The sequence below is a fragment of the Centropristis striata genome, chromosome 11 (genome assembly GCF_030273125.1).
Source record: "Centropristis striata isolate RG_2023a ecotype Rhode Island chromosome 11, C.striata_1.0, whole genome shotgun sequence".
In the NCBI taxonomy this organism is placed as follows: domain Eukaryota; kingdom Metazoa; phylum Chordata; class Actinopteri; order Perciformes; family Serranidae; genus Centropristis; species Centropristis striata.
In genome coordinates, this window is record NC_081527.1 from 6019408 (window position 1) to 6080355 (window position 60948).

At 36.5% G+C, this 60948-nt stretch overlaps 1 protein-coding gene across 1 annotated transcript; it reads right to left on the reverse strand.

Annotated features, from left to right (window-relative positions):
- Positions 1-29964: 29964 nt before the first annotated feature.
- Positions 29965-60549, reverse strand: lrrc24 (leucine rich repeat containing 24). The gene is made up of 5 exons (XM_059343795.1): positions 60157-60549; positions 41803-41997; positions 39086-39364; positions 34203-34371; positions 29965-32513 (listed from the first exon to the last, which is right to left on the reverse strand). The coding sequence occupies exons 2-5, from the start codon at positions 41962-41964 to the stop codon at positions 31267-31269; spliced, it is 1857 nt and encodes a 618-aa protein (XP_059199778.1). The 5' UTR covers positions 41965-41997; positions 60157-60549; the 3' UTR covers positions 29965-31266.
- Between the last annotated feature and the right edge of the window lie 399 nt (positions 60550-60948).

Sequence of the window (60948 nt, forward strand, 5' to 3'; positions counted from 1 at the left end):
AGAGATGAGCTATTTTATAAAGACAAAAACATCATGTACATGTTTACTGCCAGCATCAGGTAAACATTGATTTAATGCTGCAGAAGAAGAAGAAACAGATAGTGGAGTGCAACATCATAAATGGGCGGTTGGAGCTGGTCAAGGTTTTATCTGGTTTTACTCGTACATTTCCTTTCAATTTAAAGTATGTTTTTTTTTCTCCTTTTTTTGCACAAACCATCTGTATTCGATCATAGTTAAAGGGAAAAAGCCATGTATTCGAGGTTGATTATGTGCAGTTATAGTTTTTCCTTTTCTCTTAGCACACATTGATGAGCAGTGTTGGGTAATGATACTTTAAAAAGCCCCTTTTCATGCTGCAGCATTGCTTTAAAAAAAAAAAAGTCTACAGCCCATAATCAGCCTCTCTGCAGGCTAATAACAGGATGCCAAGCGCAGTCACCCCTTTACAGCTCAATTATCTTTGATTACTGCTAAACATATGATTTTCACAGGCTATGGGAGTGAGTATTATGCATGTACTGCTAGTACAGTGTTGCCCACCTGCTGCTGAGAGCTACTACCTGTATGTTGTTTATGCAGGAGAGTGGAGTGGATGACTTCTTTCACTGTGTATGCTAAGGGTCTCAAACTTGCGGCCCGCGGGCCAATTGTGGCCCTCGTGACGATATTTTGTGGCCCCCACCTTGATATGAAAGTTTAACGTGAGTTTTATATGAATGGCACTTTACCGTGTTGTGTGTGGAAGGTCCCTTTAATTATTATTTTTTTGGTCATTTTGTGTCTTTTTTTTAAAGTAATTTTTGTTTTTTTGGGCCATTTTGTGTCTTTCTTGGTAATTCTGTGTCTTTTTTTGGTCCTTTTGTGTCTTGTTTATCATTTTGTGTCTTTTTTAAATAATTTTGTGTCTTTTTTGGTAATTCTGTGTATTTTTTGTCATTTTGTATCTTTTTTTATCATTTTATGTCTTTTTTAAATAGGTCTGTGTCTTTTTCAAAGTAATTTAGTGTTTTTTCAGTCATTTTGTGTCTTTTTTGGTAATTCTGTGTATTTTTTGTCATTTTGTGTCTTTTTTAAATAATTTTGTGTCTTTTTTGTTCATTTTGTGTCTTTTGGTAATTCTGTGTATTTTTTTGTCATTTGTGTCTTTTTTTTTAAAGTAATTTAGTGTTTTTTCAGTAATTTTGTCTATTGGTCATTTTGTGTCTTTTTGGGGTAATTTTGTGTCTTTTTTAAGTAATGTAGTGTTTTTTCAGTAATTTTGTGTCTTTTTTGGTAATTTTGTGTCTTTTTTGGTAATGTTGTGTCTTTTTTTGTCATTTTGTGTCTTTTTTAAATAATTTTGTGTCTTTTTGTTCATTTTGTGTCTTTTGGTAATTCTGTGTATTTTTTTTGTCATTTTGTGTGTTTTTTTGTCATTTGTGTCTTTTTTTAAAAGTAATTTAGTGTTTTTTCAGTAATTTTGTCTATTGGTCATTTTGTGTCTTTTTTAAGTAATGTAGTGTTTTTTCAGTCATTTTGTGTCTTTTTTGGTCATTTTGTGTCTTTTTTAATTAATTTAGTGTTTTTTTTCAGTCATTTTGTGTCTTTTTTGGTCATTTTGTGTCTTTTTTGGTCGTTTTGATACTGCCTCCAGCGGCCCCCAGGTAATTTGAGTTTGAGACCCCTGCTGTATGTGGACTGAGCAGTACAGGAGATCTTTTATCCACACAGCCGTCAAACTTAACAACATCTCAGTCAGAGAAATAGCCCATGACCTCCCCTCCCTGTTCTCCTTCTGTCTGTCTCTCTGGACAGGGCCTTGATGTGTCATGGTGTCTTTTATTTATCAATTTTTAATGACACTGACCTTTATTATTTAGCACTGACTTTTTATTGTCCATCTATTTTATCTATTACCTGTTAATGATGTTGCCTGTCTACACTGTCTTGTTAGCTGCTGCACGATACCTTTATTTCTCCATGGTGATGAATAAAGTATCTAGTATAAATTAACAATTAATAACATTAGCGACTGAGACGGCATCATTGTATCAAGATGATGTTTATCATCTTTCAGCTAAATATACTGTCATTTGTTTATGTATATGTTTGCTTGACTTTGAACACAAATTTTGTAAGTGATGTGATAACAAATATTGGTAAAACTTTACAATAACCATCATTTATAAATGGTAAATAGACCATTTATAAATGGTTAACATATAGTTTATTAACATTTAATCAATTCATTTTAAAATTAAGTTGTCATTTTTGTGTCGTAATCCCACCATTCTTGTCTACCACCGTGTTTCTGTGGTACAGTGTTGCATGTTAATAACTCATTAATGACTCATTGATTCGTATTAATATTATTATATATTATAATATATTATAATATTGACTCGTTCATAAATTTGTTCAATATGATGATCAGACCCCATTCTTTATTACTGCAAAATAACCTGTTTTAGATCACCAATGAAATAAGTCAAACAAACGTTACTTGATGGTTTACAAACAGCTTAAACATTAAATTATTATTATAAACTTCAGTTGCAACTTTACAATAACCATCAAAGTAATGTTTATAGATGGTTTATAAACCAATTATTAACCATTTACAAAGTACTACAAATAGGTCTACATATTTAATCTATAAGTGTTTTACAACCAATTTTTTAAAGGTATATGAATCATTTGGAAATCATTTAATCATTAATCATTAATAAATGTTTGCTAATGGTAAAGTAACTATTAACTTATATTAATATTCTATCTATTTGCCATTAATAAATGCTGGTTAAACATTAATAAATTATTTATTTACCATTCACAAATGTCTATAGGCTGTTTATAAATGATGATTAAACGTTAATAAAATATATGTTAACCATTTATAAATGGTCTATTTACCATGAAGTGTGTCTTTATTCTTTTCTATTCTATTCTGCTAAAGAGACTGTTATTCCAATACAACTTTAAATAGCAAATATTTGTTTACTGCTATATTAATCTTATGTTTTCTCCACCTTTAACCACTGAGTTAGAGAAAGAACACTTAACATGGTTTAATATAACATTAGCAGCTTTAAGGATGCTACACATTACATAAAAAACGTTGGTAACACTTTACAATAACCATCATTTATAAATGGTAAACAGATAGTTTATTAATGTTTAATCATCATTTATAAACCGTATATAGGCCATTTAGAATGGTAAATACATACTTTATTAATGTTTAACTAACTAAATCATTTATAAATGGCTAATAGATGTTATATTAATGTAAGTGTATAGTTACTTTACCATTAACAAACAATAAAGTTGTAATTAATAGTTCATTAATAGTTTTAGTTGCACTCATTATAACATTTTAACACAATATTAAGTATGTTAATGATTTTAAAATTATTCATATACCTTTAAGAAATTGGTTGAAAACATTTAATGATTAAATATGTATAGCACTTTGTAAATGGTTAATAACTGGTTTATAAACCATTTATAAACATCAATAAGTTGGTTATTGTAAAGTGTTACCCAATTAATTATTATTTAATTGTTTGTTAATGGTAAAGTAACTATACTCTTACATTAATATACCATCTATTTGGCATTTATATATTATTAAGTTAAACATTAATAAATGATGTATTTACCATTATAAATTGCCTATATACAGTTTATAGATGATGAATAAACATTAATAAATCTATTTACCATTTATAAATGATGGTTATTGTAAAGTGTTACCATTAATTGTTTCTTAATAGTGTTAGTTGCACTGATTATAACATCTTTAACACCATATTAAGTATGTTTATGATTTTTAAATGATTCATATACCTTTAAGAAATTGGTTGAAAACATTTAAAGATTAAATAGATATAGCACTTTGTAAATGGTTAATAATTGGTTTATAAACCATCTATAAACATCAATTAGTTGGTTATTGTAAAGTGTTACCAAAACGTTCATGATTGCGTTAAAATATGTCACTAAGATTATAACATATTAAAGACAAATGGTTTGTCATTTTTTAATAGAAGTTAAACTGGGATTCTTTAATAGCGGCAGAAAAGCTGCTTCCTATTGAAGCGGTCGTTGTAAATGCCGGAGAGGAAAAAAATCGACTGTTTTGACCATTTACTGATGGGGCTGCGTCAGGGTTCAGCTCCTTTAACAATGAGGATTGTGATTTTAAATGTCACTGCCAGCGTGAAGCAGCATTCCAGCAAAGTGGTCCAAGTGGGTCAAGAAGCATTGTGTTCTCCTCGTCTGCAGAAAATGCAAAGAGATAACAAAGGGCACGGAGCGGAGGAAGAAGCCTGTCGTGCATATGACATCCTCCATCTCTACTTTCCTGAAAAAATAAGTAAAGGATTGAAATATTCACTTCTATATTCCATAATTTGGCACTTGTTTCCTTACACATCGGCAAATCTGAACATCGGAAAATGGTTTCAGCGGTTCCCAAACTTTTTTTGTAGTTTTATTATTCATTATTTTATTATTATTTCTGCTGTTTTTGTGTGTATAAATGGTTAGAAAAAAGGTAATTTTCCACAGATGCTTGTGTTTTTTGTTTGTATTTTCGGTTCCTGGCAGCTTTATACTTTATATATTTTAATTGAGGTTAAACTGGGATTGGCAAAATGACTAAAATGACACAAAATTATATAAAAAAGACAAAATGACCAAAAAAAAGACACAAAATGATTTAAAAAAGAGACAAAATGACTAAAAAAGACATAAAATTATTAAAAAAGACACAAAATAAAAAAGACACAAATGACTAAAAAAGACACAAAATGACTAAAAAAGACAAAAATTATTTAAAAAAGACACAAAATGACTAAAAAAGACACAAAATGACTAAAAAGACACAAAATTACTAAAAAAGACACAAAATGATTAAAAAAAGACACAAAAATACTAAAAAAGACAGAAAATGACTAAAAAGACACAAAATGACAAAAAAGATAGAAAATGACTAAAAAGATACAAAATGATTAAAAAAGACACAAAATGACTAAAAAGACAGGAAAATGATTTAAAAAAGACAAAATGACTAAAAAAAAAGACACAAATTGACTAAAAAAGACACAAAATGACTTAAAAGACACAAAATTATTTAAAAAAAGACGGTGGTTAAAAAAAGGACAAGAGGTACATTTCCATAGAAACCTGTGTCTTTTGTTTGTATTTTGGGTTCCTGGAGGCTTTATACTTTGTTAATTAGAATAAAATGAAAAATCTGACTGATAGCCAAGTTTGTGTGGAGAAAAAGGAGCCATGCAAGTGATGTAAGGACAGACTGGAAGATGCTGAACAGAGACAGAGATTAATGCATAGGAAGTTGACAAATTAAAAAAAGAAAAAAGAAGTGAAGGACTGAAATATTATCTATTTTCCATAATCTGGCACTTGTTTCCTTACACATCGGCAAATCTGAACATTGGAAAAATGGTTTCTGAAGTATTTTTGGGGTTATTTATCATTCTTAGGAGACTCTTCAACGTTTCAAAAGAGCTGCTGTCTCTTCAAATTCAAAGTTCTCGGAGGAAGAAAATTGCTGAACTACTTTCAGAAGTTTAAATCTCAACATGGCTACACAACTGTCTTCTATAATCATCAAGAAAAAAAAGAAACACAATGCAGCTACAGGTGGCATCTACTGCCTTTGAAAAACATCAATCAGTTATGTGTGAAATGTTTATTGAACTTTAAAAACTATTGCAAGTTATTGTGAGTTATTTCTGTCAGCCTTTGACTTTGACAAGTTTGATGTGACTCCTTACAGCGACTCTCTGACTATGTTGGATTCAGAATCTTATCAAATATATATGAAGCCCTGATATTGGTAATTTGCATATAAAAACCTTTCTGCTCCAGAGAGAACATTCACTTGCTGAACATTGTGCACTGCATCTCCAAAGTGCTGTCAAACTCCTGAAATATTATGCATTGTGGCATAAATTATATCAAAGTGAAAAGAGTCAATTAGTTAGAAGAACATGCTGGGTTTTTTTTTACTTTGCCCTTAAATGGAGAAAACACTATAAAGTGCCCACTTGGGTGACCTTTCAGTGTGTAAAACATGAAAAAAGTGCCTTTGAGGGTTGCCTTAAATGGAGAAATCTTAATATAATGCCTTCTAGGGTGCCCAAAGTGCCCTCTGGTGAATCAAAATATTGTGATGATGTAGCCTCTAGGGTGCACATGAATGGACAAAATAATGTGGGTGGCAATTAATGTTCCCAAGGGGCCACATGACCAATACCACGAAGGTTGCGGGGGCCGGACCAAAACTCTGAACTTAATTCTGCTTAATATTAATTAAATCGTTTTATAAAATACAGTAAATTATCTGGTTTTGAGCTGCTACTGATAGGAATACATGTTATGATAAGACTGTTAATGTGGAGTAAATCAAATATAGCAGTAAAAAGTAGTAAATACTCCAATCACTATATCAATTTTCCATTTATTTTAAACACAACTGTAAATGAACTTTAGCAAGGTTCCTATTGGTGTTTTTTTTTATTAAAGAAGAAACAAAGAAAAGAACAGTGGATTACTTATTAGGAGCCACAATATGAAAACAAAACACTAAAACTCAATTCTAGACAACAAAGACTCAGGAACATATTTACAAATTAGACACTGTACACACAAATAACATACAAAGAATAATATAAAGGATAACCACAACAACAAAAAATGAAAACAACGATACACCACTACAAAGCCACACGGCGAAAACAGACAGACGACAAAAAATAAATAATAATAATAACAATAAATAAATAAAATAAAAAAAATTGTGTAAATTTTCTAGGTGTTTTACAATGTTGTGATGCTTTTATTTTGAAAAGGTGCCGTCCAGTGTGAAACGGGTGCTTTAATTTTGAAAGGTAGTGACAGGAAATAACAGGTGGAACGGTTAAATGTAAAACTAACGGTAAATAACGGGTGCTTCCTAATTCATATAAAGTTGATATAAAGTATCAAAAGGCTTCTATAGTGGCTGGCTGACAGGAAAAAAGGTTTGTTAAAGTTTATTTTATTCTGTTATATATATTAGTGGATATATTTGTTGTCTTAACTATAGTAAAAGTGCTTGTTAGCTCAAGTGCTAATGCTAATGTTTGTTAGCTCTTATGGTAGATTCACAAGGTGACCAAGGAAATGTCTTTTTTTTTTTGTTCATGGAGCGATTTTAAATGAATCTTGTCAACTATCAGTTAAAGAGTCGACTGTCATTCAGCCAGGAATGCTGCTAAACATACATTCAAACCACAAAAACTACATAGAGCATGTATGTTATGCAGTAAACCAGTAATTTATTAACTTTATGCAAAAAGCAATATGTGTTTTTGACAAGGTTACCTAGGTAACTCGGGTAACTCAGATATACGTAAATCGCCTTCAAAATAAAAGCACTGCGGTTGTATTGATTTCTAATATACTAAAATTAAGAAAACTTGATAAAGTATCCTCTAGGATGTCATTTTAGTGGACAAAATGTAATACAGTACTCTTAGGGTGGCCTTAAGTGAACAAAATGTGATCAAGTGCCCTGCAGGGTGTCCTTTCAGTTGAGAAAATGTGATAAATTGCCATCTGGGGTGCTTTTCCATGGGAGAAGATGGAGCCTCTAGGGCCATAAATGCCAATAAATGGAGAAAAAATAAAGGAGCACCTTCTAGGGTGTCCCCCCAGTGGAAATGTGATACATTTTCACCCTAAGGTGGCCTTAAATGGAGAAATCATGATGAAGTGCCCTCCAGGATAGCCTTAAACCAGGGGTTTCAAACTCAAATGACCTGGGGGTCGCTGGAGGCAGTATCAAAATGAGCAAAAAAAGACACAAAATGACCCAAAAATACACAGAATTACCAAAAAGACACAAAATTATTTAAAAATGACACAAAAAGACACAAAATGACAGAAAAAAACTAAATTACTTAAAAAAGAAACAAAATGACCAAAAAGACACAGAATTACCAAAAAAGACACAAAATTACTAAAGAGACACAAAATTATTTTAAAAAGACACAAAATTACCAAAAAAGACACAAAATTACTAAAAAAAGACACAAAATTACCAAAAAAGACACAAAATTACTAAAAAACGACACAAAATTACAAAAAAAGACACAAAATTATTTTAAAATGAGACACAAAATTACCAAAAAAGACACAAAATTATTTTAAAAAAGACACAAAATTATGAAAAAAAGACACAAAATTACCAAAAAAGACACAAAATTACCAAAAAAGACACAAAATTACCAAAAAAGACACATAATTATTTAAAAAAGACACGAAATGACACAAAAAGACACAAAAAAAACTGAAAAAAACCTAAATTACTTTTAAAAAAAAGAAACAAAATGACTAAAAAAGACACAGAATTACCAAAAAAGACACAAAATTATTTTATAAAAGACACAAAATTATTTAAAAAGACACAAAATTACTGAAAAAGTATTTAAAGGGACCTTCCACACACAACACGGTAAAGTGCCATTCATATAAAACTCACATTAAACTTTCATATCAAGGTGGGGGCCACAAAATATCGTAATGAGGGCCACAATTGGCCCGCAAGTTTGAGACCCATGCTTTAAATGGAGGGCGTGCCATTAAATGGAGAAAACATGATAATATGCCCTCTATTATCCCCTTCCAGAAGAGAAAAGGCGATACAGAGCCTCTGTAGGGTGTATTTAATATAAAAAGCATGTTTTAATTCTTTCCACCTCTGCTTCTAAGGGTCCACCACTGATTTTCTTCATAATACAATTTTCAATAGGCTATTTATCATTTAATATATACAAGTTTTCCTGCACTTTTATCATTAAGTGCAATAGTCAGAAAATCAAAGAAAATATAAATGGAGCTTTGTGGGGTAATTACCCGCGGCTATATATTCCTAACGTCTCCACCTCCTGCTAGAGAGATGATTCTGGAGAAAATAGAGGCAAACAATGGGATCAATATCTATTTCATGCTCCTGTAGAACCATTGGCACTGTACAATTTATTGGTGCAACAGCTCAATCTTGACCTTTGCTGTGTGTAAACATTGATAGAAAGGTGATTTTGGTCATTTCGAGGCTGATGATGACCATTGGTTTTATGTTACAGTGGAGGAAATAACAGTAATTGTATCATGGCTTCAGCTCAGCAGGGAGTTAATGTTTTTTGAGGTAATGCACTTTCTGTGGGGCTTAGAAATGCTTTTATATCATTACATAACAATAAAATACAAAACATTGTTCTGCATTTGATGTTTAAATAGCGTATGCATTTATAGAACTGAAATCATTGCCTGTGCACCACCCATTCCTTCTGCCTGGGGCACGCAAGCACAATGGGAAACTGGAGAGTTCACACAAGGTTTTTTGCCAGTTTTGCGGCCCCTAAACCTGCACAAATAAGATGAAGAGAAAGTGTTATTCCCAAAACAGCTGCAAGGGCTGAAACGCACCCCTAACTGTGTTTCCAAGCAAATAGAGTCTTGCTGCTCCTGTGCAATTTGCATGTTTTTAAATTAGGTAATACGCATATATTAGGTGCAGAATTGGCCCCTTTTAATGCAAATGAGCCTCGATGCAGCAACAGTTCAATTCCCAAAGACCGTCCCTAAAAGCCACACTCAGAAACAGTGAAATATTTAGCATCTGCAGCTTGTTGGCTGTAACTACAGTGCATTTATAAGCTGTGTCCTTTGCTTCATCATGCCATCTTCTCTTACAGAGTAAAGGCTCGAGTTTGAAAACAACAGTACTGACAGCCTGGGATATTAAATCCCAAATACAGCTTCTCTCTGTCACATTTAAAATGCTCGCTTGGAAGAATGCCTCTGCAGCGCTTTGGAAGCTTGAAGCTAAAAAATGTAATTTCTCATTTTTTGTTATTGTCTGTTTTTTGTCTTCTTGGTGGAAAAGCAATAGATGTACACTGCCACACAGACTGTTTTGGAATCCCTCGGCCATCAGTTTGACAACCTGATTAAGCCTCTGAGGGCAAAACTAATGTTTCTGTTTGCTGGGCATTGTTTTGCACACATGTCGTGTAGATGTTTAAGGTCCAGACAACATTTTGGCTAATCTCTATTAACAGATATCCTAATACAGGGGTCTCAAACTCAAATGACCTGGGGGCTGCTGGAGGCTGGACACAAAATTACTAAAAAAAGACACAAAATGACGAAAAAAAGCACTAAATTACTTTAAAAAGACACAAAATGACAACAAAGACACAAAATGACAAAAAAATACACAGAATTACCAAAAAGACACAAAATTATTTAAAAAAGACACAAAACTACTAAAAAAATCCCACAAAATTATTTAAAAAAGACACCAAAATTACAAAAAAGACTCAAAATGACTTAAAAAGCACTAAATTACTTAAAAAAGACACAAAATGATAAAAAAGACCAAAATGACAAAAAAATACACAGAATTACCAAAAAGACACAAAATTATTTAAAAAAAGACACAAAATGACAGAAAAAAAAATTACTCAAATATGAAACAAAATGACCAATAAAATACACAAAATGATTTAAAAAAGACACAATTATTTAAAAAAGACACAAAACTACTAAAAAAAACCCCCACAAAATTATTTAAAAAAGACATAAAATTATTAAAAAAGACCCAAAATGCCGAAAAAAGACACCAAAATTACAAAAAAGACTCAAAATGACTGAAAAAGCACTAAATTACTTAAAAAAGACACAAAATGATAAAAAAGACAAAAATGACAAAAAAAAATACACAGAATTACCAAAAAGACACAACATTATTTAAAAAAAAGACACAAAATTACCCCAAAAAGACACTTGCTGCACATACTTGTGTCCTTGTGACATTATGGTATTTCTCCATTACTTTTACATGAACATTTTATATTTTTACAGGAAATCAGTGTGTTTTCTACAGTTTAAAAGTTTTGTACTATTCCTTGATTTACGGTTATTAAATGATCCACTATGGAGATATTACATTTTTTTTTTTTACGCCCTATTTCCGATGCAATATAACAGCGTTTTACTGTAATTTCTACAAACATTTGTTACAGTGTAACTATTCTATTTAATATTGTCAAACAGACTCATGGTCACTTTTAAACATGGTTAATATCATGAAACTAGAACATTTTTGACTAAATTTTTGCATCTGTGCATCCTACGCCCAAACTCTAACTCTGACAGCTTTACCAGATGAATGTGAGTGATATATCTGCGGCCTCTAGCGCAGTTTACAAATTTATTTTTGGACAAATTTTTCTCTCCTTCTCCACTCTAGCTATGACGTCATCGACACAAGCCTCTCCATAGGGTAACGTTGGGGGGATTTTTTGGCGTGTTTTTGCAGAATAATTTGAAAACCGTTTGTCGAAACCCTTAGAAAAGTAACAGCACACTTGTCATGGCCAAGCCAGTCGATTTGATACCTTTTTAGTGTATGTGCGACCAAAACTGTGGGAGGAGTAGTCGACCGGAAAAAACACGGAAGAAACGAAAGAATAAAATCTTGGACGTATGCTGCGTTCGGAAAGATCAGAGTTGGAAATTCCGACTTCCGAGGTAAATGCGTTTCATTGCTCGACCTCAGAAAACATGGCTGGCCACAGCAAATTGATGTTTGTTTGGATGTCTTTCGAGCATTTAAAATGATTCTGGGGAAGTACATCAGCTACCTAATATGGGAAAAACTATAATATATTTTACACTTTTATTGTGCTTTTTCATCCCTACTACGCTCACACAAACCCTTTAATTAACAGAGTGGGAGTGCAAATACCACTACAAAATAATCCTACACCTTTAGTAACACAAATGCTAAATTAAACGACACATAACAGACTAAATGTTGTACATAAAGTGACTGTTTACCTCTGCTTTGACGTTTTCCACGTATTTCCGACCTACTCGGGCTGCTTGGATCCTACCCGAATTCCCGAGTCAGAATCCCGAGTTTAAGGGCCGTTCTATTGCACTTTTCCGACTCTTTCCAAGTTCCGAGTACAATTGAATGTGGCATAAGTCCGGTGAATAGCATATAGTGTGCTTTTTCAAGCACACTCAATAAAATGACTTCATTATGTGAAGAAAAAGATTATGGTTTGGGTTAAAAAAAGACCATATTATAGATATTTTACATGTCAGTTTGTCGCCTGGCTTCAAAAAAAATACGTATTGTGATAAAATGTTTGCACAGAGATCTTTTATGGCTTATATGCCTGTAGAAATATCAGCCTGTTTAGCTGCTAAAAGCTCTCTCTGCTACCATGAGGTGCTGGGCAGGTATTATACAGTGGATATTCAGAGTTCATTTAGCTGAAAGCAACTGCCTTCTGCTGCTGGAAACAAGGGACTGAACTTAAACAGTGAAGTTAATTAAAGGCTTTATAGCCAGAACGATAAACTGAAAGACACTGCAATCCTCTGTAGACTTGAGGGCGATTGCAGAGTTTGAAGATTATTCTCTGTGGGTTTGTTACCATCAGCAACCACATAGCCATTTCATCCACTGTAAATATAAAAAGTATTGATATAGCGCAGCTTTAAAAATACAATGTCTCCCTTTTTATGAGTCTTGCTGTTCAACAATGTAATAAATCAGGGGTCTCAAACTCAAATCACCTGGGGGCCACTGGAGGCAGTTTCAAAATTACCAAAAAAAAGACACAAAATGACAGAAAAAACTAAATTACTTAAAGAAGACACAAAATGACCAAAAAGACACAAAATTACTTTTAAAAAAAAGACGCAAAATGACTGAAAAGACACTAAATTACTTTTACAAAATAGACGCAAAATACAAAAAAGACACAAAATTACAAAAAAAAAAGGACAAAATTACCAAAAAAGACAAAATTACCAAAAACAACACAAAATTACCAAAAAAAGACACAAAATTATTTAAAGAAGACAAAAAAATTACCAAAAAAAGAAACAAAATTATTAAAAGAAGACAAAAAATTACCAAAAAAGGCACAAAATTACCAAAAAAAGACACACAATTATTAAAAAAGACACAAAATCACTAAAATAAAGACAAAATTACCAAAAAAAAGACACAAAATTAAATTACATAACATTTCCACTTCTTCCGGTAACAACAACTGGCAGATAATAAACGCTCAGGTAGCAGCTGCCTTTCTTTTTGTTAACGTCGTCATAGAAACAAGTGAAACAAAGCTCCAGCTGGAGCAATAAAGGGACCTTCCACACACAACACGGTAAAGTGCCATTCATATAAAACTCACATTAAACTTTCATATCAAGGTGGGGGCCACAAAATATCGTCACGAGGGCCGCAATTGGCCCGCGGGCCACGAGTTTGAGACCCATGTAATAAATCCTTAATAACCTTGTGTCGAAGTCCATTGCAAGGGTCTAAGAATCAACCAACAAATGGTGGAGTGGGTGTTCAAGGGTTAAGGATATAGAGGCATTGCAACATTTGCCATTTATATTCAAGGGATTTGTTGTTTTTGTTCTGTTGAAACCCCAGTTTGTTATTTAATGCTAATGCCTCAATTGAAGGATTACCTGGGGCTCTGCAGAATGAGACAATTCTCCTTCTGGTCTTAGGAAACCTTTTCAAATCCCTTTACAATTAGACAAACTCAAAAATATGTACGATGCATCAAAAAAAAAAGAAAAAAAAGCCAGTATTCTTCCTAACATATTATAAGATTTTCTACCTAACAATAGCAGAATACTTGGCACATGACTGAATGTACCCAGCAGACAATGACAAAGCAATTGACTTTCTTGTTAACCTCTTGTAATATATGGATTATGGCCCATTTGTGTCTTGGTCAGCATTAAGACTGAGTGGGGCCGAGGAAGGCTGCTTTACTGCTCGCTGCTCAGTGGCTCGATACTTAGCAGCGATCAGAAACGCTGTCAAGGTCTGCAGTCCTGCACGGACGTTCACATTTCACTACGTGACATTCGGCTGCTGAGGATGATGGGGAGGAAGCAGCCACCGTGACGGAGAGGGATGAAGGACACTCCCCGCTGCCAGAATATCAGTTACATCAGTGTCACGAAGACAACTACAGCTTCCAAGTAGACTTCATTTACAGTGTAAAGCAGGAGTCTCAAACTCTAATTACCAGGGGGCCGCAGGAGGCAGAATCAAAATGATCAAAAAAAGACAGAAAATTACTGAAATAAGACACAAAATGACTGAAAAAACGCCAAATTACTTAAAAAGACAGAAAATGACCAAAAAAGACAGAAAATGACCAGAAAAGACAGAAAATGACCAAAAAAAAGACAGAAAATGACCAAAAAAAGACAGAAAATGACCAAAAAAGACACAAAATGACTAGAAAAGACACAAAATGACCAAAAAAAGACAAAATTACCAAAAAATTACATAAATTAAAGCAAAAAAAGGACTCAACTTGACCACAAAATGACAAAAAATGACCACAAAAGTCACAAATTGACCATACAGACACAAAATGACCAAAAAAGATACAAAATGGCCCAAAAAAGAAATCAAATGACCAAAAACGCACACAAAATGACTAAAAAGACACAAAATGACGAGAAAAGTCACAAAATTACCAAAAAAAGACACAAAATTACCAAAAAAATTACATCAAGTTAAGCAAAAAAGGACTCAAGTTGACCACACAATTACAAAAAAAGACACAAAATGACCAAAAAAGACACAAAATGACCCAAAAAAGTCACAAAATGACAAAAAAAGATACCAAATGACCAAAGAAAGGAAAGAAAATAACCAAAAAAGACACAAATTGACGACAAAATGATAAAAAAAAGACACAAAATGACTAAAAAAAGACACAAAATGACCAGAAAAGACACAAAATTACCAAAAAAATACGTACAATTAAGCAAAAAGGACTCAAATTGACCACAAAATTACAAAAAATGACCACAAAAAGTCAGAAATTGACCGAAAAAAAACACAAAATGACCAAAATAAGACATTAAATGGCCAAAAAGACTAAAACACATTAACACATGAACACTTTAACACAGTGGAACCAGAGCTGACTTCCAAAATTATTTGGCGACCCCCAGAAATCATCTCGGGACCCCATTTGGGGCCGGGACCCCAAGGTTGAGAACAGCTGCTCTAAACGGGTGTTTGGTTGTTTGTAGCTATTGAAAACACAAGAAGAACATGTAAATGAGTTAAAAGCTTTCAGTTAGACTTTAATCCATTTTAAATATATACTCGTGTGTGTTTATTATTACAAACCAATTTATTATTCATTAACCAATGTTTTTTTGCACTCAGGCACTCTTTTCCACAGGTGACCAATTACTGTGATGTTGGTGTTGTGCAGGACTCGAGTCCATACGAAGAGAAAGCACAACTGAAGAAATTGCTCTGCAGACATCAAGCAAAACACTCAAGTGCAGCGTGATTCATTGACGTTTTCGGTTTTTCTTTCTCTCCACAGGACTCTGCCAGCCCTGTAGGCTTTCTGCGGAGAGAAAAAAAGAAGTCTTTTCTTGAATTTTCATATCTGTTGTCTGTTTGACAGGCCTATTGTGGGTTTAAAAAATACAGTTTTGACCTGAATTGATTTTCTGGCTTTCAATCATGTAATCCTTGGTGAGAATCACACGCTGTTCATTCATGCGCCGAAAGAAAATTACAATTCAAGAAAAACTGCATTAGGCATTATAATCAAACTGTGCTTATTATTACTGCAACACACAAGAAAGTTGATTGCTCTTTCTACTTTTTTCTCCATTTCCTCTGCAGGTGCAAACTCCTGCTCTGATTAAAGCATTGTTGTTCAAAGTGTGGCCTGCGGGCCAAAGGAGGCCAGAAAAGACACAAAATGACCAAAAAGACACAAAATGACCAAAAAAAGAACACAAAACGACCAAAAAAATTACATTAAATTAAGCAAAAAAGGACTCAAATTGACCACAAAATGACAAAAAATGACCACAAAAAGTCACAAATAAAATAAAGACCCAAAATGGCCCAAAAAAGAAACAAAATGACAAAAAAAAAGACACAAAATGACTAAAAAAAGACACAAAATGACAAAAAAGGAAACAAAATGACCAAAAAGACACAAAAGGACTAAAAAAAGACACAAAATGACCAAAAAAGGAAACAAAATGACCAAAAAAAGACACAAAATTATTTTTAAAAAAAGACACAAGGCTCTGAAATGTTTTTGTGGCCTGCAAAACTTGAGATGAAATGCATGCATTGTATTTTAATCATTTTCTATTGCAAAACTTTCACTTTTAAGAGCCCATATTTCAGGGATGGGCGACTTAAATGCTGCAGGGGGCCACAATTTTTCATGTTCACTACCACAGGGCCACATATAGGAGCGTGCACTTAACCAGATATGATGAAACTGCAATTTTAAATATGTTTACAGTGCAGTAACTTAACAGACAGCAAACATGATGGAGGCAGGTCACCTCAGTATATTTGCCTTATCTCTGTCCAGTAGAGCAGTAGTTCTCAACCTTTTTGAGTCGCGACCCCCAATTTAACATGCATGTTGTCCGCGACCCCCGCTCACTGAACAGAATCTCACACGCACAGTTCAGATCACCCACAAAAGAAACAAAATGACCAAAAAAAGGAAACAATATGACCAGAAAAGACACAAATTGACCAGAAAAATGATCAAAAAAGACACAAAATGACCAGAAAAGACACAAAATGACCTAAAAAAGAAACAAAATGACCAAAAAGACCCAAAACGACAAAAAACAACAACACAAAAAGACCAAAAAAAGGAAACAAAATGACCAAAAAACACACAAATAACACACAAAATGACAAAAAAACACACAAAATTACCAAAAAAAAAAGACATTAAGTGACCAAAAAGACTAAAACACATTAACACATGAACACTTTAACATAGTGGAGACAGAGCTGACTTCCAAAATGATTTGGCGACCCCCAGAAATCATCTCGCGACCCCAATTGGGGTCCCGACCCCAAGGTTGAGAATAGCTGCAGTAGAGGTGCTGCGTAGAGCATGGGTCTCAAACTCTCGGCCTGCGGGCCAATTGCGGCCCTCGATATTTTGTGGCCCCCACCTTTATATGAAAGTTTAATGTGAGTTTTATATGAATGGCACTTTTTGTAATTTTGTGTCTTTTGTAGTAATTTTGTGTATTTTTTATATTTTGTGTCTTTTTTTTTTAGTAATTTTGTGTCTTTATTTGGTCATTTTGTGTATTTTTTTTGGTCTTTTTGTGTCTTTTCTTTGGTCATTTTGTGTCTTTTTTTTAGTAATTTTGTGTCTTTTTTAGTAATTTTGTGTATTTTTTTGGTCATTTTGTGTATTTTTTGGTCCTTTTGTGTCTTTTTTGGTCATTTTGATACTGCCTTTAGCGGCCCCCAGGTAATTTGAGTTTGAGACCCCTGGCGTAGAGTGACGTTTGGAGTGTTTGGAGCGGTTCAGACTGAGACGCATCTGTCCAAATGTGATCTGAAACTACCTCCCGAATTGGATTTCATGTGATTTGTGACTGTTCAGACTTCAAAAGAGCCATCCAGTTCCAATCTGGATGGGCTAAAAATCGGATTTTGGCTGGCAGTCTGAACGAGGCCTTAGTTTCCCTGTTCCTGAACTCTCGCCTCCTCACCTGCCACCATTGGATCCACCCCTCCCCCTGCACATTACCATCTGCTGACATAGGGTTGGCTGTGGCTCAGCTGGTAGAGTGGGTTGCTCACCGATCGGAGGGTTTGTGGTTCGATCCCCGACCATGGCAGCCTACATGTCGAAGTATCCTTGAACAAGATACTGAATTGCTCCCGATGCTGAGAATGAATCCACCAGTATTAATGTGTGGGTGAATGAGTGCAATCTGTAGTGTAAAGAGCTTTGAGTGGTTGCAAAGCGACTAGAGAAGTGATATATAAGTGCAGGTCCATTTACCATTTACTGTTGTTGCACTTGAACCTGCCTTCTGAGTCGTTCGGTCCAGACATCCTGTGGTTTATAACACTATGTTCCAATTTGGCCCTCAAAAAAAGTACATGTCATTAGTTGAGGTCAAATAATGAGCCCTTGGAGGTACATTGGTGTAGATTGTATCTTGGATAACAGAAATAGACTCCCATTGTACCCTTCTACCCCTGATAGGGCTCATTATTTGACTCATATGCCTTTTTGAGGGCCAAATAGGCACAAACAGGCTCATGCAGAGGCACAATGACTGGATTAACGATGTAATTCAAGTCAAGTCAATTTTATTTATATGGCCCAAAATCACAAATCACAGATTTGCTTGAAGGGCTTTACAGACTGTACATGGTATGACTCCTTCTGACTTTAGACCCTCACATCGGCCAGGGAAAAAGTCCACAAAAAACCCTTTTAACAGGTCACAGTACCATTCACAAGGTGCAGGACAGTTCTGTACTGACTAGACACACCTGGCCAGACTGTAACACCATCACCTCCAAAGGCTCATCTGGTGACAACAGTGGCTGATGCACATTGTTCTCCTTGAAAAATTACATAAAATTAAGCAAAAAAGGACTCAAATTGACCAAAAAATGACAAAAAATGACCACAAAAAGTCACAAAATGACCAACAAAAGACACAAAATGGCCCAAAAAGAGACAAGATGACCAAAAAGACACAAAATCATCAAAAAAGGACACAAAATGACTAAAAAAGACACAAAATGACAAGAAAAGACACAAATTGACCATAAAATGATCAAAAAAAGACAAAAAATTACCACAAAAAGACACAAAATTACCAACAAAAGACACAAAATGGCCCAAAAAAGAAACAAGATGACCAAATAGAGACAAAATGATCAAAAAAAGACACAAAATGACTAAAAAAGACACAAATTGACCACAAAATGATCACAAAAAAAAGACACAAAATGACAAAAAAATTACATAAAATTAAGCAAAAAATTGACTCAAATTGACAACAAATGACAAAAATGACCACAAAAAGTCACAAATTGACCAAAAAAGAAACAAAATGACCAAAAAAAGACACAAAATGACCAAAAAAGACACAAATTGACCACAAAATGTAAAAAAAAAAAGACACAAAATGACCACCATCACCTCCAAAACCTCGTCTGGTGACAACAGTGGCTGATGCACATCGTTCTCCTTGAAAAATTACATAAAATTAAGCAAAAAAGGACTCAAATTGACCACAAAATGACAAAAAATTACCACAAAAAGTCACAAATTGAACAAAAAAGACACAAAATGACCAACAAAAGGCACAAAATGATCAAAAAAAGACACAAAATGACCAAAAAAGACACAAAATGACAAGAAATGACACAAATTGACCACAAAATGATCACAAAAAGATACAAAATGACCAAGAAAGACAAAAAATGACATAAAATTAAGCAAAAAAGGACTCAAATCGACCAAAAAATGACCACAAAAAGTCACAAATTGACCAAAAAAGAAACAAAAATGACCAAAAAAATACACAAAATGAGTTAGAGAAAAGCATCTTGTGCAATAATACTGAAACATTGAACAGTTGGACTTGTGCATTCAAACGTGTAGAGAAAGTCTAATTAAGTTCACCTGTAAAGATTATAGTGCATTTTAGGTGCATTCTGAAATTTCATCCAAAAGCAGAATATCCCTAACTTGTTCCCAAGCCGATGTCACGGCAATACAACTGTACCTTTTTAGATCGTACTGCTCCAGTAACTGTTGGATAAATCCATAGATGGATCCACATTGAAATGTAACCTAAGTACACAGGTGAAATATCAGATCATGGGAAAGGAAAACTTCTTGGACGAAAGTAAGCATAGCGCATCCTGAGCGGATGCTCTGGTTGATACGATAACATTAGAATAAGAACATAATCTCCCAAGTGTACTCGCATATCAAATGATTGTCATAACAGGAAAGTACAGGACATTAAAACCTTAGTTACAAAGAAACAATGACGCACGAACTGAAGTGAAATTAGCTGGTCAGAGGAGTTGTTCTGAACCTTGGATGTGTTGTCATCTGTTTTTACTATCTGCCAATTGACCTATGGCTAAGCCCCGCCCCCTCCACTCACTCGGACAAACTGTCAACATTCGGTGACGGGCGCTATGGCAGCTGTGACAGTCAGAGAAATTTCACAGGAGGCAATTAATCACTTTTGGAGACAGAAAAATGAAATATCATCTCGAAGTCACCAAAAGGGCCTTCATTAACAGGTTAGAGGTTTTCACTTGTCTTTTCACCCCACTGACACCGCTCATTACGCTGCTTGTTGTAAACAAACAGAGATCGCTAAGTGAACACCTCCTGCAGCAGCGGCACATACACACTGTACTGCTACAGAGCTAACTGTAGCTAACTGCCGCTAACGAGGTCGGCTGGCTCGTTAACAAGAGGCTCTTGTTAACGAGCCGGCCGACCTCGTTAGCGCTCGTTAAGACGGAGTCGCTGGATTTGATATTGATAGATATTGATTTCTTACGGCACACTTGTGTGCCGCGGAACAGCGGTTGGGAATCACTGCCATAGGGAACCGGGTTACTGCTCCCATATTATTGGGCTATACCTTGTGTCAGAGTTGCATGTACCCCATTCACATCGTTTGACCATTTTAAACTTAAAATCTCAACAAAAAACACATAAAAATGATTGAAAACGGACTAACTCCAATGCATTTCAATGGATGTGGAAGCAGAGAATGTCCGAGTGTATTGAGTTAGCTATGCGCACTGTGATTGGCTCATCGCGTTTGGGGGTGTGGCTTAGCCATAGGTCAATTAAATCTTGCACAAGGCTGTCATTCGAATTCATCTGGTCGTCAAGTGTTTTTCTTTAAAGATTCAGGTAGGAGAATTCTTTCTCTTTACATAAAAAGAACAAATTAAGAGAGCTCTCTGTCGTGTTACTGCTGGGGGGGAAGCCCAACTCGAACGTATTGGAGACCAGGACCTTTAAAAAATTTTTTTTAAAGAAAAACACTTGACGACCAGATGAATTCGAATGACAGCCTTGTGCGGGATTTAATTGGCAGATAGTAAAAACAGATGACAACACATCCAAGGTTCAGAACAACTCTGAGGGACAACTCCTCTGACCAGCTAATTTCACTTCAGTTCGTGCGTCATTGTTTCTTTGTAACTAAGGTTTTAATGTCCTGTACTTTCCTGTTATGACAATCATTTGATATGCGAGTACACTTGGGAGATTATGTTCTTATTCTAATGTTATCGTATCAACCAGAGCATCCGCTCAGGATGCGCTATGCTGACTTTCGTCCAAGAAGTTTTCCTTTCCCATGATCTGATATTAATAAGCCGTTGAACCCCTTAAATGTTCAAATTCAGCCCTTTATTTCTGGCAGTGTAGAAAGTTATGGTTGCATGGCAGCAGTGGAACCTACACTGAAAGAAATGTGAGGGACATTTACTTCAAAAAAAGCTTGGCAAGTTTTCCCACACAGAAAGTGTTTGTAATCTTTACTCAGACTGTTTCTAAGTAATATTTATTTAATAGAACCACTTATTTTTTCTATGAAAATACACAAAGTAAATTGCAGATTCACTGAATCCCTCAATTACATTTTACTTGGAAATATCAACTAATTAAGTCAATGAACTGGTTTAGTGAATATTACTTATTAATTTACATACAAAACTGAGGACACATAACAAACAATCACTAAGTAAATTGAATAGTAATTGAAAAAATAATTACAGGGCCAAAAAAAATATCTTTTTTCAGTGTAGCGTGTTTAACAGGAAAACTGCTGCCAAGTCAACACTTTCACTGAACAACTCTGCAGTTTACTTGTGAGTTGAATTTAAAAGCAAACTTTTGGATATGCAATCAAAAGTTTTGGATTCACAAACAAATCACAGATGTATTAGAACTGGCAATTACAGATTTTTTTTTTTACGCTGCTGTGTTGGTAGTAATGGTTTTGAATCAATTTTTTTTGATTGCAGAGTGGAAATCTTTGCTCTCACATAGCCACTCAGGACTGCTTGGTAAAGGTTGCAGGTATCTTATAATAAGCTGGCTCCCCTAATGCTACCGCAGAAGACTTTGAAAAGGTTTGGAAAAGATTCTCGGAAAACTATCATCTCACATATATCATATATATATATATACATATATCAGCTCACATCTAAAGACAAGTGATTCGAGTTTTTAGTCTCACACTGAGATTTTACACGGACTGTGAACCTTGCAGGGAAACTATTTACAAGAATACAACTAGATTATTTTTGCATTTTTTCCTACCATGCTCTTGGTAGAAACTTACTAAATGGAGGAGAAGCAGCTTTTGGCTCCAGCTGCTCTAGTGTGTGCAAAAAACAACGAAAAGAAGAGAAGACGCCACAAAATGCCCCTCACAAATTCATGAATTCATGATATATATTTATGTCCTATTTAATTATAAAGTGTTTAATTGAATGATTCTATTTATCAGCTCCATCAACTTTCATTTAGTTAATCATACATTAATCATGGATTATTTATGACTTATTTATGTATACATTTATTTATACATTTTAACTGGGTCTCCTTACTGTTCTCTTTACTAAGAAACATCTAAATATATGACATCACTAGATTTTTATTGAGGCATTATTGTGATGTTCCTTTTCCCTGTGGAAGTGGTTTTACTGGTTTTACTGGCCGGTCTGGAACCAGTCTGAACCGGGGACCTTTCACCCGCTCATCTATTGGTTGGTGATTGTGTTACATCACTGAGACTTGAGATAATATGAAACACGTTTGATATGATCCAAACCAAGACTAGAAAAGACTGATATGAAACAGAGCAGATTACTACCTTAAACGTAACCATGGAGATGACGGAGCGCCGTGACTCCAGTAAAACTCTGAGATTTACTAAAGACTTTCACTTTTTAGTCTGGGACTGTTAAGATCTTTTGGTGTAAGCAATGGATGGGCAACTTAAATGCTGCAGGGGGCCACAATTTTTCATGGACACTACCACAGGGCCACATATAGGACCGTACACTTTGTCTTTTTTGGTCATTTTGTGTCTTTTTTTTGTCATTTTGTGTCATTTTTGGTCATTTTGTGTCTTTTAGTCATTTTGTGTCTTTTTTGGTCATTTTGTGTATTTTTTTGGTCATTTTGTGTCTTTTCTTTTTGGTCATTTTGTGTCTTTTTGTGTCTTTTCTTTTGTCATTTTGTGTCCTTTTTTAGTCATTTTGTGTCTTTTTTGGTCATTTTGTGGTTTTTTTGGTCATTTTGTTTCTTTTTTAGTCATTTTTGGTCTTTTTGTGTCTTTTCTTTGGTCATTTTGTGTCTTTTTTTAGTCATTTTGTGTCTTTTTTGGTCATTTTGTGTTTTTTTGGTCATTTTGTTTCTTTTTTGGTCATTTTGTGTCTTTTTTTAGTCCCTTCGTCCAACATTAAATGTGTTGCAAATATAACATATAAGAGGGTTCCATCCAGTTCTATCATTTTATACTAAATATATTTGACCATATCTCCAGTTTTACTTGGTATATCATCATCAAACTGAAACTGGCCTCATGGAGTTAAAAGTCATGAAGCTTTGGCGCTTTTGGTGACTCCACTTCACTTCAACACCGTTCAACATCAAAGCTGTCATCCCTAACAAATGACAAAAATTACATCTAAATGATACCAAACACCGAACTGTATTTTCTGCAAATTCTTCTTCGGGGAAAAAAAAAGCCATTGTGGAGGTAAAAATGCATTAATAATTCAGCCCCACGTATCACATAGTTGACCTCATAGGGAAATTCATTCCCTTACATTGAACCACGTTGGAGGAGAGATGAGAACAGAGACATGAAAGAAGGTGGACAGATAAAAAAAAAAAAAGATCAACATCAGTGTGGTGAGGTTTCTCTCCTCCCTGCTGCATTCTCTCTCCACGTGTTGATTGATGGCATCACAGACAACCTTCACTATGAAAAGGGAAAGCGAAATCTGATCTGCTCTCCCTTCCGATGGTGCAGCAATAATGATTGGCATGCGTCCAATTTCTATGTCAGTGTGAATGTGTATTGTACAAGTGTTATTGGATTTGTGTGCTTCCTCTTTTTGAACTGTGGACAGCTGTCCTTGACTCTCCTTGAATTATTCTAATACCCCAAACCAAAACTACAATCTCTCCCACAAGCATATAAAACATTCAGATTTTAGAGACAGCTCCAAAACCTGCTTTACATTATCTCGCATATTAAATCTTTACCCATAGACCTTTATCTGCATCATGTATATATTTATATGTATGTGTGTGTGTGTGTATATATGTGTGTGTGTGTGTGTGTGTGTGTGTGTGTATATGTATGTGTTTGTATGTGTGTGTGTGTGTGTGTGTGTGTATATGTATGTGTATATATATATATATATTTGTGTGTTTATATGTGTATATATATGTGTGTGTATATGTGTATATATGTATGTATGTATATATATATATATTTGTGTGTGTATATGTGTATATGTATATGTTTATATATATATGTGTGTGTGTGTGTGTGTGTGTATACGTGTATATGTGTGTGTGTGTGTGTGTGTATATATATGTATATATGTATGTGTATATATATATGTATATATATATATATATATATATATATATATACTTACACTAATGTACAGTTAGATCTGCATTTATTATTTATTTTATTTATTATATAATCTATATATATATATACTGCATTTTTATACAATTCATTCCTGTATATATTGCAATATGACTCACTTAAGCACTTCTGGTTAGATGCTATCTGCATTTCGTTGCTTTGTACTTGTTACATGTGCAATGATAATAAAGTTGAATCTTATCTAAAACGTATGAATAATGCACTCATGTATCCCACATAAACTGACCTATGTGGCATGAGTGCATTTTGGAAAAAGCTAAGTCTTCTTATTAGTGGGCTTCTCTTAGCAGCAGCGGTGCATTAAAACCTTGATTTCCAACTCGACTGCTATCATTAGTATTATTTCTGCATAATTTTCTGGCTGTTAAATCAATTATGGAGGTCTCTAATCAACAGAACACGCCTGCAGGTACACTGGTGGGGATCTTTGAAAATAATGTGCAGTGATTAGAGGAGGTGCACGCTGTATGAAAATGAAACAACACTTATGTGCGGCTCAGCGTGTGTTCGGTGATACAGAGGTTGTTTGAAATAACAGATATGCCTAAAAAAAAATGCCAATCACACTGGATATTTTTCTGAGCTTTTGCCATTGTGACCATGACAACCATTGTAAGCAAGGCTTTGTCGGACATGTAATGACACAGACGGAGAATTGTACCACACTAGGCACAAAGGAAATCCATTTGCTTCACAGGACAACTGCAATAAGAGCATTTCACATTTCATTGTGCCAGATAGGCTGCATAATGCATCTTCAGCTGTGATAAGGAGTGACGGGCTTTGCTCAGGTCTGGATTTTTTTTTTTTTTTTTTCACTGTTTGGAAAATGTTCTACTTTTGTCCCTGATATTAGCTCAGCTGTCGGCTGCGAGGCGGCTGCTGTTGTTGAATCTGTACATGCGGTGTCGTCTGAAAAATACACTGCTGAGTTTTTATAGAAATGTCAGTGAAAGACGTCTCTTTGTGATGCGTCCATCAGGCTCGCTGTGGTTGGTGCTACCAATGGATGCCTCTGGCTACAAAGAGTGTATGCAAGATGTCATTTATCCCACAGGTAATTCCACCGAGTATTTATACTGTCACTGTTGTTGTGATGGGTTGTACATACAGTAAAGGATGTTTTTTTATATTCGAATGGAGCTGCAAGATGGACCGAGACAATTTTCCGTCTTGAATGGACAAGTTGTTTTGTGTTCTTTTACAGTAATTAAAATAAACAATGATGACTTATGTAAGGGTGTGTCAAATGAACCATCAAATATGATGAATGCAACCTTAACTAATTGAATTTGACAAACAGTGACTGACTTTTGCTACTAGTGGGGGAGTAGGTAGAAGTGGTCAGATACATGCACGTATTCGCAGGAGAAACCGGATGGTAACCTCCGGGTCGGAGCAGGGAGGCAAACCAGGAAGTGCCTGTCAGCTGCATTTTACGGAAAATTCCAGCAGGGGGTGCTAAAAGCGGCTGCAGACGCATTTTGGTCCATTCATTTCAATACAAAATGAGAAAACTTCTCACTTGATTTATTACCCGAGTAATACATTTTTTTCAGGACAACACTTTGGTCTCAATCGCTAGTAAAAGATCTTCTTCAAGACAATCTGATGTTAATAGTGTAAATAATGGCCCCATTTAGAAGAAAACAGAAGATAAAGAATTGTTTGATTTGGGTGTGTGTGTATATATATATGTGTATATATGTATGTGTATATATATATATATATATATATATATATATGTATGTTTATATGTATATATATGTAGGTATATATGTATGTATATATATATATATATATACATATACATACATATATGTATGTTTGTATATATATATATATATATATATATATATATATATATACACATACATCTCATAACTTGTCTCATAACTTTGACTCTTTGTGTTGAAACCAAATTCAACATGGTCTACGCTCTCAAAAGAAACTTTTCAGATTTTCAGACTACTTTTTTACTGGAAGTCTGCTGCTGTTGACTGAAATCTTTTCCAGGAGTCATAAATAAATGTTGGGGCCTCATGGTTTAGTGTATGTGTTGGGGCCTTGATGTTATATGATGATGCATACAAGGTGTGAGTGGTATTTACAGACTTGGTTCGAGTTTGTTGATGCCGTTTTTCAGACCTTGTGTTCACCATCCAGGTGAAGTTCTCTCTCCTTGTGGAAACTATATGTACTAGCTCTATTTTCTTGTCAAAGAGAGAGAGAGAGAGAGAGCTTGCTCAGGTTAACTCTCTCTTCAGAATATTCTATGTGTGTAAATTATTCTGTAAAATAATATTGTATTTCTCCTTCAACCCATCTCCTGCTCACTAATGCTCTTTGTGTTTATTTCTGCCTGAGAACTTCCAGACCACAAGTTTTAACTCCATGGAGTCTTAAAGGGCTATTTTGTCCATTTTTGAATCCTTTTTATATCTTTTTGTGTCTTTGTAAGTCATTTTGTGTCTTTATTGGTCATTTGTCTTTTTTGGTCATTTTGTGTCTTTATTGGTCATTTGTGTCTTTTTTGGTCATTTTATGTCTTTTTTAAGTTATTTTGTATCTTTTTGTCATTTTGTGTCTTCTTTTAGTCATTTTGTGTCTTTGTTTAGTCTTTTTGTGTCTTTGTTTAGTCTTTTTGTGTCTTTTTTAGTCATTTTGTGTCTTTGTTTAGTCATTTTGTGTCTTTTTTTGTCATTTTGTGTCTTTTTTTGTCATTTTGTATCTTTTTTTAAAGTCATTTTGTGTCTTTAGTCCAACATAAAATGTGATTTTGAATCTTTTTACTTTCAAAACACTATCATGCTCAATAAAGAATTGTAAATGTTGCAAATGTGAACAAAGGTGTCAAATCTAACATATAAGAGGGTTCCATCCAGTTCTATCATTTTATACTAAATCTATTTGAGCTTGTCTCCAGTTTTACTTGGTATATCATCATCAAACTGAAACTGGCCTCATGGAGTTTACAGCCAGAACTTTAGAGGTAAATTTACAGTAGGGCTCCACGCTGCTTTGTTTTCTAGTCTGGATGGAGTCAACAGGTCTGGATTTGGTGCTTTTGGTGACTCCAGAGGGTTAAATGATACAAAAAACCAGCAAGAAGTTATAAAAAAAGTCCAAAATGCTTACAACTACGTCATCTGTGGTCACGTATACAGCATCAGGAGACTTTTTTTTTTTTTTGATGTGACATGCCCTTCTGTTATGCTCCTTATTGAGCCTTCATGAAATAGCCATGACATTTAATAAAGCTGGTCGGATACAAACTGGAATAGCAGTCATTTTAAAAGAATATTGACACAGCTTTGAGTGAGAATCAATACAGTTCTAGGTCTTGGTATGGAGCACAGAGCTGCTGTTTCAAAACACATTTCCAATAGCGTTCTCTTATTTTAGTGTGGGAGTAGCTCTGAATGCACAGCTCATACTACAGTCCTCAGCGACAGAGGGAGAAAATGAAGAGTTGATGAACCACGGACCTCTAACACTGACCTCTACACAGACTGAAAGCCAAAGTCTCTATTAAAACACATCTTTTTAAGACTCACCTGCTTCATGTCATGGATGAAGGGGTGGAATATGAAAGACAGAGAAAGACAATGTCTTTTAGAGGACAGTTTGATTTTAGAATTAGCAGAAAAGCTCGACCAAAGAGAGCTGCTGCCCTCTAAAAAATGAACCTATTCCAACATACAAAGTGATTATGTACATTCACTAAGTGAATATTTAGAAAATAAAACATATTTCTCGCTAGAAATGTGATCAAAATCCATTTTTATGCAGAAACTAAGTCAAAATATTGATTTTTTTTCTAAAAATGAGACAACTGTCCGCCATGTTTTTTGTTCTGACCGCCGGGACCTTGAAAGTCACGTGACTTGGAACAAACCAATAAGAAAAAATATCAATGGAACAGCCACAGGATATGACTGTCATTAACTTGCATTGTAGCGAAATCCGTGTCAGTTTCACGGAAATTTGAGTGATTCCGTGGCTATTCCACAGATTTTAAGTTAAGCGAATCCGTGGCTATTTCACGGATTCCTGTGAGACCATGTTGAAAAAAATGACACTGGCTCAACTCAAAAAAATTGTTGTAACAATTTGCATTTATCTTTTCAAGTAATTCCAACTAAGACATTATTGAGTATTTCCCATGAAACTTTTATAGCTGAACTAACTCAAATAGTCTCGTACAACCAACATGATTTGTTTTGTCCTCTACAACAGACCTGGGCATTGGGCAGCCAATACAACTGCAGTGCTTTTATTTTGAAAAAAATAGCAAACATTAGCATTAGCACTAGAGCTAACAAGTACTTTTACTATAGTTAAGACAACAAATATAGCCACTAATATATATGACAGAAGAAAAATAAACTCTAACAAACCTTGTGTCCTGTCAGCCGCCACTATAGAAGCCTTTTTAATACTTTATATCAACTTTATATTAATTATGACTCACTTGTTATTATTTACCGTTTGTTTTTCATTTAACCGTTCCACCTGTTATTTCCTGTTACTACCTTTCAAAATTAAAGCACCCGTTTCACACTGGACGGCACCATTTCAAAATAAAAGCACCACAACATTGTAAAACACCTAGAAAATGTACAAACATGAAAAACAAGCGATAGAACACAAAAACACTAATAGGAATCTTGCTAAAGGTAATTTACAGTTGTGTTTAAAATAAATGGAATAGTGATTGGAGTATTCACTAAGTTTTTACTGCTATATTTGATTTACTTCACATTAACAGTCTTATCATAACATGTATTCTTATCAGTAGCAGCTCAAACCCAGATAATTTACTGTATTTTATAAAGTGATTACATTCATATTGAGCAGAATTTAGTTCAGAGTTTTGGTCCGGCCCCTACAACCTTCGCGGTGCCCTACAAGCTTCATTATGTTGAACCAATTCAATTTTTATATCAACGTTTTAGTGTTAATAAGTGGTCAAATTACTCTATATAAGTTGCTCTAACTCCTTTATTTTACTTTCTTTCTACTCAGCAAAGTCCATGCAAATTGTTACCTCAATTTTATTGAGTGTAAGTAACTTATTTCACTTAAGTCAGACATATTGTAATACAATATTAAGTTTCATTACCTTAATAGATTTCCTTGTTAAGTGAAGGCAGAAATGGTTGTCCAAAATCAATATATTTCTGAGTTAAGACATCTTTCTTCATTTTTAATGTAACAAATTGTATTTTTATGCTGAAAAAGCTCATGTTTTTAAGTCATACTAACTAACCTCCTGAATCTTTTCTTAGAGTGTGGAGCTTGTAAGAAAAAGAAAACGCTGAATCTTTTAAAATACATTTTATTATGTAGAAACCGAAGACAAAAATGTACAATATTCACATTGTTACAGACTGATGTTAATGGCATTAACTGCACAAAAAAGATTTCATTTCAGACAACAGAAATGTTAATTTCTCGTTCTAGTGTTTTCGACAAATAAGTAGAAAAAACACGACATGTTAACATCAAGGATGCTATGGTAGAAATGTTTAAAAAAACAAACAAAAAAAACCACTTGGCATTGCACTCAAATGAACCTGTTCCTGCACAAATCCACCCACCCACGCCCACTCACACATATGGGCAATGACAATGTCGCTTCAGTAGGAGGATCTGCTCGGATCTAACTCTAATGGTAACAAGGTCCACAGAACATCTGTACTTCACAGTGAAAATTAGCTTCATTATATTTACACGAAACACTGACAGAACACACAAAAACAGAACAAAAAGAAAAAGAATCAAATCATATGTTAGTTTTCACTATGTGCTGCACAGTCTCAGCCTCTTTTTGCCAGGATTTAGTCGAACATGGTCTCACAGGAATCCGTGGAATAGCCACGGAATCACTCAAATTTCCGTGAAACTGACACGGATTTCGCTACAATGCAAGTTAATGACAGTCATATCCCGTGGCTATTCGTGTTCCAAGTCACGTGACTTTCAAGGTCCCGGCGGTCAGAACAAAAAACATGGCGGACAGTTCTCTCATTTTTAGTGAAAAATAATCAATATTTTGACTTAGTTTCTGCATAAAAATGGATTTTGATCACATTTCTAGCGAGAAATATATGTTTTATTTTCTAAATATTCACTCAGTGAATGTACATAATCACTTTGTATGTTGGAATAGCCACGGGATATGACTGTCATTAACCTGCATTGTAGTGAAATCCGTGTCAGTTTCACAGAAATTTGAGTGATTCCGTGGCTATTCCACGGATTTTGAGTTAAGCAAATCTGTGGCTATTTCACGGATTCCTGTGAGACCAGGTTGCTTTAGTCATACAAACCATTTCTGATAAAGTTAGCCACTCATAATTATCTTTAAAGGGTTTATTCGGGGGGATGGCAAGGTATTTTATGTTCCCTAATCTTTACCCATCTTAATAACGCCATACAATCAATCAGATGAGGGTCTCCGAGAGGCTGATTGTGATCCCGGTTTCCCCCAGCAACCACTAACTGACACTCTATTGAAGCCCACATAATAATCTGATGCAAATCATTGCACCAAGGTGATTTCCTTTAATGTCTTTAATTAAGTCTATCAACATTGTTTTATTATAACGCAATTAAAACCCCTTAGCAGTGGATCTCGTAGGCAACCTGTGATCCGAAGAGGAGGCTCTGGCTGAGGAAGAGCTCCTCCGGGTCCGTCGTTAGGGGCCCCTCGCCTCCGTCTGCCGGGTTTCTGCGGAGCCCCATTCCCCCCGATCTGGTCAGTGTTTGCACCATTTCGTGGTCCAGGAGAGCCTCCTTCATGCCCTTCTGTTGGACGAAGCCGCTCATCATGGGACACCTGGACGAGGTGGACCCCAGGACGGGCTTGGTCCTGTTGAGTACGTACATCTCGTGGCCGTGGTCGTCGCGGTACTCCTCCAGCTGCGCGAAGGTGGTCGGCCCGTCGGAGTAGTCGTTCACGTACAGGATGCTCTCCTCCTTGCTGGTGCAGTAGGAGCCTCCTTCTTCTTTGCGGTACTGCTGGTGGCGGGTGTAGATCATGATCAAGAGCAGGACGGCGGTCAGCGCCAGCAGGGAGATGCCGACGGCGATGGCGGTCTGCGTGGCCGCGCCGAGCGCATAAAAGTCCATGCTGTCTTGTTCGTAGAGCAGCTCCTGGCTGACGTCCAGAACCTCCGGCTGGTAGAAGGAGTTGGACGAGGAGGAGACGAAGGAGTGCATGTTCAAACGAGGCCAGAACTGCGAGGAGTACGACGAAGACGACATGTTGACGGCCAGATGGAAGGTAACCCTGGCGACGCCGCCGGGGTTCCAGGCTTCACACTCGTAGCGACCGGCGTGCGATACGGTCACGTTGCTAAGGAACAGCATGCCGCTGCCCATGTCTGGATCAAAGCTGTCCCTCTCGCCGCCTTCCTCGGTACCACGAACAAGCCCCTGGATTCCTCCAACACCCCCGACTTTGATGCCTCCGCTGCTGGGCAACGCCGTCACCACGCCTCCCGCTCCCGGCCGGAAGAGTTCCCCGTTGGGGCCCAGCTCTTGGACCAAACCGCGAGGGGACAACTGGGCCTTCCCGTGGGAGGCCTTCTTCCAGGTCACCTGGGGCTGAGGGTAGCCCGAGGCCTGGCAGGAGACTCGGAGGCTCTCCCCGAGTCGCACGGTGAGGTGGCTGGGCTCCAGCTGCACCACGGGCGGGATGCAAACCAGGCTGTTGGGCGCCACCTCCACCAGGCTGAGGTGGGAGAGGCGCGGCGGCTCGGAGCACATCAGCCGGCGCTGCTCGGCGGAGCTCAGCAGACGCTGTCCTTCCTCGCTGATCCAAGTCCTCAGCCAGCCGAGAGCACAGTCGCAGCGCCACGGGTTCTCTGGAGGAGAGGGATGAACGGTTTGGTTAACTGCTGTTTCCAATGAAAAGAAGGACATTTGGACCCCCAAGCCTCAAGACAGGGAGGGTTGGAGGGTTAAATGTGACAATTGTGCTGGATTAAGTGTATATTTTTGTTGTCATGGTGTCTATATGTTTCCTGTGTCTATGTGTGTATATATCTGAAGAACATGTACAGGCTACGAAAACACATTTCCTGAAAAGGACAATAAAGTCTATCTATCTGTCCATCTATCCATCTTTCTATCTATCTATCTATCTATCTATCTATCTATCTATCTATCTATCTATCTATCTATCTATCTATCTATCTATCTATCTATCTAACTTTTAGGGAAATATGAGAATCCAGTAAGTGAGAATCCAATAGTGCTCAGAAAACCATCGACAGTGTACTTGTGCTAAGCTTGTTTACAATCATGTGACTACTATGATTTGCACAATTCAGATGGAGGGCAGGAAATGATAAACCATTGCTGTTGTATTTGGAAATATAGGAAAGTGAAGACATGAGAGATGTAACTAATAAAAGTGGGAGTATTTAAACCCTGTATTTTCTAGTGATGTCCAAATGAAGCTTCATGAACCATTATTTGTATTTGTTTGACCCCACTAGATGGCGTTCTTGGTTTAAAGAGAAAGGCTCAGGAAAGGCTAATAAAGTGTGATTTTAACCCTTTGTTGGGCAGAGAGCGCCATCTAGTGGGCTCAGAAAATATATAAAATGGTTCATGAAGCTTCATTTGGACATTACTAGTCTTTTCAGTTTATTTTGTCAGAGACTAGCATTTAGTTTGAGTTTATATTGGAGAGATTTAAGAAAGTTTTTGTTCTGTTTTGAATCCTGCCTGGATTTTGAAGTTATCTGCCTGTCGTGTCTGGATTATGTGCCTGTACCTGGACTCTGTTTTTACCTACTGGACTGTCTTTGAATAAAATCCAATCAATGAAAGTATTTGGAGCTGCTCTTGATTACCCACCTGAGGTCTGACACATATACAAAGAAGCTATTCCATGAAGACTGAGCATACTCCATCTGCTTATGAAAACCCCTCTGATAAAAAGGCCGTTAAATGGACCTGGAGTTGGGATTCTTTTCCAAGGCCAAATATTAACCTCTAACCCTAACTTTTGAGCCAACAAAAAGAAGTTTTTCTCAAATATTTGGAAGAAATAACAATTTGAAGATCAACAGTTGAATTAAAACTGAAGAAACTCCAACTGCTGATAGGATTAAAAGCTCCAGAAGGGCTGCTAAATTGGTGAGGTGATATTGTTTGGTAAAGAAATTTGTTTTTGCTTATGATAATTTGAACTCTGTTTGATCTCTTTTGGCGCCCATTGGAGGACTAATTGCCCTGGATAGTAAGTCCCTTTTGTAGACAGTATTCCTTCAATTTATTCTTTAAATTGTGTCTTTGAGGGGATTTTTTTCTCATTAAAGGCTTACAGCTGGATGAAATCCTTTGATATGTAAAACATGTTTAAGGGCACTTAATTTCCATTGACATAAGCCTGCAGGTCGTGGCTGCAGCGGAGCATTCTCCGGCAGTGTCAGTTCTGCAAAAATTGTGGCATTTGGAAGCGTTTTCGGGGCACTTTAAAATTAAATGCAATCTTGGAGGATTATGTCACATTACAGTGAGACAGCTGTCCTCGCTCTGCCTACCTGTCACACGGAGCACCTGCAGGCTCACCAGCGGTTTGAGGGACGAGGCTCCCAGCGTGCGGAGGTGATTTCTGCTGAGGTCCAGCAGAGCCAGAGATGACAAGCCCGACAGAGCCTGCTCTCCCAGCAGCTCGATGCTGTTCTCCTGCAGGTGGAGTTCCTGCAAACGCTGCAGATGACAAAAAAAAAAAAGAAGAAGACACAAGCAGAGGATGGAGAATGTTAAACCTCTGAAGTCCTGGAGATTTTTAGTTTAAATTTGTCAACTTCCTATGCATTCATTTCTGTCTGTGTTTGGCATCTTTCAGTCTGTCTTTACATCACATGCATGGCTCCTTTTTCTCCACACAACCTTTGTCTTTTTAGTCATTTTGTGTCTTTTTTTAATCATTTGTGTCTTTTTTTAGTTGTTTTGTGTCTTTTTTTAGTCATTTTGTGTCTTTTTAAAAATAATTTTGTCTTTTTTGTCATTTTGTGTCTTTTTAGTCATTTTGTGTCTTTTTAGTCATTTTGTGTCTTTTGTTAATCATTTTGTCTCTTTTTTTAGTCGTTTTGTGTCTTTTTTTTAATCATTTTGTGTCTTTTTTAGGTGTTTTGTGTCTTTTTTTAGTCATTTTGTGTCTTTTTAAAAATAATTTTGTCTTTTTAGTCATTTTGTGTCTTTTTTAGTCATTTTGTGTCTTTTTAGTCATTTTGTGTCTTTTTTAAAATTATTTTGTGTCTTTTTTTAGTCATTTTCTGTCTTTTTTTAGTCATTTTCTGTCTTTTTAGTCATTTTCTGTCTTTTTTTAGTCATTTTGTGTCTTTTTTAAAATAATTTTGTGTCTTTTTTTAATCATTTTGTGTCTTTTTTTAGTCATTTTGTGTCTTTTTTTAATCATTTTGTGTCTTTTTAGTCATTTTGTGTGTTTTTTAAATAATTTTGTGTCTTTTTTAAATCATTTTTTGTCTTTTTTTTTATCATTTTGTGTCATGAAGAAGTCATGCTTTGGCGCTTTTAGAGACTCCAGAGGGTTAAAGAATCCCAGTTTAACCTCAATTGAGAAAAGAAAAACCTTTTATCTTTAATATATTATAATCTTAGTAACATATTTTAATGCAATCATGAACATTATTTATGTAATGTGTAGCATCCTTAAAGCTGCTATTCTTATTAAACCTCTGAACCTTTGCACTTTAACTGGCTTTCTCAGCTTGTCTCCATATGATATATAAATAACTGTATTACTGTAAATAAAACATGTGTATATAGATGGACTCCAGAGGGTTAAAGGAGGAACAGAGATGTCAAGTGCTGAGACACGCTGACTGTGCTGTATTACTGTATAGTAGTGGGGATTAGCTTGACATGTGTCATGAATTGGATTTACAGTTGCAGGCGTTATTTTATATAATCCATAAAGAGGAATCCCATATTGGAATAGCTTTAGCTTTGCTGGCAAAAGCTAAGCTTTTTTCACTTTACCAAAAGGGATTAAGGTTTTTGGCACGCTTAAAACAAAATGAGCACTAAACATTGCTGTGCATCCATTCTAGGGATGTTTCTAACAAGGAATGCTCCTGACAGCTGAACAATAGTTTCAACACAGACGGCATGAATAGTCCAAAAAGTAAGAAATCACTCAGAAAACATACTAAATTGAGTACAATTTATTCTATATCGTTACACGTTATAATATATCCCCTTCCCATTGCTGTGGAATACTTATCCCTTATTTATTACAGTATTCTCACCTATTACCCACGATGTCCAAATGAAGCTTCATGAACCATTTTCTATATTTTCTGAGCCCACTAGATGGCGCTCTCTGTCCAACAAAGGGTTAAAATCACACTGAATCAGCCTTTCTAGGGCCTTTAAAAAAAAAAACAAGAACGCCATCTAATGGGGTCAACAAATACAACTAATGGTTTATGAAGCTTCATTTGGACATCACTACCTATTACAGTATTGTTATTATTATTATTACAGTTTTATCTCTTTTTTTATTGTCCTAAGCACTAATTGGGTCAAGCAGCCATAATTTTGTTGTACACTGTGCAATAACAACAAAGATTATTCTGTTCTATTAATTGTCAAAATGCATATATTATTTTGAAATTGTTAATCACATTTCTTAATAACCAAATTGTATTTTAAATGCCTCTGGAATTATTTTGTCCACACTCTCATCCTATCTATCTATCTATCTATCTATCTATCTATCTATCTATCTATCTATCTATCTATCTATCTATCTATCTATCTATCTATGAATTTTTAGAGTGTGTGAAAGGTTCAATGTCGTGAGAAAGAAGCCAACAGTGTGCCGTGGTAGCAAGCTGTCAATCAAACAGCAGCCCTGCCCTAAAGCATACTCAGCTCTATCATCTATTTTATTCTGAAGGGGCCCACTGCTCCTCAGCATGGTGTGTTCACTGGTCTGTTAAAAAGGATGGGATAAATGATGATTTTGAATTTCCCCGTTGTGGGACTAATAAGGGAATCTTAATCTTAATCGTAATAATTTACGAAATGAAAATCATGTTGTATTGAAGAAGGCTTTAAACTATAAACTATTAGATAATATTAACTCAGGTGGAAAATGTTTACTGAGCTAAGTGAGAAGACGGGTCATTTTCTCATTGATTTTCATTCAGTCAAATTTCTTTTTTTGCAGCCAGTAGAGAATGTAGAGAATGTAGTTTCAAGGCTCTTTCTCATTGACTTCATTTTTCAGGCCCAGAGGTTGCTGCCTGGATGGAATAGCAGCAGGAAGTGTGGTCTTAAAAGTAGGAATGGGCATTTGGAAGAAACCAACTGGAGCATCTATAATGATCAATTAATTGATTAATTGCAATGTTTTTAGACATACTCCAGTATGTCTAAAAACATGCATACATGGGCAAAATAAAAGATATATATACAGTACTATGCAAAAGCCTGTTTTGATAAAGGACGCCTTTATTTTGAAAGGACAAAAGAGACTTCCTGTCGATGGTGGCTTGAGGTTTGAGGCTTGAGGCTTGATGGCATGAGGTTAGTTTTCAGAGTAATCTTCATATTTGAATGTTTTTTTTTTGTGTTTAAATACGTTTTAGATAAAATTAAACTCAGTAATTCATGTTAGCAGGGTTTGATACAGTAAGCTAGTTTTAGTCATTTAGTAGTAATTTAGTGGTTTTTCAATCTTTTTGTGTCTCTTTTGGTCATTTTGTGTCTTTTTATAGTAATTTTGTGTCTTTTTTTGGTCATTTTGTGTCTTTTTATAGTCATTTTGTGTCTTTTTTTGGTCATTTTGTGTCTTTTAAGTAATTTAGTTTTTTTCAGTCATTTTGTGTCTTTTTTTTGTAATTTTGTGTCTTTTTTTGGCCATTTTGATACTGCCTCCAGCGGCCCCCGGGTAATTTGAGTATGAGACCCCTGGTTTAAAGAGAAAGGCTCAAGAAAGGCTAATTCAGTGTGCTTTTAACCCTTTGTTGGACAGAGAGCGCCATCTAGTGGGCTCAGAAAATATAGAAAATGGTTCATGAAGCTTCATTTGGACATCACTAGTTTTCTGCCTCTCCTTGCACTTTACACTATTTATTATTTTTGGCATTTGATGTAATTCTACCTGTGCAAATAAATAAACCTAAACCTAAACCTCCCTGATACATACATCCCTTTATAGTAGCTGTAAGAGCCATTTTGGCACACAGTTTTTTGACTGCAGAAATGTGATGTATACGTTGGAAATATAACTTTATTTGTTTAAGAAAGAGGTATACCTTTGTTTGGGAACATTACAATAAATTCAGGCCCCATTTACATGAAGGGAAAACGCAGGTATTTCCATCTGGTTTGTCCTCTCATTTATACGAAAACCCAGTTTTTATCACAGAAAACGATTATTTCTAAAAAAAACAAAACTCTGGGCAAAGTAGAGAATTATCCGTGTCAACTGGGAGAAACAGGGTTTTAGGTTCTCATGGTCATTCTATCTAGTTGTTTTGAAAGGAACAGGAAGTCCCTCGTGTTATTCGTTGTTGTTGTTGATTCTGAGGATTCTGATTGGCTTGCATGGCTTTATTCTTCTCCTACACTGCCGCCCATATAATAGGTTTGGCATAGTTATAATGGTGCTCGACGGCGTATTTATGCGTATAATTGGACATTTAATTTGTGCATGTAAAATACTATAAACTATAAACTACAAAAAATGTGTCTTTTTTAAAATCATTTTGTGTCTTTTTTTAATCATTTTGTGTCTTTTTTTAGTCGTTTTGTGTCTTTTTTTAGTCATTTTGTGTCTTTTTTTAGTCATTTTCTATCTTTTTTTAGTCATTTTGTGTCTTTTTTTTAAATCATTTTGTGTCTTTTTTTATTCATTTTGTTTCTTTTTTTAGTCATTTTGTGTCTTTTTGTTAGTCATTTTGTGTCTCTTTAAAAATAATTTTGTCTTTTTAGTCATTTTGTGTCTTTTTTTAGTCATTTTGTGTCTTTTTTAAAATAATTTTGTGTCTTTTTTTAGTCATTTTCTGTCTTTTTTTAGTCATTTTTTGTCTTTTTAGTCATTTTCTGTCTTTTTTTAGTCATTTTGTGTCTTTTTAAAAATAATTTAGTCTTTTTAGTCATTTTGTGTTTTTTTTAGTCATTTTGTGTCTTTTTAAAAATAATTTAGTCTTTTTAGTCATTTTGTGTCTTTTTTAGTCATTTTGTGTCTTTTTAAAAATAATTTTGTCTTTTTAGTAATTTTGTGTGTTTTTTAGTCATTTTCTGTCTTTTTTAAAATCATTTTGTGTCTTTTTTTAGTCATTTTGTGTCTTTTTTTAGTCATTTTGTGTCTTTTTAAAAATAATTTGTGTCTTTTTTTAATCATCTTTTTCCAGTAGCAATCAGGTCACTACATTAGCTCTCTTACCTGCAGTCCCCTAAAGGTGAAGTCCTGCACTCGGGTGATCTGGTTCCCTGCGAGGTACAGGATCCGAAGGTGCTCCAGACCCCGGAACATGTCCGGGGTGACCAGGTGGATCAGGTTTCCGTTGAGGGCCAACTCCAGCAGCTGCCCCTGGCTGAGAAACGCCCCGGGCTCAAGGGCTGAGATGCTATTATTCTGAAGGTAGAGGTAATGCAGGCTGCCAAGGCGAGTCAGGTCCTGAAGACGGATCTGCACTATCGCGTTGTCCTGGAGGAAGATGGTCTGTGGAGGAGACAAGGTAAATCAAATTAGTGGAGTGATCGCAAATTAATCACATCAGAGACACGGAGGAGGGGACGTGATGTTTTGTTTTGTACAAGAAAGTGAGCATGTCTCGTTGCTGCGTAGTGCTCACTGAGTAGAAAATGTATAAACCATGAGGAGCGATTACATTAACAACGGGGCCACTGTTAGAGCTATCTGCACGCACAGGGCTCAGCAGAGCTCTGGATGTATGTTAATGTAGGCAATACAAATAATGTGGAATGAGCCAGTGATAATAATGTAGCTGACAATGTGCACTTTCCCTTTTTTGTGGTTCAGTTCTTTGCCAAATGCTGCAGAAATCACAGACCTTGTCAGCAAACAAAAGAATTATTCTGAGTGATCGGAGCTACACAGGAGTGTGCACTGCAAAAAACATTAAGCTCACCAAGTATTTTCTTCTTATATCTAGCAATTAGTGTCTTAATTATATTGTTTTGAGTATAATTTACCTACTGACCATAGCTTTATGTGCTAATTTCAGGGTTTGTACGGGTGCTTGAAATCCTTGAAAATGCTTGAATTTTCAAGGTTTAAAAAGTGCTTCAAGGATTTTGGAGAAAGTGCTTGTAAATGCTTGAAATTCTTACTGTATTTCTCTTGCAATCTGACTATATCCATCTATAGACTATAGATAATCACATGTTCAATGTAAAAAATAATGAGTAGCCTATCTGAAATGAAGACCGTTCCTCCTAAAAGTGTAAAACCATCACTGTTGGTATGGTTCAGTGAAATCTCCCCTTTTAGTATGTAAGTACTCATCTAAATTATGCAATTTACAACAGGTGGAAGATACTGGAAAAGATTTTAATGAAAATTTACCTTGAAAGTCTTTGAAAAATGCTTGAATTGAAGGACCACTGCTAAAGTGTACGAACCCTGAAATTTAATTATTAATAACTTGTTTTTAGGTTTGACATTGTGAGCTTTTTCATGCTTTTCAAGCTATTTAACTGTTGAATATGGTGAGTTATTACCTAAAATATTGGTTCCACTTGAGAGTTTTAGTTGCATGTACTTTTTTAAGACTACAAAAGGAGAAAAACAACTACAGGCAAAAATAACATAACCCTAACCACATCATGTTTGATTAACCCTCCTGTTATGTTGCAGATCAAATTGACCCATTTAAAGTTTTAAAAATCTAAAAAAAAATAGTTTAAAATATTTTTTCGAGATGATGTCATATAAAACTACTGTATTTTATATGTAGGTTTTTCCCAATGTACATATATGTTAATGTAGGCAATACAAAGGTAACACTTTACAATAACCATCACTTATAAATGGTGAACAGATTTTTAATTTTTAAACAGTTTATTAATGTTTAATCATCATTTATGAACCGTATACAGACCATTTAGAAAGGTAAATACATCATTTATTAATGTTTAAATAACTACATCATTTATGAATGGCAAATAGATGGTATATTAATGTAAGTTTATAGTTACTTTACCATTAACAAACAATTTAATTATAATTAATAATTTTAGTTGCACTCATTATAACATTTTTAACACCATATTAAGTATGTTAATGATTTTGAAATTGTTCATATACCTTTAAGAAATTGATTGGGGAGAGGGACGTCTGGAATGTCCTGCTGCCCCCGCGACCCGGTCCCGGATAAGCGGAGGAAAATGGATGGAAGGACTTTGTAAATGGTGAATAATTGGTTTATAAACCATCTATAAACATTTCTTAGTTGGTTATTGTAAAGTGTTACCAAAAGAAACAATGTGGAATGAGCTAGTTCAGAATCATGATAATAATATAGCTGACAATGTGCAGCACTTTCCCTTTTTTGTGCTTCAGCTCTTTGCCAAATGCTGCAAAAATCACAGACCATGTCAGCAAACAAAAAAAATGTTTCTGAGTGATTGGAGCTACACAGCAGTGTGTGCTGGACCCACAATGCATGGCTGTCTGCTTGATTTTCTAATGTGCATTCACTGGTGGATGTTTTCAAAGAAGCAAAACACGAGCCAAGAGGTGAGGCATGATCGACGAGATAGACCTGCTGATTGAGGTTAATGGAACAATTTATGCGGGACATGCTTTTCATTAATATTCATGGGCTGCAGTAATGTTGGGGGGGGGCTGAACCCAAGAGGAAAAGATGGTGTAATGTTAAACATCTTCTCAACAGATGATCAGAGGGTGTGCAAGAGTCACTTTCTAAGGAAAGAATGAATAATTACACAGCCAGCGGCGCGGCCCCTCCCTCAGGCTTACATCAAAGAGGGTCACAGAGAATTGATTAACCACAATCATTTCAGGGTAATAAGAATGGATCAGAGAGGGAGTCAACTGGTACAAAACCACCGATGCGGGAGAAGGATGGGCGGGGGAGGCAGCGCCCTAAAGTTATCGTCGATCGGCCGACTGACCTCGGTCACAGAAGAGACGCCGTGTGGGATTTCTTTGATCCCGAGAGATCCGCACTCCACGGTGAGGCTGTAGCAGCGGCAGCCGGAGGGACATCCCGCCGCCGGTCGAGGGATGATGGCCGCGATAATTAGGACCAGTCGGCAGAACTGCAAGAGCACCATGGTGGTTTTACAGAAGACCCTCAGAGACAGAACCTAGAGAGAGAGAAGAGACTATCAATCATTCAACTTTATAACAGCAAGTCTTTTTCTTTCATGCATGGATGGATTACTGAATGGGCCTGCAGGGCCCTGAGATTATTAACCCCCGGCCTTCAGCGAAGACATGTCACTCAGAGAGAAATGTACCGACCAGGAGGAGACACAATATCACCACAAAGATGCACTAAATCAGTGATTCCCAACCAGGGGGGTGCCAAAGAACCATGGGGGGTCGCGAAGCCCTCTTGATTTGTAATAAATCAAATGTGTTTAAAAATAGATGAGTCAGCATTTAATTCACTAGTAGGACAAAAACAACTAAATAAGGGCTACATTAAATGTTTATTTATTTATTTAAATAAAAAAGTTTAAAAATAAAGGCTATTTCGCGAGAATAAGGGCGTGTGTAACATCCCTCCTGCAGTATACACAGGTAACCTCACCTAGCAAAAGAAACAGAGGGCTAATGGAAAAATGCCGAAGCGTCAGGGAGACGAAAGTGCTAAATATCTCAAAAAGAAAAAGAGAGGGTACCATGAAAGTCACATTGAGTTCAGCTTCATAGAAGCAATGGACAACATTTGAGCCAAATGCATCTTTTGCAACTGAAGCGACACCAAAACAAAATGACAGCTAAACATCCCAAGACGGTGGGTAACCCCAAAGAGTTTTTCCTCAGAAAAAGGGAACTTGTTGTGACAAACGGGCCCCAAAACATTATGGACAGTTTAACAAAAGCTGGGAGCGACCAGAAGCAGCAACGGTTGCGGAGTGCTCTCTTCTTATTGCGCCAGCCAAAAAGCCACACAACATTGGGGAAACACTGATTAAACCTTCTTGCATTAAAATGGCTGAGATACTATGTGGCCCGCAGGTGGCTAACAAATTTAAGACTGTACCACTGTCCCATAACACAGTGAGGGGGTCGCCAAAGTTTACAATGTGGGTCCCTCAAGAAAAAGGTTGGGAGCCACTGCACTAAATGACGACACAGAGCAACAAGGCAACGTCGAAGAGACACTAAATGACTACAAAGTAAAACAATGCAACCACATAGACGACAAAACACTACAAAGAGATGCAAACCAGCTGCAGAGAGACACAAAGAGACTCAAACAACTATAAAAAAGGGGGAAAACAACCTCAAAGAGACTTAAATGAAAAAGACAGACAAAAAACTACAAAGAGACACAGAATGACTACAAAGAGTAACAAAACAACTACAAAGAGACACAAAACAACAACAAAGAGACACAAAAAAATACTTAAAACTGACAAAAAAACAGCAATTAAAGGTCAAACTAGTGTAAAGTCTGCGTGTCTCTCTGTGAGGTGGTGGTAAATTTGTCTCAATAATATCTGCAAAAGCACAGAGGGTGATCAACAAATAGTCCTTGATTTGCACACGTGTTTTGCTATCAACAAATACAAATTCCTAATTTGTAACAATGATAACAATATTGCGACTGTGCCCGTTTGGTTAAACGTTTAATTACCCTGCGCACCAGAGCAGAGAGGAATTATTTTTATATATATATGTAATTATTGAGACAAATTTAAGCCCATATAAGGGGGCCTTTCTATGCTGTGCCCAGGGCCCCATTGTCTCATAATCCGGCCCTGCATTCATGGCACTGTATTTAATCCACAAAGCAAAGATTGACAGTAGCTGAGGATATGCTGTATATGCAGACTGTGAAATGGCAAGCCAAGGTTGATAAAAAGAAAAAGCAGAGGAAGATGAGTGTGTCTCCTTATCCCCAACTGTTTTCCATACAACTCTGTCTATTCAGTGGAATTGCAGCTTCTATTATGGGCTTCAATTAATTAAAGATGTGATAAAAGATGTGCAGGTTGCCTCAAGGACCTCTCTCTTGTCTTTTTAATGCATGCGCAAACACACTCACTTCCTCTATTCCTGTCTCTTTCTTTGTCTTACAAACACACACACACACACACACACATGTGCAAATGTGCCGCAAAGAGCCTCTCCGTGTTGACCCCTATAATCTCAAAAAGCACATTTACTTTCTCAAAGCAAACCTCAAGTGGCAAGCTGCTCTAATCATCAGATCAAAAAACATCAGCTTCGGCTGCTCGCACCACCTTACAGCAATATCTTCCTTTGATATAAACCCATCACCGAGCAACTCATCCGTAGACTTTTTTTATTTCTATACAGCCCCGGAAGGGATTTATTGTTCCGCTTGACGGTTCAGGCCGGACATCCAATATCACGCAGCCCAGCCGTGTTTACAATAGTTCATTTGGCAGCAGATTGCATGAAGATACTGCAGGGCTGCAGATAAAATACATGTTGAAATGTCACTCTGAGCCCGTCAGTCTGGTCCGTGACAGCAGCTAGTATTTATTGTGCTTTACCACAAAGTGAAGCAATGCAACCACACAGAGACTACAAATCACTACAAAGAGACGCAAACCAGCTGCAGAGAGACACAAAGAGACTCAAACAACTATAAAAAAAAGGTGGGAAACAACCTCAAAGAGACTTAAATGATAACAGAATGACGACAAAAATAAGCAAAACAACTACAAAGAGACACAGAATGACTACAAAGAGAAACAAAACAGCTACAAAGAGACACATGACTACAAAGAGAAACAAAACAACTACAAAGAGACACAAACAGCTACAAAGAGACACAGAATGACTACAAAGAGAAACAAAACAGCTACAAAGAGACACATGACTACAAAGAGAAACAAAACAACAACAAAGAGAAACAAAACAACTACAAAGATACACAGAATGACTACAAAGAGTAACAAAACAACAACAAAGAGAAACAAAACAACTACAAAGAGACACAGAATGACTACAAAGAGAAACAAAACAACAACAAAGAGACAAAATGACTAAAAAGAATAAACAAAACAACTACAAAGAGACAGAATGACTACAAAGAGAAACAAAGCAGCTACAAAGAGACACAGAATGACTACAAAAATAAGCAAAACAACTACAAAGAGACACATAATGACTAAAAAATAAACAAAACAACTACAAAGAGACAGAATGACTAGAAAATAAACAAAACAACTACAAAGAGACACAGAATGACTACAAAAATAAACAAAACCACCATGTAGAAATGTCACACTGAGCCTGTGACAGCAGCTGGTTTTTATTTTGCTTTACTGAGCCGTCTGCCTCATTCTACACAATCTTCATCCAGCGGAGACGCGAGCCTCTTATTGATCCAATCTAAAACCTCACATTGTTATAAAACATTCATGTGAACCCCTGGTCCTGCTTCTATATCCCATTAAGGCCTGTCTGACTTGTGAAATTTCTAGTTTGCTTAAGATTGCAGAATCACCCAGATGGATAATTGATAGCATTTACATCTCGCTCTCAGAATAATTTGGGGATCATCTAGTTTATTAATTATTCGAATGCGTACAGATCTCATTACAGATGAGTGATGAAAGGGTCCTGTGCCTGAAATACACTGTGACTGATAAATATTCAGTTTGCACCATGTTTGAACTGTTCTGTCAGATTGATATCAAGCGTGTCTCATTTGTAGTGTTGTAATCCAGACCAGTAATTTACTGCCTAAGTGCAAAAGCACTGGGATCACTATTTCCGTGTCTGAGAAGTCATTCTCAGTGCAGCCACGCTGCATTATTAAGCAAATGAGCAATGGGCTGGATTTTAATATTGCATGTTTGATTTAGAGCACATTTTTACTAGGATAGCCAACGAGATTAATACAATGTGACCTACATAAGCTGTTCAATCGTCTTCTCTCAGCAAAAACACGGAGACACTTATTAACAAAAGCATGCCATTTCCCTCTGCAGAGCTCTCCAAACAAGCGTGGAGAGAAATTATGTACTTCTATTGTTGGGGCGAGAAAGCAGAAAAATTGAATTCTGAATGAGGCCTTGGTCTGTCATTGAGCTTTTGTTACTTCTTACAGCGAGATGACTTTTAAATAGCTTCGACTTGCTTGAAAAGTGTCAGAAGGGAACCAGAGAGGAAGGCACTCGCCTGCCCTCGGCTAAGAATACACCCAGAACAGGATGCACAGTCTGATATTTGTTGTTCCAATATGAGCCCGACATCAATGCAAATGCCACCCTGCCGGTAGAGAAAATAGCTTATGCATTTCTCTGCTCATTTCATCGTCTTTTAAAAAAGCCCGAGCAGCCAATCGTGCCATGCATTCGGTGCTGGGATGAGGCTGATGAGATGTGGAGACAAGCACCGACAACACTTATCAAGGTCTGCAAACAGGAAAAAGGAGACAAAAATAAAACATTCAGGAAGAGGCTGCTTTAAATAATGCTGCTGGCTGCAACTTGTCTTACAGTTTACACTCCACTATTTCAGATGTTTTGCCCTCACGGTGCTCGACTCTCATCTTTTGTCATGCTGATGTGGGATTTCAGTGGTAAGAGGTCAATTTGTTCATTTCAGTCTCAGTAATCCTCTGCGGAACATGCGTAATCTGCACAATCAGATGCTTGTTAGCTAAGCCGCTCTCGGCACTGTTGATGTTTTCATAGAGGGGGGCTGCTTTGTTCGTCGGTAAAAAAACGAGGTCAGCAATATATCTCTATTGGCTGTGGAAAAAATGTTTAAATAGGATGATTAGAGCGTAATGTTGTGTACATAGATCGGAGTGTTGAAGGGAATACCTGCCAGGTGCCAAATGCCAGTCAGTAAACCTCTCAAGTCCACGAGATTTTGGTTCAAATTTGTCAACTTCCTATGTTTAGCATCTTGGCTATCAGTTTGATTTTTCATTTTCTCAAATTAACAAAGTATAAAGCTGCCAGGAACCCAAAATACAAACAAAAGACACAGGTTTCTATGGAAATGCACCATATTTTTTTTTACTATTTATACACACAAAAACAGCAGAAAAAATAGCTATTTGCATGTAAATTAAAAATAGTAATAGTTTTCATTGTAGAAAGAAAAATGGTCCATCCATCCATCCATTTTCTTCCGCTTATCCAGGGCCGGGTCGCGGGGGCAGCAGGTTAAGCACGCTAAATATGGTCTAGAAACATAAATGGCATACTGTGTGAAAGCCCCTTTGATTGCCCTTTAACTGGCTTTCTCAGCTTGTCTGTTATATAAATAAAGTTATTACTGTAAATAAAACATGCTCAGTGTATTTTCAATGAATAGATGGACTGGAGGTTAATGATATATATGACATATACAGTATGTCCTTATATCATATATGTAATATAAGAGTGATGTTGCCATATATGTTCCCCATAGGGAAATGTATTATATATAATGTATACTTCCTTCGGATATGAAGATATAGCGTAATAATACCCATAGTATATATATATATATATATATATATATATATTAAACAACATACATACAAACAAAGCTGAATAATTTTACATCTTTTCCACTTTATTTAACCATATATATATATATATATATATATATATACTGATATACTGTTATGTGATATACTGTTATGTTTACATATACAGTATAATTTCAACATATATTGACATATGTTGTGATCATATATGTTAACAATGTATTTATTTGTATTCAGGCTTATAAAAACAACACATATGCAAAAAATATTTATGCTTATACATGGATAAAAAAATAACAAAAGGTTTCTATGCATATTTTAATTATGTAAATTCAAGATATAGACACATTTCTGAGTGGGAGATGCCAGCAGAAATCAAATGAACTGCAAGTCACACAAACTGTTCAGCATTCAGCGTCTCCTTCCTAACATACATCCACACACTGCGGCTCTGCAAACATTATTTTGCACTGGACTCCAGAGCAACTTGGAGTTTGTTTGTTTGGGCATTTCTGAAATTACAATTGTCTCTTTCTTCTTGACACAACGCTTTGTTTTCACACCCCAAACAAATCATCCTCTGCTGAACGAACAATCACAGCCTGGCTCGCCAAACATTCACAGCACGGAAAAATTCACCGCATAGCACTGTTCTGATTTCCTGTTCTCTCTTTTTTTTTGTCCATGTAGGGTGGGTGTATATGTGTCGGAGGTGCAGTCAGAGAGCTGGAGGCAGAAGCAAAGTTCACATCCCTGTGCTGCCACCGGTGCAGGTCGGCCCCAACCGTTGTTATGGTAACTCTCGTGATGAGGGAAGGTCTGCTCGCCGGCCCCGAAGGCCAGGCACAGTTCCTGTGAGCTGGTGTTAGGCAAACAACTCAACTGAAATAGAAGCTGTCATTTCCTGGGGAAAATTGCTCACAGGAACTTGAGCTATGTGATGACCCCCAGCTAAATCGTAAATTCTCTTTTAGTCCGTCTCTTTCTACCGCTTTAACTTTTCCCTCTTTATTCCCTTTTCTCCTCTTTTGCTCCTTCCACCGTCTATAGTTTCTGAAAGCCTCCATCATTTCCCCTTTCCCCCCTGTCTCTGACCTCTTTCTTTTCTCATCTCTCGTCCTTCTGCGCTGACTGACAGGTGCTAAATCATTTGTCTCGGAGCATCCCTTTGTCCACAAATAGACTGAGGCCAAGGCGCAGGGAGAACACTGTGGCACTAACCCAACAGTAGCACACTGACTTTGAGCGATAGTCTCAAGCTTGTACACACAGAAACACACACTAAAACTCATGTACATGCAGAGCACGCCTACAAAGTAGCACTTGTACACTAGCCACGACATTCAGGGACACACACGCTTATGCACTCGCACATCCTGCATACAACCAGCAGGAGCCATCATCATTCACAGACACAAGTCAGATACAAACTGGCAGCCATATACGCACACACACATATTTTTTGTGGCAGCGGTAAAGGAAGCTCTGCTCAGTTAATAAGCCTGCATTGATTTCTTTATTTTGCCACTACCACTCTGTCCAGCTGGGCTCCGCAGCCATTGATTCTTTCCATGAAAGCAGATGTTGTGAATGTCTGTGTTGAAGAGAAACAAAGTAAATGAGTGCATGTTTATAGCTGCTTGTGTGTGTGTGTGTGTGTGCGTGTGTGTGCACTGTCAGGCTTCCTCAAGCAGAATCAGTCTGCAGGAGAAAAAAAAACTGCAGCCACTTCTCCCAGAGGAGCAGTTTGGTCTAAAAACCCTCACTCCATCTCTCCGTACTTAGACAAACTCGATAAATCTTTTGCTTTTTAAGAGTTCACATGATAAACTGCCATGACAGGTCAATCTGCGATGTAGAGGCTGTTGTTGGTAATGTAAGCCGGCCAGCAGAAAAGCTCAAAGGTTATTGATATAAACTGCACAGGAGCTCAAAGCAGCCCAGAAAACTGATTTTGTCTGGGGCGATATGATGCTGCACAGGCTACAGCTATAAAACCAGACACTTTTTTTTTTTTTTTTTGCAGAAGCACAATCGCTCTAACTGCAAGATAAATGATTAAGAATAATGAAAATATATGATCTGTAATGGCTCAACAAGTCTTTGTGTTGGAATTCTTGCACTCTAATTTGATTTGCGACTGATAATTGAGAACTGAAAGCACAATGGCAACAGCGCGGCTGCATAATCAATATCCATTTTCCACACAAGATTTACTTTTATGCACTCACTGTCCAGGAAGGGTGATTGTAACGTCACATTATCATCGCTCAAACCTTAAAGAGAGATTGTAAACCTCTTTTAGCCTTCTGACTCTTCTTTTTTGTTATTCTGTGGTTTTCTTTCCTCTAAAAATCCAGTTCTTTATCTGCATGACTGAACAGTGGTGATGTTGCAAAAGCTGTATAAAAAATGTATGACTTCAAAAGTATTATGCACAGATTTTATATTGATTTTGGAATGGGATGTTCCCTTTTTTAATAGGACACTCTTTATAAAAGACAGCACAATCTATGCTGGTTCACTTAATAACTGAATGCAATGAGTGACCAAGAGAAGCAAACACATGGCTCAAACTTCATACAACCAAATACATAATGATCACTTTAACACAGTAATTTGAGGCTAACATCGATTGTTGGCGTGTATAATTAATGGTTGATAAGTAATTTAGTATCTATCAGTTATAGAACATTATTAAGGACAGCTTTGGGGTTGCCAGGTTATGAAAAATCCCTTTGACTTTACATTTATCCTCTGAAAAAAGGGCTGTAGAAGAACTGGACCCGTCCATTTACTAACAGTTCATTAGCCTTATATTAAAGAGATTGTTCGGTGCTTAGCCACAGTCAGTGGATTCATTGTGTATTTATACCTGCAGTGGATGATGGTCTGCATGTTCCCAGTTTGGAGAACCAGAGGCTCGCTCCAGAAACGAATAAGTATATTTCTACAGACAAGGACTGCAACAAAACTTATTTTAACCCCTAAACGAAGGCCCACCCTAAAAATGTTATACTTGTTTATGTGAAGGATAGGGACATTTAGCTTAGCTTAGCTGTAACTGAAGTGTTAAAACTATTATTTAAAAAAAAAAAAACTTCAGTGACTTACAGAAGAGCTGTTCAACCAACATTTAAGGCTCACTTCCTCTATTGAACTGCAGATCAAGAGAGCACATGGTGCCCTCATACTGTACCTTTCCTGAAAAACGGTTAGTAATAGATCAGGGTGCAGCTATTTCAGTAAAAACATACAAACAAGACACCATAGGCCTCAAAAAAGGGAACTAAGAAGCATACATGCAAGACACCATAGTCCTAGAAAAAGGGAACGAGGAAACATACATACAAGACACCATAGGCCTCAAAAGGGGAACTAAGAAACATACATACAAGACACCATAGGCCTCAAAAGGGGAACTAAGAAACATTCATACAAGACACCATAGGCCCCAATAAAGGGAACTAAGAAACATACATACAAGACACCATATGCCTCAAAAAAGGGAACTAAGAAACATACATACAAGACAACATAGGCCTAAAAAAGGGAACTAAGAAACATACATACAAGACACCATAGGCCTAAAAAAAGGGAACTAAGAAACATACATACAAGACACCATAGGCCTCAGAAAAGGGAACTAAGAAACATACATACAAGACACCATAGGCCTCAAAAAAGGGAATTAAGAAACATACATACAAGACACCATAGGCCTCAAAAAGAGAACTAATAAACATACATACAAGACACCATAGGCCTCAAAAAAGGCAACTAAAAAACATACGTACAAGACACCATAGGCCTCAAAAAGGGAACTAATAAACATACATACAAGACACCATAGGCCTCAAAAGGGAACTAAGAAACATACATACAAGACACCATAGGCCCCAATAAAGGGAACTAAGAAACATACATACAAGACACCATATGCCTCAAAAAAGGGAATTAAGAAACATACATACAAGACACCATAGGCCTAAAAAAGGGAACTAAGAAACATACATACAAGACACCATAGGCCTAAAAAAGGGAACTAAGAAACATACATACAAGACACCATAGGCCTCAAAAAAGGCAACTAAGAAACATACATACAAGACACCATAGGCCTCAAAAAAGGGAACTAATAAACATACATACAAGACACCATAGGCCTCAGAAAAGGGAACTAAGAAACATACATACAAGACACCATAGGCCTCAAAAAAGGGAATTAAGAAACATACATACAAGACACCATAGGCCTCAAAAAGAGAACTAATAAACATACATACAAGACACCATAGGCCTCAAAAAAGGCAACTAAAAAACATACGTACAAGACACCATAGGCCTCAAAAAGGGAACTAATAAACATACATACAAGACACCATAGGCCTCAAAAGGGAACTAAGAAACATACATACAAGACACCATAGGCCCCAATAAAGGGAACTAAGAAACATACATACAAGACACCATATGCCTCAAAAAAGGGAATTAAGAAACATACATACAAGACACCATAGGCCTAAAAAAGGGAACTAAGAAACATACATACAAGACACCATAGGCCTAAAAAAGGGAACTAAGAAACATACATACAAGACACCATAGGCCTCAAAAAAGGCAACTAAGAAACATACATACAAGACACCATAGGCCTCAAAAAAGGGAACTAATAAACATACATACAAGACACCATAGGCCTCAAAAAAGGGAACTAAGAATTATGCATACAAGACACCATAGGCCTCAAAAAGGGAACTAAGAGACACACATACAAGACACCATAGGCCTCAAAAAAGGCAACTAAGAAACATACATACAAGACACCATAGGCCTCAAAAAAGGGGAACTAAGAAACATTAATACAAGACACCATAGGCCTCAAAAAAGGGGAACTAAGAAACATTAATACAAGACACCATAGGCCTCAAAAAAGGGAACTAACAAAGGGAAAGTGTCTAGTTTTGAAATGAAATATCACAAGGTGTCCAGTATGGGTTGGCTACTGCGTATGGGTTGTGCCAAAATTGGATAGCAACAAAAATCGGTGGATATATTTTAAATATAGCGTACATAAAAAACGGGTATAATATTTTCTCGTTTCCTGTCTGGAGTCACATGTCTGGTTCTCCAAACTGGGAACAATCAGACCATCATCTACATTGACTGTGAGTAAGAACCTCACGTCAAAAAATACGAACTATCCCTTTAGTGGTTCATTAACATTTATAAATACATTATTATAGGGAATAAAATGGATAAACACCAACTGTTTAATTACTTATTTTTTCTCACAAGAATCTGTTTTTAATGGAGTATTACTGATAATGAAAGGATTAGCAAAGGTTTATAAACCCATTAGTTGCAGATTATAAACCCATATTAAATGGGTGCCTCATAGAAAATGGTACCCAAACTGGACAGGAGTAATCCTCTGTATGTTGTCAACCATCTATGATAGCTAGTGATGTGCCAGTGAAGCCTCATGAACCATTTCATTATTTTCTGAGCCCACTAGATGGCGCGCTCTGTTCACTAAAAGGCTGACAGAACACTCAATAATCATTGCTTGAGCCCTTTTCCTTAAATGAAGAGCGCCATCTAGTGGGTTCATAAAAATAAAGAAAATGGTTCATGAGGCTTCATTAGAACATCACTAATTATAACCCCAACTATCAAAGGAATAGTTTGACATTTTCATGCTTATTCGCTTTCTTGATGAAAGAAAGGTAAGAGTCCATACCACTTTCATGTCTGTCCCATAGAGTGTATATGAAAATGGTTGACGCATGTCCACTTCCTGCCACTGTACAGAACTTTAAGTAAAATTTGTTGGGATACAGGTAGTGATGTCCAAATGAAGCTTCATGAACCATTAGTTGTATTTGTTGACCCCACTAGATGGCATTCTTGGTTTAAAGAAAAAGGCTCAAGAAAGGCTAATTCAGTGTGATTTCAACCCTTTGTTGGACAGAGAGCGCCATCTAGTGGGCTCAGAAATGATAGAAAATGGTTCATGAAGCTTCATTTGGACATCACTAGATACAGGTGCTGCTAATGCATAGATAACCACATTTTGATTATAGTAGCATCAGGCAGTGGAGCTGCCGTCTGACTTAATGGCGGATCTGTCACAGCTTTCAATTATGACACCACACAGCTTTTCTTATCAGAAAAACAAGGGCTTGATCATTCATCAGGGTGATAGAAACATCCGTAAAGTGACAGAAACCATCACTGATCGGAAGGTCGGTGGTTCGATCCCCGACCATGGCAGCTTACACGTCAAAGAATCCTTGAGCAAGAAACTGAACCCCAAATTGCTCCTGATGCTGCGTTCATCGGTGTATGAATGAATCCAATGGTGGCAGGTGGCACCAGTTTGCCCTGGTAGCCTCGGCCACCAGTATGAATGTGTGTATGAACGGGTGAATGAGCACAGTGTGTAGTGAAAATCGCTTTGGATAAAAGCGCTATATAAGTGCAGTCCATTTAGTCCATTTACCATTTATCTCTGTATCATTTATGTGCTTCTCTTTGTCACTCATTAGATTCAGGCATTAAGCGAACCAGCATAGATTGTGCTCTCTTTTAGAAAGAGTGTCGTATTAAAAATGGGTACATCCCTCTTCGAAATCAATATAATATCTGTGCATAATACTTTTGAAGTCATACATTTTTCATACAGCTTTTGCAACATCGCCACTGTTAAGTCATGCACATAAAGAACTGGATTTTAGAGCCCATGTGTTGTTTGTACAGCCACTCAAATAACCCCACATGTAAGTTTTTAATTGGTGGTGCCCTCAAGTCAGATGGAAGTTATTTTAGTGTAAAAGCAAAGTGGAAATGAGGAATAAAGAAAAACAAGGTCGGTGTTCTGTGTCAAACCAATAAGTCAACATTGTTAGTTGCTACGACAACTAAGTGACTTCCTTTCTTCCAGTAGTAACGTCCATTTATTTAACTTATCTTTTGCCACGCCTAACCATGTACCTTTTCCTAACCATAAGCAAGTAGTTTTGTTGCCTTAACCAACTAAACTGTGACCATGTCACAACATTAACCATGTGTTTCTTACATTTAGCTATGTTGATCTCCAGTTAGATTAGCTTAGCATAAAGGTTGCATAAAGGATGTGACTTCCTGTTGACTTTTTGCCTCTTTTAGGTTGCCTGGCAATCAGTGGAGACTCTGAATTTGAATTTGAACTAAAATGTCACTCTTCTAACCCAAAAAAACTTTATTAGTCCTCAGGGGGCAATTAAAGGCACATAGAGCAGCAATGTAGACAATGTAAACAACTGTAAACAAGGACAAGAAAGAGGCAGTAAACACAGAATTCAAATAAGTTAATTGTGCATAAAGAATAGGCTTATGTTTAAAATGCTAAAATAGTAAATCTAGGCAAATTAAACAAAAAAAAATGAAATAACAGTAACACTTTACAATAACCATCATTTATAAATGGTAATTAGATAGTTTATTAATGTTTAATCATAATTTTAAACCGTATATAGGCAATTTAGAATGGTAAATGCATAATTTCTTAATGTTTAACTAACTAAATAATTTATAAATAGCAAATAGATTGTATATTAATGTACATTTATAGTTGCTTTACCTTTAACAAACAATTAAATTATAATTAATAGTTTATGAATAGTTTTAGTTGCACTCATTTTAACATTTTTAACACCATATTAAGTATGTTAATGATTTTTGAAATGATTCATATACCTTTAAGAAATTGGTTGAAAACATTTAAAGATTAAATATGTATAGCACTTTGTAAATGTTAATAATTGGTTTATAAACCATCTATAAACATTATTTAGTTGTTATTGTAAAGTGTTACCGAAATAACTCCTGAAATACTTCAAATTTTAAGTATTTTAAGTTGAATTACCATTGCTTAGAACCAGGCTAGCTGTTTGCCCGTTTTTATGCTAAGCTAACTAACCGCTCTAGATTTATATTAATCGAAAATGGGTAACGCTTTGTAATAAGGTCCTTAGTAACCATTAATTAACAAGTAATAAGGCATTGTTCTCGCTTTAGATCCGGTAGTGGCAAAAAGCATAGTTAACTTATAGTTAAACAAAATAAGATTAATAAAGGCATGGCAAAGACATAATGGGTGGGTCATGGGTGTTTGTAATGCCATTATTAACACTTATACAAGCTTATAAACACACAATAATGTTAATAAGCATCTTGTAAGGACTTCCAAGGGCCTTATTACTTGTTAATTAATGGTTATTACAAGGACCTTAATATAAAGCGTTACCCGAAAATGTCCATATAACCCTTTAAAGTCCTAGTTGTGGGTTTATTTTTAGCGCTCCAGTGAAAGTGAATGAGACATCCACCATGTTTCTGTGTGTCTGTCACTCATTGCATCCAGGCATTTAGTCACCACGCTGGCGGCAGTTTCATAAATGATGTCACCTTTAGAAATATAACTGTCACTGTTTCCAGCTTTCATATGAGCCTCTGTGTCAACATCACCTGTCTGACACTGACTCCCGTGTTTTCCCATGACTTCTCCTGTCGCCCTTTCTAAACGCCAATTCTCTGCAGTCTATCTCTCTCACACATACACACTGTCCATTCTAATTGTCAAGGCTGGTTGATGCAATCGATCAGAGCAATTTCACTCACAGTAGCTTCATCTGACAGGCTGCTGAATTTATGAGTCAGTGGATTATGCCAGAGCAGAATGAGCGGTTTAGATTTTTATAGTTCTTACGCTCCGTTTTCTGTTCATCTGTTTGCACCACATACTGTTCACCCGTTCTTATTACACGGGAGTGTGAGAAGAAGCCAGACACGCACCAATCACATTTGACTGCTGCTCACTAGTTTTGTTTCACATTGTAATGGATGGATGACATCAGACGGGGGGCCTGGAAGACGGATGGAGGGGGAGTCACCTCCGCCTCATTGAGAAGCAGAATCCATTTTAATAGTATACCCAATTTTGCTAAAAGTGTTCACATGAATGAGTCTGTATTTGATTTTGTTTTCTTTGAAGCTGTTGCATTATTGTGTTTCCCTCCGGTGTTCCGGATGGGCGAATCTGAATTATAAATATTACTCCTTTTTATAGCAGTTCAGTTGAAAGTGTGGGTATTACTCAAGCTGCGATAAAAAAAAAAGAAAAAAGTGTGTGGGACAGTGTGTGTTCACAAATGAAATGAAGGCTTGCAAAGCTTCGATAACGATTGCTTATCATCTCTCTATATTGAGTTCCAGTAATATTGCAGTTGTGTCTGCAGAGGGAGTCATTGAATGCTCATAAATTTTGTTTCTTTGTTGCCATGGAAGTGACAGCATGTGATGGATGTCACACACGTATGTCAAATAACACTCCGCCATGTTGCCTATATTGTGGTTATCTATAGGGTCTGGCATATTCGCAGAAAATAATGAAATTGTAGACGTAATCAGTCTTTTTTTCCTCGTGCATTGCTTATTTCAGCTGATCTTTGCCATCTGCTCGTATCTCTCTCAACACAGGCCAGAATTGGGGGGGTTGGGGGTGTGCTATACAATTACAGCCAAGAGAGATTTCAGTCATCATTGTCTGGCAGACAGTAGCCAATAAAAAATTAAACATCTCTGCAGGCGTAAGAAGTCAACTTGTCCGTGCAGATCTGCCCACAAGAGACAGAAACCCCACCCTCGGAGACAAACAAACGAGGTCCTATCCTATCTAGGGGCCCGCTGTTTGGCTCCATGTGCAGAATAGCAATTAACCGCAGGGACATGCATTTAAAAGTGTGACATTAAGACAGAAACTGTGACACTTAGAAGTCAGAATTAGAAAACATGACCGCCTTCCTGTAGGGACAGATAGTGTGTAACAAGCCAGTGGTGACCTAATGGCGCTATATTCTTCCTGGCGTCTCCCATAGTGTCTGTGTAATATTCCTGCCAGATTCCTAGAGGCTGTGTGCTGTGCTCAGCAGTGATCTTATTATGCTTCATTTTTCCCATCACAACAGTATCACTTTAATATTCCCGTGTGATTTGAATACACAGTGGCTCTGCAGTGGAATTGCTATAGTTCCTCTAAATTGTATTCTAAGATTAAGACAGCTGTTTTTAGTGCTGTAGTGCTGCGGCATGATGGGACAAACTGCAGACGCTGCTGGGACGCATTTGTTATGCAATAGTTTCTTTAAACAAATCCTCTTTTAAATTGTGTGTTTATGAGAAGGAGCAGCAATTAACTACATCAGCATGATTAGGATATAAAGTAGATATAGAGAGTGAGCTGCCAGTTTATTAGATCCGCCAAAAGGGATAAAGTCTAAACAACAGCTCTGCAATGAATCCAGCATGATAATGCTCCGTTTTTGTTTCAGAGAGGTTCTGATTCAACTTGATGCTGCAGTTTTTTGATGCTGTTGAAGCATGGACTGTTACATGCATACAAAAACACTCTCTGTGTCCACTTTTACGCCTGTATAGGGCTGGGCGATATGGCCAAAAAATGAGGGGGATGTAGCAAATTATCATGATATTTTGCATGGCAATATTGTACCAATACACAAATGCACAAGTATTGTCATTTATTATATAAATTATTCAGTAAGTCTGTCTGCTTGCAATCCATTTTTACTGCAGTGAATTTATGAATACAAGTGAGATGAATGAACTGAAAACTTATTACATAAATTATGGATTCATACAAAGTTAACTTGCAGTTGGAAAAAAGACAATAAATAGCAACATGTTATCGCAAAATTGCTATAAATCTAGATTTTGACAGTTTCAAGTGGAATCATAGAGACAAAAATAAAGAAATATATATATTTCTTTATTTTTGTGATGATCATAATGAATTATTGCCCAGCCGTACACTTGTACAGTGTAATGTAATCCAATGGATCTGTTATACCTTAATGTAGAAACATGTACTATTCTCAAAATAAAGAAATATATATATATATTTCTTTATTTTTGTCACTCTATTTGAGTGTATATGTGCCCATTAGGGCTGGGCGATATGGACCAAAACTCATATCCCAGTATTTTTAGGCCGAATGCCGATATACGATATATATTGGTAAACAAAACATGCAAAGTGTTTAGTTTTGACTCAATGTCACAAGTAATAATCATCAACCTGTTTTATGTAGGTACTAACCGAAAAACCTCTAAATTACAGGGTTTTTTCCCTTAGGAACATGATGTTAAAGTCGAAAATCACCATGAAACATAAGAAAATAGCCTAAATTTTCAAATCTGACGTGGTGCCTATAGATTCCTTAGATGATCTAGTTTTATATGATACCAGTATCTCCATTATATTTCTAAAATTGAGCCTGTCGGAACGCTGAGTGGCTATATTGGTATGGCGGTATTGTCTCAACTACATATCTCATTCTAAAGTATATCGGTATTACTCGTAATACCAATATACCGCCCAGCCCTCATGCCAATTATAAACCAACTTAGACGATGTAATTGTGTCTAAATATATCTTGATTTACATCATTATACTGTCCCATTACATGACCATAAATGATCATAATGAATTATTGCCCAGCCGTACACCTGTACAATGTAATGTAATCCAATGGATCTGTTATGCCATAATGTAGAAGCATGTATTATTCTCATAATGCTCTGCTAATCAATGATAGATTTTAGCATTTGGTTGTTATTATTGCAGCTTTTGTACTGGTCTTCATTATTCTCATAATCCACAGAGCCCCTGCCGGTGGGGGCTATGAATGACTTACTTACAACAACAAAAAAATCCATATTTCATAATCATAATCATCTATTTATAGAAGATATTAGAATAAATACATGTTATAAAACATGATGTCTTCAGCTGTGAGAAACCAACTGTATGTTGTCCAAACTATGTTATAAGGAAACATTTTAAAACTGCTTTTTTCCCCCCAAAAAAGAGTATTCTAGTGAAGAAGAGGTTAAATTCAGAGATGTTTCCAATACTCAGCCCCCTCAGCTGCATCTAAATGAGCCAGATAAAAAATTAAAAACACCTCTGAATATGATGAAGTCCATTACAACACCACCTGTAACTAAGACCTCTGTAATAGCCATATCATTTAATATACACATTTGCAATATAATGTCACCGCCAACATTATGAGCTCCATAATGACACATTTTATGGCAGCGCTGTTGTATTTAAGTGTGTGAATTTACTAGACTGTCAGCGTGGAATAATAACATTACGGTAATGTGCTGCTGGGGATAGTCTGCACCACTGATCCTTAATTTGAGGTCTTTTTTTAAATATTTTTTTTAGTTTATGCTGTTCTGTTGTTATGCATTATACTGAGAGGTGTTTGTAATATTCTGTCCAGCCCATTTATTCCCAACAATAAGGGCAAAGACTCAATTTTGGACCAATAATGGTGCCACCTGACCTGGATCAGATATGTAATGTGTGCAAGTATTAATATTAACACAAGTTATAAATAAATAATCAATAATAAGGAGATTTGCTGCTGGGGCAGTGGTGACTAAATTTCTGATTTGGGTGATATAAGTGTAAATCACTATTGCATTCCACTTCTTCCAACATGATATAATCCTACATAGAAAAAACACATCAAATCTTTTGTTCCACTCATATTATAATCTCCTAAAGTACACAGCAGACAGTTGCACACTTCAACAGACAACAAAACAATCCTTCACGTTGTGTTTGGATGCTGCAAAATAAAAAACTAATAATAATAATAAACAACATTTAAAACCATTGTGTGACTATCCCACGCGTGCACTGTCCCCGTTTCCCCCCAAAACACAACAACAACAACACAAAACTGCGACTTACCGTTATCTCCACTTGATATAGGCTCCTCGAGCGACTTGCGAAAGACAAATTTCAAAATAAAATTTAAAAAAAAGACCCAAAAAAATGAATCCCACTTCAAATCACTGCAGATAAATGAGCCACAGCATTGTTTGCCTCCCTTCCTGCACGCTTTTCTCTCCACTCGCTCGCTCCTGACTGACTGGGCAGCGGTTTAGAGTCCACACAGGCTCAGCTCGTCCATTGTAATTGGATGCTGAGAGCCGGAGAGGAAACTGCTCGCATCTGCCAACGCTGGACGTCAGCGCTGATGGTGGTCGATTTAGACTCTTATCTCCCCTCCTCTCATATTGTTATGCGGCTTTGATTCGTTATCCCTTTCTTTTTTCTCTCCTTCCTTTTTCCTCAGCGCGGATGTTATCTTCCAATAGTGACCCACTCCTCTAATTATCCCTGCTTGACTTGACTCCCTCCCCCTTTCTCTCTCTCTCTCTCTCTCTCTCTCTCTCTCTCTCTGGCTGAGCATGAGAGAGAGAGAGAGAGAGAGAGAGAGAGAGAGAGAGGAGGGGGTGTTTTTTATTATTATTATTATTATTATATTGTTATTCTCATGCTTTCACTTTCAAAACATAAATTGGGTGGTCTCATCTGCCTGGCACCGGTTGTAGCATTTAACTTTAAGTGTAATTTCCGCCGCTAAATAAAGCATGATAAACGGCGACACTTTAATGTGGAACAATACGGGAACAACACACTCAGCTGAGAGTGATTTCAGCACCACGGACAGCGGCCTTGGCTTTTATTGTGAAAGGT

What these genes read in the sequence shown, in the direction of transcription:
- lrrc24 (XM_059343795.1), bottom strand. Translation starts at nt 41,964, where the DNA reads ATGGTGCTCTTGCAGTTCTGCCGACTGGTCCTAATTATCGCGGCCATC. An exon ending in TCACCTTTAGGGGACTGCAG is followed by an intron (nt 34,372 to 39,085) that starts GTAAGAGAGCTA and finishes TGTCATCTGCAG; the next exon opens with CGTTTGCAGGAACTCCACCT. An exon ending in GCAGGTGCTCCGTGTGACAG is followed by an intron (nt 32,514 to 34,202) that starts GTAGGCAGAGCG and finishes CCTCTCCTCCAG; the next exon opens with AGAACCCGTGGCGCTGCGAC.